Here is a 72,089-nt window from a genome sequence, read left to right on the forward strand (position 1 = left end):
ACTAACAAGATCAGCACTTGAAGTACTAGCATACAAACACACACAAAACACAGAGCTTTCAATGTCACAAGCAGTTCTTCCCTAGGTGCTACTGCTAACACTCCTGACTCCTTCACCATTGGTTCTTCCCTAGGTGCTACCAGCCCAATATCCTTCATCTTAGAAACTACTGCCTCCACTTTGGGAACTCCAGTGCTGTGCTCTCCATCACTTGCCAACAATGGAGCCAACAGTACTTCCCTAGCTAGCACCTTCAGATGCTCCTCATACTCATCTTCCCATTAGAAAAAAGGACAACCCGAATTCCTCTATAGCCAAAATGAAATCAAGATTGAGATGCAGCTCACAGGCAACCAAGAATCAAACTTTCCAAACCCTAACTTACCTTATGGAAGGGGCAACAGTAAAAAACTTGCCCTCGGCTGTGCTCCTGCGTTGAAACCCGCCACACCACCCTTCGCCGGCTGCAATTCAAGCATATGATGAGAGGGAGGTCAAGGTTGCGCCGATTCGGGACCAAGCCGATCCACTGTTGCGCCATGGAGGAGATCGACAGAGTGGAGGGTGTAGGCAAGGACAGAGAGAATGAGGGGAGCAGGGGAGCCCGAGAGAGACAGTGACTGAGAGAGAGCGAAGGAGGATGCGGCGGGAGCTTTCTACATATTGGCAAAGAGGATGCAGGCTGGCTGGGTGCATCACGCGCCGCTCACGTGACACAGCTGGGAGGTTCAGTCCACCCTGGACACGCCACATCAGCATAAACCTGCTTATTTGGCAACATGGACCTAGAGTGAACCAAAACTCAAGATTACTATGTCACAAATGCATTTTCCAAGTTTATGGACCTATCTGGCACCCCAAAACAAATTTGTGGACCTAAAGTGCATTTAACTCGATATTATATTAGATAGAAACTTCTTGCTGGTTTGGATATGATGGTATTACAAGAGCCATTTTAGCACATACTCTTGAATATTTACAGCATTCGTATTTCCAAATAAGTTGATTATGAAAATAGATTCAATAATCTGTCTAATGATATTAATTATATAAATATCAATATTTTATATATATATATTTAGTTAAAGTTAAAATTATTTGATTCTTTGAAAAACAAAAACGACACTTATTTTAGGATAGAGGAAGTAGTTCCTTATCTACGCACAGGAACCTGAGCCTGATGAAAGGAAGGATATCAATATATATTTAAAAATTACAGTTACTGTACGTCCTTATGAACATAAAGTAGTGACTAACATCAGGCAAGCTAAAAGTTTGTCCATGGTCAAAGAGGCGGCAATACCAAAACATGTACAAAACTATGTTGTTTGGTTCATAGCCCTACTAAAATTTGGCTAATGCCCCCATAAAAAAAATGGTGAAGAGCATCTTCAAGAGACTCTTTATATTCTTTCTCATTTACAGGAATAAAGATTTTAATTAAAAAATCCTCCAACAACCTATTCAATTGGATATCCAAATATAGATATCCTTTATTATGGATTTCTCGCTAGCTAAAGATGAAAGATGGCTTTGTACACTACGCACAAGATATAGAAAACCTATTGGAGAATACAACGATATAGAAAAGGATTTTTACTCAAATTACTCTTTAAATGATGATTTAAAGAATAAATTTTAAAAAGGCTCTTAGAGATGGTAAAAATATCGTTTGCATGAAAGCCATCCATGCCAAATTTTCTAACAACTATGAATATGACGTGTAGGGTCTATGTGTCGTCGTTATTTTTTCTTCTTCTAAATATAGACATGTGTGATTTTGTTTTGTAGACCAAATCATAAGGAATACAATGGTTAAAAAAATTAAAAAATTGAATATTGGTTTAGTAGATATTTGCATTTAAGTTTTATATTCCAAAAATCCCGACGCGCGTGCAATCAATAGCAACTGGAAACCTCGTTTTGAGCGCATGGGCATGCTTTGTAGCCGGCTAACATCCTGTTCGTTTGATCGTTCCTGTGGTTTTAAGCTGCCTGATACTGTTTTATTTTGAGAGAAAAACATTATATCTTAATTAATAAGCATGACTGATACGATCAAACGAATATGGTGTAAATTGCGTGCTTGCCAGCTTGATTGCGCCGAGCCTGGTAAAGGAGGAGCCGAGCGTCCGATCGTCGCATGCGTCGGATACATTGGGTGTGACTCCCTATGCAGCAGATGTGGACTACAGACGCGATGTAGCGATTTTTTTCCCCCGCTGTTGGGCTTTTTTTGCGGAAATGTAGCTGGCGCGCCAAATTTTATTGGAATATACGATCTTATTAATACACATGATCTAATGAATAAAGTAGCCTTAAAGTGTACATCTTTGAAATTTTGACTCCGTTCGCTGATCTAAAACTTGGCTGAAATTGGCTGAAAAACACTGTTCTGGCTGAATTGTTATGAGAGAAAAATACTGTTCCGGCTAAAAAAAGAAGTCGAACAAACCAAATATGAGGTAAGCCAAACATGACCAAAGTCTATTGATCTCAGTGCATAATCTTGGCTACTACCAACATACGTATTGGCTACTATAGACTAGCCATTCAAATGTAAAAGCAATGAATCTTAAATAAGTGCACTAAGATCACATTCGTTTGATTCATTTGTCAGTTGTCGCTACTCGTGAATCTAGCTTAAGAATCCAATCTGATTTTCATTTTGTATAGAAAAGAGCATAGACATCAAATTCTGTGAAGCGATTTTTATCTGATTATGTGAAGTGATTTTCTAAAATAAACTACTTATAGGACAAGGAACTAGAAAAGGTAGCTTGTGCTAATTCACCCCACGCATAGAATCACTATATACATACTACCTCCATTCCAAATTATAAGTCATTTCTACTTTCTTAGAGAGTGAAAGCATCTTAAGTTTAACCAAATTTATAGAGAGAATTACAAAGATTTATGACATCATATAGGTATACTATGAAAATATATTTAATGAAGTATCTAATGATACTTATTTGATATCATAATTTTTTTACTATTTTATTATATAAATTTGCTCAAACTTGAGATGCTTTGACTCTCCAAAAAAGTTGGAGTAATTTATAATTTGGGATGGAAGGAGTAAAGTTTATCCTAGATAATCATAAAAAATATTTTTATCACTTTTTAGGGAATTATAATTTCTTTTTTTTTTTGAGCGGAAGGGAATTATAATTTCTGAGACGTTCGCTGGTCTGGTTTCCAGACCAGCCGGCTGGTTCCTCCTCACAGCGGCACTATTCATCAACCAGCCGCTACAGTATTTCTCTCTCACACAACCCGTCGCTACAGTGTTTTGGCTTCTTTTTTTCAGAGCGAACGGGGCATAATCTGAAACAGAAGAAGCTCTTTCAAACAGCCCAGTAAACCATAAGCCCAGCCCAGCCCAGCGCACGAGCTTTACAAAGCACCACGGACACGCTCCTCCTGTTTCCTGTAGGCTGTAGCCCGCTCCCCGCTCACACCGAAATTTGAAATCCTCCGAGTCCCCTCCTTCCACCGCCAGCGAACGAAGCAACCGCCGCCGCGCCATGGAGAAGATCTCCGTCGCCGTCCGCTTCCGCCCTCCCAACCCGGAGGCCGCCGACCCCTCCCCGGCCGGCGCCGGCGGGGGCGGCTACCGCGAGTGGCGTATCGACGACACCCGCGTTTCCCTCCTTCACCGCGCCGCCGGCCCCGTCCCCGTCCCCGGTGCCTCCTTTGCCTTCGGTACGGATCCCCCTCTTCTTACGACCTCCCTCTCCTTACTCTCGCCCTCGACCCCTAAACCCGCCCGCTCGTGCCTCCTTCCTTGGGCTGCTTGGTCGGTTGGCTCCGCAGACCACGTGTTCGACGGTGCGGCGACCAACGAGCGGATCTACGGCGCGCTCGTCCGGGAACTCATCGGCGCCGTCGTCGGCGGGTTCAACGGCACCGCCTTCGCCTACGGCCAGACCAGCAGCGGGAAGACGTTCACCATGAACGGCTCCGAAGCCGACCCCGGTATCATTCCCCACGCCGTCCGCGATGTCTTCGACACCGTGCGCCAGGTGGGTTGGTTGGTCGATTAACTGCTCCCTGAACAAGACGGTGTGATTGTTAGATTGATTGCTGCGATCGTTTCTGATGCACGTGAGTGATTTGTTGGGTTTGGTTCTGCCTGGGTCAGGCCGACGACCGCGAGTTCCTCATCCGGGTGTCCTACATGGAGATCTACAACGAGGAGATCAACGATCTCTTGACAATTGAGGGCCAAAAGCTGCGGATTCATGAGAGCTTAGAGGTAAGTGCTCATTTGGATATTTTATCTCTGATTTCTGGACAGGTTTTTGTAATAATGAAAATTTATTGTTGCCTATAGCGTGGAGTGTATGTGGCCGGTTTGCGGGAGGAGATTGTGAACAGCGCAGAGCAAGTGCTTGAGCTCCTCCAGCTTGGAGAAGGCACATTTCTGTCCCTATGGTTTATTTTTCACCATATGCGAAACATGTGTAACCGTTTGTTACTATTTCTTTTTGTTTTTAGCGAATAGGCATTTTGGAGAGACCAACATGAATGTGCGGAGCAGTCGGTCACACACTATTTTCAGAATGGTATAGAATTCTGAATTCCAAAATAGTTCTGTAATATAGCCGATCCAAGACTATTTTCTGTAGCTGAATGGAAGCGATAACTAAATCAAGAATGTTCTGTTTATATTGGCAGGTAATTGAAAGCAGCGGTAAGGACCAGACAGACTCTGGGGATGCTATTCGCGTATCTGTTTTGGTATGTACTGGTCACTCTATACTCAGGTATCATGTATGTAGTTATAGTAAATGTGTAGAAAATATTGTGATTTACACTTTTTTTTCATCTAGAATTTGGTGGACCTTGCTGGGTCAGAAAGAATCATGAAGACAGGGGCAGAAGGGGTACGTTTAAATGAGGGGAAGTATATTAACAAGAGCTTGATGATTCTTGGAAATGTCATCAATAAGTTGAGTGAGAACGGAAAACAAAGGTACCTCTATAGAGTATTGCACAAGTTTCTTCCTCATGTGTTTCCCAAATCTATGACTTCCTTTAGGTGATGTTGGTGCAGAAAGTGGCTAACTAGTGAATATTTGTAGTTTTGCAGTCCGTTTTGATCGGAAGCGGCCGAGCGCTCAATGACACAGGATTTATACTGGTTCGGGCAACGTGCCCTACGTCCAGTTAGGGTCGGTCGGTGACTTTATTCCTGAGCCTAGACGCTCGAAGCCGTAGCCGGATGTCGCCTATCCCGTTGACGCGAGTTCGGAGTCGCGGTCCCTTGGCATTTAAGCCCCCGAGCCCTGTCGGGCCTTCGTGGGGGTTGTGAGTTGTTTTTGCGCTTCCCCATTCGGTTCCTCACAACCGTAGGGGCTGAGTTTCGTCGCCTGTCCCGATCGCTCGGGCTCGAAGACTAGCTCGGTGAGCTCGCTAACGGGTGCGATCGAGTGGAATCCGGGTTCGTCGTTCATGACGGGGTCCGCATAGCTCTCTTGTGGCATTCCACTACTCCTTTACCTGCTACCCGGCAGATGCCTAGGTCGTTCCGTAGAGCGACCCGGGTGGCCTGATGGCCTCCCCTCGATGGGGATTCTGTGGGTCTGGCGAGAGGTTCAGGATCGAATGAGAATGTTGAGATGACTCGGTCTGCCAGACCGGGCGAAGGCCGCACGGTGCTCATCTACGGTTTTCTCCCCTGGCTTTGTTTGGTTGTTCATGTCGACTGAGGCAAGCCACCGCTTCGTGGCGCAACATGGAGCGTTCTAGTGCATTTCGCTGCACGTGCGATGCTTAGTTCCCGAGCCCCCGGGCGGTTCATGCCCTAATCGTCCGGGGGGTTCAGGCGTATGGAATGAAATGCGCGTATGGATATATGAATGTTTTAAATTGAAATAGGGGGGCTTTGATAGTGTTTTACCTTGAAGACTTGAGAGACAGGGTTCGTCGGGCTTCAGTCGGGAACGTCCGTCCGGGACCTACGCTCGTCAATCGTGGGTTAGCCCTCGTGTGAACAGTTTTGTATTTAATGAACATATGCTTACCTTGATGACCTGAGAGACGGGGTTCGGAGAGCTTCAGTAGGAAATGTCCGACCGGGACCCGTGCTCGTCATTCGAGACGGAGTCGGGATGGCCCGCATGGGGCGCCCCTTCGCTTCCTACCTGTATTTCAGGTGCTTATCCTGAGTGAATCGATCGACTCAGGAGGCTGGTTGATCTATCCTGGGTGACTCGATCGACTCAGGGAGGTCTGGTTGTCTCTCGGCGGAGATTTCGTGTGGTGGTGCCTGCACGATTGGAGCGACGGAGTTTGAAGAGCTCTAGTCGGAAACGTCCGACCGGTACCTGTGCTTGTCAATCGTGGGTTAACCCTTGTGTGAACTGTTTGTACTAATGAACACATGCTCATCTTGGCGACCTGAGAGACGGGGTTCGAAGAGCTCTAGGCGGAAAAGTTCGACTGGGACCTGTATCTCAGGTGTTTATCCTGAGTGAACCGATCGACTCAGGAGGCCGGTTGATCTCTCCCGGCGGAGATTTCGCTGTTGGATCTCTCTAGGTCTGGCCTAGGGAGACGGGGAGTCGTCCGCGTGCGGTGGTGCTTCGGTTTTCGTGCCCAGCGCACGGTAGTGGTTGATCGTGTGGTAGTGGTGGGCCATGGCCAGGCCATGTCCCGTCTGATCAGGAGCCGTTCCATCGAGCAGGGCACGTCTTATCTGCATTAAATGAAAGAAAGAGAAAAAATCTTGCCCCGTCGTTCCGGCTTCCCTGATCGGTGCGTCCCTCTGTAACCGCCGCTCCCTTTTCCTTAAGTAGGAGAGGGGAGAAGGTTTTCGTTCCGCTCTCTTGCCTGTTCTTCGTCTGCCGCCGCCTTCTCTCCTCTTTGCCGTGAGCGTTTCTGAGAGCTGCGGAGGTTTATAGGAAAGAAGGGGAGAGAGCAAGAGAGAAGAGAGGTACTCATAAAATGTCGGACTGGAGGCCGTCCACCGTGAGGGCGTCGGTGCTGGAGGCGTTCGTCGCGAAGGGGTTCCTACCGCCGCATGAGGTGGCGCACTGGAGGGTCCCTGGGAAGTAGGAGTTCCCGCAACCTCGTCCCGATGAGGTGGTGTCTTTCCTTCCCTTCCACGAGCGTGGATTAGGATGTCCCGGGGGCTATATCCATTTGCTGGTAGCTATTGACAAGTTCTCCAAGTGGATCGAGGCTCGTCCGATCACTCGAATCAAATCCGAGCAAGCGGTGCTGTTCTTCACTGATATCATCCACAGGTTTGGGGTTCTAAACACCATCATCACTGACAATGGGACATAATTCACCGGCCACAAGTTCCTGACGTTCTGCGATGACCACCACATCCGTGTGGCCTAGTCGGCCGTAGGATACCTTAGGACAAACGACCAAGTAGAACGTGCCAACGATATGATCCTACAGGGTCTCAAGCCAAGAATATACACCCGGTTGAAGAAATTTGGCAAGAAATGGCTTGCCGAACTCCCGTCGGTCATCTGGAGCCTGAGGAACACTCCGAGCCAAGCCACGGGGTTCACACCGTTCTTCCTGGTCTATGGAGCCGAGGCTATCCTCCCCACTGACTTGGAGTACGGTTCCCCGAGGCTACAGGCCTACAACGAGCAAAGCAACCGCACTGCCCGCGAGGACGCCCTCGACCAACTGGAGGAAGCCCGAGACGTTGCGCTGCTACACTCGGCCAAGTACCAACAAGCCCTACGACGCTATCAAGCCCGGCGCATTTGAAGCCGAGACCTGAAAGTGGGCGACCTGGTGCTGAGACTGAGGCAGAGCAATAAGGGCCGCCACAAGCTGACTCGCCTTGGGAAGGGCCATACATCGTCGCCCAAGTGCTAAAGCCCGGGACCTATAAGCTAGCCTACGAGAAGGGCGAAATTCTCACCAATGCTTGGAACATAGAACAGCTACGTCGTTTCTACCCTTAAACTCCCAAACATTGTATACATTATTTCTCGAAATACAATAAAAAAGCGTTCTTTAGTTGTTCTAATTTTTCGAGAACCCCCCGAGCCCATCGAGGGGGGATCGACGTTACGATAACGCTATAAGGGCGACTTGGCTCTGCCTCTGCAGAACCGAGCCTCCCTCGGGGGCTAGAAGAGGGGACCCCCCTAAGTCCTAGTCATCGTTTTTAGTCGTTTTTCAAAAAAAATTTCTACGCCAAACTCTCTCGCGTACTCTGACAAATCGATTGTAAAAAATCTAAGGACCGAAAGTCTGTCTCAGGGCCAAAAGGCCGGCCGAGCCGCGAGACGGCCTACGCCTCTGGGCTACGGCAACTCCCTCATCACCTTTTGCCCGAAGGGTAGCTTAGGCTTCGAGGAAGTTTTTTGCAAAAGATATGTTCAGATATGTTCAAAGACAAGACAGAGGGTAGAGGCTTGGAAATACAATAAAAAACGATTAAAAAGCATATACACACAAGTACTTTGAAAGGCCTCGATGGCCACAAGCGTCATGGTACGATGATGTAAGTCCTAATCTATTTACATGGCCCCTTTGGCCCAGGTCAAAACTCAGGGTCGCCAGCGTCGGCGGTCGGCGTAGGAGGAACCACCTCTTTTTCGAACAACCTGGCCAGTGCCGTGCCAGGGGCCTCAGCCGCCTCCACCATATTCATGACCTCCTCCTCGGCCTTCTCGTCATTCTCAGCCACGACGTAACCGTCGCTGACGGCCTCGAGGTCAATGCCGGCGTAGTGCGAGGAGACGACGACCAGGGCGCGCTTGACGCCCGTATGCAGCGCCCCCCGGAGCCGCTCGTGGACTCGACCGCTCAACGCGATCAAGCGGCTCCCGAGGGAGCTGCCCGAATCGACCCCCCGACCTCCATGGCCTCGCAGGCGGTACGGGCGGCGCTCCGCAGCGCGTTGTGCTCCTGGATCTCGGCCTCGAGCACCGCATGCACTGCGACGGAGGTCTCAGCTGCCTGGGAGGCCTCCCTCTTCAATCCTGCGCCAAGACAAGCGGGATGGGGTTAAGCACGAAAGAAAACAAGCCGAACAGGGGCGCAAGCCTATGAGACTCATCCTCGGCTTTCTCCCTCCTGTTTTGGACCTCGACCCGAGAGGCCTCGGCCGCCCTGGAAGCCTCCCTCTCCAGCTCTGCGTCACATCGGGGAGTTGGGGGTCGAACACAAGAAAAAGAAATATAACAAGGGGCGGTTTCTGAACAGGACTCACCCTTGGCCTTTTCCTTCCAGGCTAAGGCCTCGACCTGGGAGGCCTCAGCCACCTTGACAGCCTCCGCCAGGGCACCTTTCGTCAGCAGGTGCGCGCCCTGCTCCGCCTCCAGCTGCTCGGCGACGGCCTTGGCAGAGGCCGCCTCTTGTTCGGCCCGGGACTTGAAGGTGTCCCGCTCGTCGGCACCCGGGTCAGCTCCTCCAGCTCCAGGATCCGCGCCGCCAAAGGGGCGGCCTGCTCCCGAGCCGTGGCCGCCTCGGCCTTCATGTCAGCACAGCGAAGGCGGAGGTCCTTCACCTCCGCGCTCCGCGCCGACAGAAGCTCATTAGCATTGGCGAGCTGGTCCTTCTGCAGTCGGAGCTGGTCCCAGATGTCCCTCTCCCGCCGGAGGAACATCGACTTCTCAAAGGACCGGGCCTCGAGCTCCTGGATAGGCAGAACAAACGTCAAGCACTGCGAGAAAACTCAGGAAAAAAATGACACAGCACGAGAAAAGAAAGCGCGTACCTGGGCAACGCCGGGCAGGTTGTCAGCCACGATGGACAGCGCTGTCCGCAGCGATCGCTCCGCCAGCCGGCGGAATTGCTCGAGGGAGCCCTAGTGCCTCCCCTCGTCTACGTCCTCGACGGCGAATAGAGGTTCCCCCTCAGGATCGTCCCGGCTCCGCCACAAGACACGCGGGCTATCTCACCCGCGGGGCTCGGGTCGTACCCGGACGAGGGCCGAGCTCCCCTTGCTAGAAGTCAGAGCTGGCTGCTCCGCGGTGCTGGCCGCCTCGGCGTCCGCCACCTCCTTCTCCCGGGAAGTATCGTCGGAGGAGATTGAATGAACCTCCTCCTCCTGGGCGCTCTCCTGCGACGGCGGTGGGTCTTGGACTGGGGGTGGTACCGAAGCTTGCCCCGCCTCCGTCTCCGCATCCTAGGCCGCCGGCTCCGCAGCGCCCAAGCCGGTCTCCGCCACCTCGGCCTCGGTGGTCCCGGGAGCTCCAGCCTTCGCCACCTCGGCCTCGGTGGTCCTGGGAGCCTCGGCGTCCGCCACCTCGGCTTCGGAAGCCCCGGCCTCCGCCGCCTCGGCCTCGGAGGTCCTAGGGGCCTCGGGCTCGCCCTCGGTGGCCTCAGCGATTGAAGGCGCCTCGGCTTCACCTGACTCGAGGGCCCCGGCCTCGCGGGGCGTAGGCGCCTCCTCCCCCGCCTGCTTCGTGGCCGCCTCGGTAGCCTCTCCTTGGGCGACCGGCTCCTTCGGGTCGGCCCTGGCCGACGCCGCGCCACGTTGCATAGAGGCCTGCGCGTCCACCACCCATCGGGCGGTGGACCTTGTGCTCACGTTAAGCGCCTTAAGTGGCGCTAGGGCGGGCGCTTCCGCCTGACGCTTCCGGCTGAAGACAAAACACTCACGAGGTCAGCATACGACCAAAGAACGAGTGGGAGATGCTGCAAACTCCACTGACAAAACACTTACCTCGAAATGGGAAGCAATAGCTTCCGTACCGCGTCCCTCGTCCTCGGCAATGGCGGTGGCGGCGGCAGTGGCACGGCCCCCCGTGTCCGCCGGTACCGGCCGGCCCTCGTCGGACTCCAACGACCCCTCGGCCCTCTGTGGAGGCGGTTGAGTCGCCCCCGCCGTCGCCCGCTCCACCTCCGCCGTCGAGCACATCGGGCTGACAGCGCGCTTCCCCGACGCCCGTGTCTTGGGCGTGTCGGCCTCGGCCCCGCGGCGGGCGATCGCCAGCCTCGAGGCGCCCTCACCTCCTCCTGGAGACGCTAGGCCGCTCGCCGACGCCCCGGGCGCCGTCTCCCTGACGTTAGGGAGGTGGTCCAGGGGACCCCGCCCCGCCTCGCTCTCGTCGTCATTGCTCGAAAAATCCATCGACGACGATGACGGAGACGGCTCCTTGAAAGCTCTAGTTTGGTTTTGGTGAATTGATGAAACTCTAAGTGCTAACCTAGTTTATCAAGTGCTCATGACATAGATAGCACACTTTAAGTAGAAGAAGCTAATGAAGATCACAGCATGACAATGGTGATGGCATGGCGATGATCAAGGGCTTAAACTTGAAATGAAGAAAGAAAAACAAAAAGCTCAAGGCAAAGGTATAAACCATAGGAGCTATTTTGTTTTAGTGATCAAGACACTTAGAGAGTGTGATCACATTTAGGTTTAATAGCCGTACTATTAAGATGGGTGAAACTCGTATCAGAATGCGGTTATCAAAATGCCACTAGATGCTCTAACTCATTGCATATGCATTTAGGATCTAGTGGAGTGCTAACACCCTTGATAACATTTGTGATAATATGCTAACGCATGTGCACAAGGTGTTTGCAGGGTTGAAAATATGCCACTAGATGCTCTAATTCATTGCATATGCATGTGCACATTTGTGAAAATATGCTAACGCATGTGCACAAGGCGATTTTGGAAAAATAAAATGTCTATTTTTTATTGCGTCGGATGCAAAATTCTTGGTGGTTGGCACATTTGAGCAAGGGTGAAGAAGTTAGAGTTGAAATAGAGTTGGTCGAAATGATGCTGGCGTCGGTCTACTGACCGGACGCTGGGTCACTCAGCGATCGAACGCTGAAAGGCTGCGTTCGGTCGAGCTGTCAGACGGCACAGTGGGTAGGGTTGAGCACCGGACGCTGGTCTACGTCCGGTCGAAAAAACATGCCTCGGGGAGCTTACTGGAAACGACCGGATGCTGGGGCTTCAGCGTCCGGTCAGTTTTGACCGGAGCGTCCGGTCAGCTTCGTAGCCATTGGAATCTGACGAACAGCGTTTGAAGCTGGTGACGCGTGGCGTCCATCGGGCGACCGGACGCTGAGGGCCAGCGTCCGGTCAGTATGACCGGAGCGTCCGGTCAGAGCGCGTTTTGCCCAGTGAAGGGGTATAACGGCTCTATTTGATGGGGGCTCTATTTATAGCCCCATGGCCGGCTCAAGGGATAACACTTGCACATTTTCATTGACATAGCAACCTTGTGAGCCTAGCCAAAGGACTCCCACTCATCTACATCATTGATTCATCATCATAGTGAAATTGGGAGTGATCCAAGTGCATTGCTTGAGTGATTGCATCTAGAGGCACTTAGTGATCGTGTTTCGCTGCGGATTTCGCTTGTTACTCTTGGTGGTTGCCGCCACCTAGACGGCTTGAAGCTGCGAGAATCGTCGATCGGAAGTGGTGATTGTCTCCGGCTCCGATCGTGGTGATTGTGAGGGGTTCTTGACCTTTTCCCGGCGGAGCGCCAAAAGGTACTCTAGTGGATTGCTCGTGGCTTGTGTGAACCTCATCTTGTGTTGGTTGTGCGGCACCCTATTGAGGGTTTTGCGTATGAAGCCAATTAGCGTGTGAACCTCCAAGTGAGTAAATTGCCACAACGAGGACTAGCTTGCCGGCAAGCAAGTGAACCTCGGTAAAAATCATTGTGTTCATCATTGATTCCGAGGTGATTGATCATCATTGTTATTCATCTTCGTGATTGATTGGTTCATTCATCTACACGGCGGTATAACCCTCTTGACCACTCTCTTTACTTTACCGCAAATTAGTTGACAAGCTCTTTAGTGTAGCTAGTTGTGAGAGCTTGCATGCTTGGTTGGTGTGGCTCTTTAGTTAGCCTTTGAGAGCACACTAACATAGGGTAGTGTCATTGCTCTTGTGTAAATTAACACTATCTAAACTAGAATTGTGGTAGGTGGCTTACATTTTAAGTAGGCTAGCGCAACACTCGCTTCGCCTCATAATTGTCTAACCATTTGGTTAAGTGTTGTTGTAGAAATTTTTATTAGGCTATTCACCCCCCTCTAGCCATTAGGACCTTTCACTCCTTCGGGAGACCGTCGCGCCCCTGTTGCCGGCGACGTTTCTCCAGCTCGTCGCGCTCGAGGCTCTTCCTCTTGCGCCTTGCCTCGTCGGCGTCCTTCCGCTCCTTGTACGCCTCGGCGTGCCCCCATATCTCCGCTCGCCGCTCTGCGTCCTCGGGAACGGGCGGCGGGGAGGCTCGCACATCCCTCATCCCCTGCAGGAACAACAAACGCAAATAAGGGAACAGATTGAAAACGTAAGGAGCAAGGAGGCCTCGGGGGCTGTAGCGACGCGTGACTCACCAGAGAGATGTACCCCCACGACGGGCGCATCGGGAACGGGGTCAGATCACTGCTCCTCTGCTGCCCCTCCGCCGTCTCTCTCACCCGACGCAGAATCTCTTCGTCGTAAAGGGCGACGGCGGACAACTGGATGCCGTCGATCGGCTCACCCTGTGTCATCTTGAACAGGCGTTGCCGTCGAGCCATCAGGACGCCGTAAGGCCGCGGCTACAGGTTGGACTGATCAGCCAACGGGACGCCGTACCTCCACCTCTCTGGCTGGCTCTCCATGACCCGCCCGGTACAGGGGGGAAGCTCGCCGTCATCATTGCGGAGGTAGAACCAGCTGTTGTACCAGCGGCGGTTGGACGACGCGAGCTGGGCCGGCATGTAGAAGGGCTGCTGGTCTTGGCGCACTGGGAGAGTGCAGTCGCCGGCCCTCAACGCCTTCCGCGTGCCCATCGTGCCCGCCGGCTTGGTGGTGAGCCCCGCCCGAAAGAAGTGGAGCCACAACTCCCAGTGGGGGGCAATGCCCAGGTACCCCTCGCAGACGGCGACGAAGATCGCCGCCTGCGCGATGGAGTTGGGGTTGAAGTTGTGGAGCTCCACGCCGTAGTAATGCGGGAGCGCCCGCATGAACCGGTCCGCCGGCAAGCCGAGGCCGCGCTCGTGGAAGGCCACAAAGCTCACGATGTAGCCATCGCGTGGCCTCGGCTCCAGCTCGTCCCCCGGAGCAATCCACTCCGGTCTGTTGGGGTCGGTGACCGGACGGAGGAGACCGTCGTCGACGAGCGACTGCAGCGTCGCCTCGGACACGTCGGACGGACCCCAAGGATCCGCCTGGAGGACAATAGCGCCGCCGGCCATGGGTGCGGTGGAGAATGTGGCTACGACGGTAAGGCGTGCTCTCGCTATCTCTCTCTCTCTCCTTTCCTCCCCCTTCTCCCTTCTTCTCCCTGGCGCTCTCTTCCTCTGTTCTTAGCAACCGCTCGAGGGCAGTAAGGGCGAACCCAGGCGAAAAAGGTAAGGAGGGGCAGGGCGCGGCTCGTCACGTATTTATGAGGGAGGAAAGAGGGCAAAACGGGCGGGCGACGAAACCGGGAAAGTTTCCCTCAGATCTAGCGTAGTTAATCCGGATCCGACCAAACCGCCCACGCGCCCACCTTTTTCTTATTAACCGCGCGCACACAGTAACGTCCCATCCGCAGACGTCGCGTCGCATTCGACCACAGCGACGGCAGGCGCCGTTCCGTCTCCTCGAGGAACCGCCTCAAAAGGCACACCCGCCGTCGTCAGCCGATGAGAAGGGAATATCCCCCACCGATTCTTTTTAGACTAAGGAACTAGGCACCGAGCCCGTTACGGTCTAGGGGTTCGAAGGCTGGGCCCCCGAGGGTCTCGACAGCCGCCCCAGGACAAACAGAGTCAGGGATGAATATGGGCGAGCCCGTACATGGCCGAGGCCTAAGCAAGCAATTGCTTGGTATGCCCTAAGTCGTGTCCGAGACCGGCAGGGAGGTCTCTGAATGGGATCCCACCGTAGGGAGGCACCGAGCCCTCGGGGCCAATCGAACGGTCCTGGGACCCACTAGAGAAGCCCTCTGATACTTTTGGAGTGCGTCTCTGGACCGCTAGCCGACCCCTATCGAATGGGGCACGGGCCTCCACTCGGACTTACCCGGTAACAGCTCATTGGAGGTGTCACTGCTCGTCCACTGAGGGTAGCCTGACATACTCCACCTCTCCTTTCGAATGAAAAGGATATGTGAGGGCCGCACAAAAAAGACAGAGAAACTCTTGATCGCCCTCTTCCTCTAAGCAGAGGCTTGGGGGCTCTTCCTACAACCAAGCCGAGGCCCAGCGACCCGAACTCGCACTTGGAGGCTCGGCAAACGCGATAAAACTCCTCACTCAACATGAAAAAAGCCCCTGGAGAAATAAATCCACTCCTCCAGGACCTCAGGGGCTACACACCCGGCGGGTGCGCTCGCGCGCACCCACCGAAGACTCGAGTATGAAACACCATCCCGTCAGGAGCTGCCGCGAGCCAAGTCTCGTCAAAAGCTCTGGGAGAGCGCCCACACTCTTCCCGAGGCGCGGGGGTTACTGTCGGGTACCATAAAAAGGGGTCCCCTAAGCAAGAACCGAAAAAATCGCTTAGACCTTGTAAATATCGAAGCTAACAGACAACCATCGACGAACCCCCAACTTATCCGAGGCCCGGCTGGACCATCCGGCCCACCTCGAACAATATCCGAGCTCACCCGAAGCGGGCTCGGCCAAGAACGAAACCACGAGGCCTTGGACGAGGTACCGGTTTTTCGACTCGCCCGAGGCCCTGCGCCACAAGGCCTCGGACGAGGTATCGATTCTCCGACTCGCCCGAGGCCTCGCGCCACGAGGCCTCGGACGAGCATCCAGTTACCGACTCGCTCGAGCCCGGCTCGGCATCAACCCTGTCACCGCCGCCTTGACCGACTTCTCTGACGGGACGTCACATCCAACTAACGCGTCCAACCACTCCCGCGACGTCAGCTGAACGACGGCACGATACAGCGGAGTGGCCGACGAGACGGGAGCCACAACGACGCCATGCTGTCCGGGACAGGACGGGGCAGGGGTTACAGGCCGCTGTGCTCGGCACTGTGCTGCCTAACCCCTGCTCCAAGGACAGCGCGGCGTGAAAAGTCAAGTCCGGGTCCCTATAGCCTCGGAATCAACGTACAAGACCAACTGCACCCTCCGAGCCTCGGCTATCCACTTCCGGGCTCCTGTAGCCTCGGGACTCGCGCCCGCCGAGCCCCCCACAATGGTTCAGCCTCTGCACCAACTGGGCCTCGGCTCTCTACGTTGTCAGCACTCTAGGACCGGCACGTCGTCTGCAGTACGCGCCATGCCCTGCGTCAAGCTGCAGGAGCTCCCACGTCGTGCAAAGGGCCGAGCTCCTGTAGCCTCGGAATCAGCGCACCCGCGCCGTCGCATCTACCCAGCCTCGGCTCTCCGCGCCGGTCAAACATACAGTGACCAGCACGCCTCCAACAGAAGAAGGCGCGCATGCCACAACAGGAGCTCCCACGTCGCACAGGATCAGGCGTGACCGGCGCGTCGCTCCAGTGAACCGAGGACAAGACCGCTTCACCGACCATGCCGCCACAGTGACGAGCTGCAGGGTTCAGACATACCGCCTCTGCTCACAAAACGCCACGTAGCAAATACATGTACCGCCCCTGTGCCTCCCTTCGACTATAAAAGGGAGTGACTAGAGCCGCTTCTAAGGAGATCAGACTCACAGGTGCAAGCAACGCACAATGCTTTGTAACACATACGTTCCCTCACTGCAAGAGATCGACATCTCAAGCAACCCACGCCACTCTACGCAGAGACTTGGGACTAGCTCCCTCTCTCGCTCAGCTTGTAAGCCCCTACTACAAGCATCTCGGTGCAAGGAATACAAGATCGCTCTCTCAGACTGGACGTAGGGCACCTATTGCCTGAACCAGTATAAACCTTGTGTCTCTTTGCATCACCATCCGGGATTAGGGGCACGCAGTACACTTTCACTAGTCGGTTGAGGACCCGCCGGACCAAAACACCGATATGCCCCTACAATACTTTGTGTCAGGGTGGCTGCAGAGCACTGTTTCGTGCAGGGTATGGTCCCTGGTACAGTGGTTTTGACTTTGTGAGCCATGCCTTGCCTTTCTCCACACGTCTTCTGGTTCCTTCCGAACGGGGAGCCCTCGGTCGGATGACTCCAGTCGGCTCTTAGTGCGTCGGTTGGAGAAGAGCGGTGAGCGGGCTTCCCATGAGCCCCGGTCGCGGGGTCGGAGTCGCGGGGTCGGAGAAGTTGATGAGCGGGCGCCTTTTCTTAAGGGTAGACGTTTCGGTCGACGACTGGACTTCCCTTACGGCCCGTTGTGTTTTAGTTTTTTGGGCCGGCCCATGAAATATGCGTTGTTTTCCTTGGCCGAGCCCGGGCGTGGAAGCCGGTCCTCGAGGGACCCCGGGTTTATGAACCCGACAGGTGGAGTGTGCTAAATTTGATGGAAAATCAATCTAGAGATGTATATGTTAGATGACAGTATGACACAGGATAGCTGGCCCAATGGGCTGCTCGGCTGATGTCCCTATGGGCCATGCGCCCGGTTGTAATTAGGATGGTTATGATTGATTCGTTATAGGCAAGGACTACCATTAAGTGTTCTGTTTCTATAAGCCAAACCCTAGGTCATTCTTGACTATATTTGTGTAACCTTTCATCCACCATAATTAATCCATTAATTCTGTGCCATAAGCCATATTCTCGCTTAAAATATACTTGTTTATATATTGTTTTTAATTGATCCTATTACTGCCTTAGGGTCTCTTAAGATCAATACCGAGTCCACTTTCTGTCAACAGCTCATGTGTTAGGATGATTTTGTTAGTGTATTAAACTCAAATTCATTATCCGAACTCCAAAGTACAAGTGGGAGCTTTCTTTATCATCTTTAATGACTTTTGAATCATTATAATAGTGTCTTTAGTGAAGAAACTGATACCTTCTCCACTTCTACTAGCTAGAGAAACACTTTTTTTGGTCTTGACAGTGTGCACTTCTGTACTGTAGTCAATCTGCTCATTTATTTATTTCTTCAGTGATCTCATTATTGCCTTGAGTTGTGTAGAGTTATCCCTTACAACAACAACAACAACAACATAACCTTTCAGTCCTAAGTAAGTTGGGGTAGGCTAGAGTTGAAACCCACCAAGACCCCCAAGTCATGATTCAGGCACTTCAATAGCTGCTTTCCGTGTAGAGTTATCCCTTATGGAGAGTTTTTGATCATTGTCGTATTCTTAATGAAAAAAGTTACTACCTTATGCAAGAAAAAGAAATAATTCATATTACTTTTACTCTAGTACAGGATGCAACAATCATATGAAACTTTGTAAGATCTATGTTTAATGGTATTTAGGTGAATATTTTTATGCAGAGGGCACATTCCCTATCGTGATAGTAAGTTGACGCGCATTCTCCAACCTGCACTTGGAGGCAATGCAAAGACATCTATCATCTGCACTGCTGCACCTGAAGAGGTTTGTCTATACACTTGCATTTGTTGCATCTGGGCAAACTGCTGTACTGACTAGTATTTTCTTTATTGTTGCACAATCTGAATAAAATTGACATTTAATCTACAGATTCACATTGAGGAAACTAGGGGAACTCTTCAATTCGCAAGTAGAGCAAAATGTGTCAGCAATTGTGCCCAAGTAAATGAGGTATGTGTTAAATCTTCTAAAAAATGCTTGAGCTATGTTAGTGATTATTTTCATGTAAATGCATTGTGAGTGGTCATAGGTACATTGGTAGAATTTATTTTTTAGTTTATTGAAAGTGAAAATTGTATTCCAAATCTCTGGAATGCGTTCTTGTAAATGCTCTGATGCCAATCCAAAAATTGCTCCTGCTTCTATATTTGCAGTAAGGATAGTCTATTCAATTTTAGTTGTTAGCATATAGTTTATAAGTAGCAAGAGAACCTAACTTGGCCACTTTTGTGACAGATTCTAACAGATGCTGCTTTGCTGAAGAGGCAAAAGCTGGAGATAGAGGAACTTCGTAAAAAACTGCAGGTAGTTACTGTTAGGTTGGTATTGCTCTCCATAAGAGTATGAATTTGAGTCTTGATTTATGTTTCATGAATTTCAGGGCTCCCATTCTGAAGGGTTGGAGCAGGTTGTACTAAAACTACGGAATGACATGCACAAGGTGTGTAAACACTAATGGCTATAATAAAACTTTGTTTCTCATTAAATTATGATTATTCTACATACTGAAGGCGCATCAAAGAACTACTATTTTTTAAACTTGTATAAGTAAACCACAACTTTAATAACTACATAATAAAGCTACTTGTGTTCTTTTCATGTAGTCTGAACTTGAGCGTGATCGACTGGCCATGGAACTTGAAGAGGAAAAAAAGTTACGGGTGACTCTAGAACAACATTTGACTGAGCAACAGAAGAAGCTAGAGGCCATATCATCAGACCACTTTACCGATTCAATCCAGGTATATTTGATAGAGAAGAAACATGGTAACAAATAGTAATTTCAGTCTTGTATGGAAGGCTAAAAGCTGTCCACAGCACATGTCACTGATGGTCCATGTCTGTCACCATATCCACCCTCTTCCATCTTACTTTTAATATGCAAGTCCCTGGTGACAATGAAACTATATGTTTGCCTGTTGCAGCTGGATGCACTGAAAACTCCAGATTCGAAGTCTGTACCAGATGGCTTTGTTGCCTGTCGCTCACGTTATTCAAACGATGTTCAGTTCAGCCCATTACCTGAAAATTTGGATAATATTGCTCATGAAGATCTATGGACACGCCTCAACAAAGGTTGTGTTACTGATCTTGACATGCTTGAGATGACACCTGGTTTGAAACGCGAGGCATCCTTTATACAAGATACATCAGTAAGTTTTTCTCTGTTCCTGCATCATTGCTCTAATCTGTTTGTTTACAAATATTTTAGGCTGTCCATATTCATAGAACAAGAAAGTGATTAGGACATAAATTGTTACAAAAGTAGAGTAACAGACTACCAAGCAGGAACTAGATAACTTCGAATTCAATAGGGCTTGAACTTGGGTAGGGTTTGGTATTAACACCCATATCTCCCACCAACCTAGCTAGGATTTGAATGCGCTGGCTCACTATGTAACAGGTAACATAATCAACAGTTAGATCTTTTGCATCTTACCTATTTATCTGCCGCTACTTGCCAAGCAAGCATAGGCTAGTTAGTAAGCTCTCAATCCAACAAGAGACTGCTTCAGTGTCTAGAGTCATCAGGGGAAATGTGTCTTATAAAAATGGATAATATTGATCCAAGTTTTTGATCGTGGTAAACCATCTGAGGTCTGGATGGTTTTGATAAATTTGCTTCAAGAAGATGCAACATAGTTGAGTAAAAGGCACAAAAAAAAAAACATAGTTGAGTAAAGATACTTAATTCTAGCCACTTAGGAACGTCACCTCGTTCCTTTTCCTTCTCCATATATTACTGGGCCTGGGCCTGTTACCTGTAGCTTAAGAAGATCGAGAAGCTATAATTAATTGCTTATATTTCATAAAAAGATTGAGAAGCTAGTTCACCCTTCTGTTTCAGTTCAAATTTGCTTTCTGTTTCCATATAAGGAATATGTTGGAACTGAGAAATGACTTGCCTATTTCTCTGTCCCTTTTTGCTCTCTGCTTGCAGGCTGTGCCATTGGAGGAACCTACTGATACCAGATGCCATAGGTTAGAAAAGGAGTGCATCTCTGATCGGCAACAGCTTGAGGCATCGAAGGCACGATGCGCCAATCTCGAGAAAGAGCGCGACGTGCTGAGGGACCAGAACTTGTTCCTGCAACAGGAGCTCTCTGAGTCCAAGCGGGAGGCCGACAGCCTCGTGGCCGAGAAGCAGGCACAGCTGGATGACTTGAGGGCGAAGTGTGCGGCGTTCGAGAAGGATCTCTACACCACGAGGCAGGAGGCCCACCGCCTCGCCACTGAGAAGCAGGAGCTGACCGGGGAGCTGGGCACAGAGAGGCAGAAGCTGGATGAGCTGAAGCAGGATATCCGGGTGATTAGCCGCGGCTTCTTGCAGCGGGAAGGGCAGCTCACGTCGCTCTACACCAAGTCCAAGGCCATCCTGGAGAACTGCAAGACCTCCCAGGTAGCTACTCTGCCTTGACGGTTTGAGTGACACCGCGTGCACAGCTGGTGCTGGCTAAAGATAAAATCTCTTTGCTTCTGCAACCCTTCTTGCTTGCAGATCATGATCATGAGTTTGTGTGTTGGTTATAGATGTGCTGGGTCTCTTGTGAAAAAGTTCAGTGGAATATCGTTAGCCATTAGTTTTCTGTGAGCTTCAAATATTGTATGACCTGTGTGATTCTGTGAACGTGCCATGTAATATCATAAGGGCCCGTTCGGTTGGGGCTATTCCTGGTCGGAACGTATCCCGATGATGCATGGTCGTATAAAATACAGTAGTATTCCTGGCCGGATCTGTTCCAGGACTTGAATACGTGAAAACCGAAACGTGCCCTAAATGAGTATCAGATTGCCATCAGCTTAAAACTCATAGCATTACCTGTATCTACTCTAAAAACGGCTTGCATTTTCCCCTTTTACCTACTATTCCTTGGGTAAAAAAAAAACATGATGCCGTTTTTTACTATAGACGGCCTTTGAGGTGATTGAGTACAACTTATATTAAAATATAATACTAAACTATGATGTTGGCTACTGCAAAATAGAAAGACCATACGGGGTAGCATTATTATTGTAACACCCCAGGCACCACAACAACCCAGGATGTCACTAACATCCCTTCCCACATGCCAGAGCGCGAAAACTCAACATCAAACACCCATCAACAATGTAAACGTGGAAGCAACAATGGAAACAAAGCTATGATTAAAATAGGCCCCAACACAAACGTTATTATTGTCAACAAATGGCCACCAAGCTAGTTAACTCTAAGTTTACTACAACAAGACATAAGTATCATTATTATCTCTAAATGTAGGTGACATAGTGAAGATGTGCCGCTACTCCCATCCCTTCAAGCAAGCATCCAAATCAAGCACCTAGAAAGATAAGAGGGGTGAAAATAAATCTCAGCAAGTAAACTGCTTGAACATGTCATTCAAACTACAGGTTCATTAGACATCGATTTAAAGATAGAAGAATACATGTCATAAATAAATAAAGGTTCGTGATAAGAATATTTATCCAATGTAATTTCTATAAGGAAATAAAGGGCATTATATATGATAAATAAACCACCACCACAAATGAATAGAACAATACTCCTCATATAAAGAATAATCCTCATCTCCACTTCATGGCAACATAAAACTTCAATTCCAATAATTCTCAAAGAGTGCAAATGCAATGTATATGCATGTCCACTGCCTTTATACCCAACAAGGTATGAAGCTACATCGTACCCCTCCTCGGGCAACGTACGATACTGTGCCGGTACGGTCGTGACCATAGGTCAACAACATGATCCACAAGAGCACTCCGGAATAGTCAAATAACTTTCTCACCATCCTGACTCTAGAGCACTCCGGAATAGTTATATGACTTTCTCACCGACCTGGCTCGATGCATATGCTCATGACAAGAATGCTCATGATGCAATGATATGATGCAACTGCAAGTATACTTACTTCATCTTCCATATACATCCACAACCATAAAACATATCACTTACTTTCCGATGATAGACAAATTCTTACCACATATGTTGTATACCTCCACAATAATAAAATATATCACTGACCTCATGATGATAAACAAATGACAAAAGATTCAACATGAAGATCATAAATAAGTTACTTTAAACGATAAGTGAATTCATACTTAGATATATTATCTTGATTTAGTTAATGTTATGACAATCTGTGGGTAGATTAAATAACATGTTAAGCCATAGCAAACCACCGTACATTTACTTGCCTTCATTGAAGATCAAACACGTGAGCTAAGAATGATCCAAAGCACACCACCTATTTTAGAACAATGAACTCAGCACAAACACTCCAAATATCACTCATAAACAATATATGAAGCATTCAAATGTTCAAACCTACAATTGCCGAAAACAACCCCCACTTGACCCCGATAAAACAGCAGCAGTGCTGTTTCTGTTTTTTTTTGTATCTTTAAAACCGTAACAGCGATGATAGCAAATAAATACTCTACAAGCATCTACACATAACAAGCTACAACTTTAGTATTCAAACAAAGTTCAAAATTTGCCATCTACTATTGTTAAAACAGCCTACAAACTGACAGACATGTTCTGCCTTTAGCAGCAGCAACATTCTGTAAACAAAACCATATCTCCCAAGACATCCAACGAAAAATTCCGCAATTCTATCATAACATAGAAATGTCCATTCTCTATGTCTTTCGTATAATGAAGATTTGCATTAGAAGCATCTAACATCACATAATAAAGCTCTGAACTTTACTGAATGTTTCTGACAGTAAAACAGGACAGCCAAATTCCAAAATTCGTGTCTGGAGTTATACTCAACCAAAAATTATGTTCTTTACCATTACGGAAAGCTCATCAAAATACATATAACTTGTATTCATATCAAAAGCCTCAATTCAGCCAGGAAGAGGGTGTAACTGAATTTTTGACAGACTTGTACAGTAGAATTTAGAATTTCATATCTCCTAAACCATTTGGCCTAAAATCATGAAGTTGGACTTCATGGAAAGATTATGAAATTACCTAGAACTTTTATTTAGATCATGTCACGAGATTCTGGTGTTAAGATATGATAAAACTAAGTGCATCTAATACTGTCCAGAAATCTGACAGCACAAACCATCATCAAACAACGGTCATATCTTCCAAACTATAAGGGCTAAAAACATGATATCTATTTCCCAAAGAAAGATACCGAAGTATACTACTTAAATATAATTTTTCTATGATTTTTGGATACATAAAACAGCCCTAAACAGCACCCAACCCCACAACTACGCAATCTGGAATAACAGCAGGGTCTAATTACGAGATTAGAAACCTAACCCGTCAACTAATCCATCGAATACCGTAAACCCTAACATGGATTTCGCATCAAAGCAGTAGGGGAAAGCAAGATCTTACCCCAAACAGAGAGTACCACAAGGATCCAGAACATTAACCTCCCGTTTCCCTTCTTTCTTGCGATGATCTCCGATGCTACACATATCGCCGACTTGATCTACTCCATACATATCATCACCGTCAAGAACAACGAGGTGAAGAATGGAATCAATGAAAAACAGGAAGAAGAGATGATGCCTAACCAATTTTAGTTGAGAAATCGATACGGCGGTGATCTACTATCAAGTCCTCCCTCTCGTCTCTCGTCTCTCTTCTCTATTCTCTTCTCCGATCTTCTCTTCACGCAGCGGCTCATCAAGAGAATTAGGTTTGGTGGAGAAGAGACGGGGAGGACAGAAGGAAAAAGAAAGGAGAGCGTCGGTTCCTGCAGCGAAACCACAGTAAAGCACCCGCTACAGTAAACAATTTAGTGTTCATGTTTTTCCCTCTCCCTTCGACTTCTAACGACTGTATCTTTTTGATCCAAACATCAAACAAGGCATATGGGTAGTCAAATAGATTCGTTTTGACGAGGTCTTTGCATCCATGAACTCTGATCGACCATAAGAATTATTTCACTAAAAGTCAAATTTTGGTCAAACTTTAAAATATCTATCCGAGCTAGGTATAAAAAATATTTTTTTGTCATTCTGTAAACTACCATTATGCCTTTTACCATTCTACGCTTCTTGACATATAAAACATATTTTAGGATGTTACAATTATGTTCCAATCGACATATTGAAAAGGCTAAAGGTACTTTTTTGTGTGCCCGCAAGTACTAAGCTAGCCATAGAAAGGTCGGTAGAGGCTCAAACAACACATCTGTGCGTTACAAGATTCCCATTCACCCATCTGTGCCCATCAACAGTATCGAATCAACAACAGAGATGGAATCGATTCTGAATGGACATTGTTTTGTTCGGTCTTGTCAGTCAGACACTCACTTATATCTGAAGCAGCTTTAATTCCAAGATAGTACTCATTAAATTTCTCCTTCCGAGCAAGAGTAGCAACCTATAATCCATTAAAAGAAATGTGACATTTAATGCTTCCATGCTCTGGGAGAGTAGGCATGTTTGTTAAAGTCTCAATAATTCGGCTTTTTAAAAATGAAGCTGAATTGTGAATATTAACCTCTACACATGGTGCTGAATTTTCATTGATTCAACTATAGTTACTAGTAACACGTGAAGCCAAATAATGAATATTAGTATTTGAATATCTTGTTGAAGAGCAACATGTGAATCCGAATCATGAGTTTTAGCACTCTAATGCCTTGCTAAAATTTCATTAATTCGGCCATAGTTATTAGTAACATATGAGGCCAAATTATGAGCACCAGCATTTGCATATGATGCTGAATTTGTAGGTAGAACCTTTGCTCTATTAGCATACTGTGCATCACATGAGAATTGAGAGTAATCGGCTGTATAGCTAGCATCACCATAGCTAATTCTTTCATTTATCGACATGTCTTGTGGTGGAACCACATATCTTGAACTTATAGCCGATGAATAAGGATATGCATGTTGCATGCTGCTAGTAGCATTAAAACTCGACAAATTCATAGTTGACATCGATCAGCTCTTGAACATAATATCCAGAATTATGATATATATGATGGGGACCATTATCAACATAGGTATTGGCCGATGCAATATATCTACTATTAGCAACACCAATATGAGAATTCATAGAATTTGCAAAATAACTATTAGAATCATAAGACATATTTGTAAGTTGTGTCTCGGGGGTAATTGTAGTAGTACTGTGATGCAACACCTTGGTACTCCATGATTTAGAGATTGACCACCTTGCTGAATTTTTCAATAGCAAGAGCAACACTTTGCAAAATAGCAAGAGAGATTACAAGTGGTCAAAACCAGATGCGATCGGCCTTTTGGGCTAGATGCCACAATAATGGTGAGCATAAGAAGATACATCAATGAAGAGTGGGGCTAGGGCTAAGAGATTCGGCTACAAAGTAGAGCTGGAGCAATTGTCTCCAGTGGAGTCGCTAAAAATTATGTCGACGCTGAATTGATCCAGGGTCACACTCCAGCTAGGGCTAGATCACCCGGGTCGCCACGGACCAAAGAACGCAGCGATGATCATACTTACATGGTGAAAAACGGAGAGGTTTACAAGCAAACCACCAAAGGATCGCTATCGTGCTTGCAATGACGAAGAACGACTAGTTTTTGGACAAATTAGCAAAGGAACCGCCGAAGCTCTCGCCCGGGAGGGACCCCGTGGGGGCAAGGATATCGCCGGATTGCCCTGGGTTGGCCAGCAAGCCCATGGCGCCATCCTTGGTCGTCAGATCAAGCGATGAATAACAACATAGAGGTTGGAAGAGATTATGGCAAAAGAAAAGTAAAATTGATTGTAATTTGATCGATCATGTGTGTTGGGCACCTCAATCGGCCGTGCACCTTATATTTATAAGGTGGGGGTGGCCTTATCCCATAAGGGGTCAAAAACCCTTGCAAAACACGTCAAAACGCATTTTGGATCCGATCTGGGACTGCCAAAGTCGGCTAAGCCGGTTCTAGGGTCGACCAAGCCGACTTTTGCGGGCTGCAGGCAAAAAGCTTCTGAAATTCATAATTAATTCATCCGGACTTCAAATGGGGTAAACCGTGTATGTTTTCCAATCAGCTCGATGAGAGAAACGCAATAGTGCAGTCCATTCTTTAATTTGAGAAAATTGAGAAAGTCGGCTAAGCCGATTCTGGCTAGGTCAGCCCCCAACCCCCCTCGAAAAGCCGTTTTCTTCACCCGGGCTCCAAATGCGATAATCTAAGTATGCTTTGTGGCTATCTTGATGATAGAAATATGATGATGGAGTCATTATGCACTTTGGATAGTTTTGGGTGCTCACAATAGCGAAGTGGCCGCCTTCTGCTCTTGGGAGACGTGGGCGCGCGGGAGCAAGGGCGGCGTGGTCGTGGGGTGCACGGTCATTGGGAGCATGGTGTCGGGCCAAGGTTCTTTCTCCGCGGATAAGAGGAATAACGAACCTGCGCGAGAGCCTTCTTATCTTCCTTGCCCTTTTTCTCTTCCCGACGACTGAGCAGAGCTGGTGCGCTCGACTCCAAATGGGAAAAACCGAGCGGGCTGGATAAAATTTGGACCAAGCTTGCCATGGGCTTGGCCTGTTTGAAGAGCGGGCCAATGTGTTGCAACGGCTCTATCGATGGTGAAATGCAGGCATATCCTCTGCTCCATTGTTTCAGCGTTCTAAAAAAAAGACCTCTTTTAAGAATTACAGAATAAAAAGAGTCAAAGACCAATAATCTAAAAAAAAGTGTCAAAGACCAATATACAGTGCGAAGTACATCCATTACCAGTAGTATAGTGCCACAACATACAAAATTGAACAGTTGGATTCTAATATATATGGGTTCAGATGAAAAAAAAAAACAAATAACTGAAATAAGAGTTCTTCTCATTTCGATTAGCTCCACTGCTCCAATATACTCCATGCTAATGAAAATGGTTGTCGAATTACATACAGAGCAAAGACAAGACGAGTCGCCGGCATCGCGACTGACGTCTGCAACGACGCCGACGAGGAGCACGCCTCTCGGGCTCGGGCACAGTCAGCGACTAACGTCGAGAACGAGGCCGACGACGAGTACGCCTCGGGCGCCGGCATCGCGACGACTGACGTCTGCAACGACGCCGACGAGGAGGACGCCTGGAGCGCGGGCGTCGCCACTGACGTCTGCAACGACGGTGACGTCGAGTTTACCACTTCTTCTCCTCCTCCGTCTGCTGCTGGATCAAGGAGTCGTCGAGAAGCATGCCCGCGAACGCCGCCATGGCGATGTCTGCGTCAGCGACATCAACGACGTGATCTCCCCACTGCTGCTGAAGATGATCCTTGCGCGCCTCCTCGTGCTCCTGCATGGGCTCCGGCGGCATGGCGGCGCGCGCTGCCGCAACATCGGCGTGGAGCACCTCCAGGACTGAGGCCTGCGCCGTGCTCTCGGAGAAGCTCAACATGGACGTCGAGCTGGTGCGCCGCGGGGGTCCGGGCATCGGCGGCGGCGCCGAGACGGACGCGGAGGCGGAAACAGCGAGCGCGCGCGCCTCGGCGTGCTGCGCGCCCGCGGCACCCCCGCCGGCCCTCCTCCGCCTGTCCCGAGCGCGTCGGAGCGCGGCTTGTGCGTGACCGGGTCGATGCCCGTCTTGGCCAGCCGCTTCTTGAGGTGCGTTTTCCAGTAGTTCTAGATCTCGTTGTCGTTGCGCTTCGGGAGGTGCGTTGCGATGGCCGACCGCCACCTGCAAGCACGGCGGACGCCATGAAAAAGTTCTCAGCAATCGCGCGCGTTGACAAATTAAATTTGCATCGGGTCGTGCGAGACAGTAACGAGTGCGGCCTGGCAGGCAGGCACAGACACGAACACGATGCAGAGATGACAGGAACTACTCTATGACTCAAAACGGCAAGAGAGCAGTAGGTGTTGATGGATCAACTCACGCAAGCTCAGCAGTAGGTGTTGGACAGGCAAAAGATGAACAATGCAGTACCATACTCAACTCTACTATTACAACTATACTAGAGAATTTGTAAAAAAAAAAAAAAACTATACTAGAGAACAAGTTTACATGCATGGCTCCTTTTGTACGGATATGCTACCGCTGCTAAGGTCAAGTCCAGTTACTAGTCTGGAGTACTGGCTAGGTGCCAAAATGTATTGTTGGTTCTTCATCTAAAACCGCTGCGAAAACATGTGTACGGTGACTAGAGCGTACACCGAGAAAAATGCTTGGACATATTCCCCATCTCGTGGTGCTCCTGGCCTAGGTGCGTACCCGCTCATGCATTACCTAGGCTCTCCGTTAGACACAGCTCATCTTCACTGGTCAAACTGTTTAGCTTCATGAGCAGCTTTTTTTTAAGCTAGGCTAACCTTATCAATAACTTCGTGCATGGCTAAAAGAATAAAATTAGCACAATACCCTTAGCTTTCTTTTTTCTTCTATAATTTTCTCTCATGTTCTTCGCACTATTTCTCTTCCGCATCGACTCAACGCCCGCAACCTTGCCTCTGCGAGCCCCGGCCCCAAGGCAGAGGCTCGCGCCCCGCAGCGGCGCCCTCCCAGCGGCTCGCGCCCCAAGCGGCAGCCCCCCTCCCAGCAGCTCGCGCCCCAAGCGGCACCCCAAGCGGCAGCCCCCCTCCCAGCTGCTCGGCCAGCCGCGCCCCTCGTGTTTGCTGCGGCGGGGCCACGCTTGGTTCGGGCAGCGTCACTGCCTGCGCCACGACGCGGCAACGGCGCCCACGAAGCCGTTTTTTTAGCTTCATCTCACCATGTCCCTTTGTGATAGCACAAAAAAAGGGCTTCAGCTATGAAACTATTTTGAAAATTACCGTTTGATAAAAAAAAACAGTTTACAACAGCTCATGAAGTTGTTAGTGAAGCTGTGCCAAATAAAGCCTTAATTAATCATCGTAGATGTGCAAGACTAGGATGCTAGTGAGTTCTTGACCTGCCGATCACGGAGGCGGCAGCTCTTGCGGCACCGCTGCTGCCCTGCCACGGCCATTCGCATGCATATCAGTGTCGGTTACTAAGCAAGCAGCGAAACCAAATAGCGCAGACGAACGCTCGCAGGACTATGATTACCACAGTAGCTTAGCTCGCTAGCTCACCGGCTTTGGCGGGCAGCGAGCGCCAGCAGCCGTGGCCGTGCTGCTCAATGTAGGCGAGCAGCTTCTGGTCCTCCTCGGGCATCCACGGCCCCTTCTTCAGCCCATCCTTCTCGCAGCACGGCGATCGCCCCATCGCCCGCGTCCGACTGCAATGAGCCTGCGCAGCGCAGCAACACAACACAACCCTCGCCTGATCCTCCGATCCTCTCCCGCGGCCTCACAGCAATTCATTTCAGCCTCGCTCCTCGCTCGTTCCTCTTAATAATACCCAGGGGCCAGGGGATCAGGGCAATTGTCTACTCGGGAATCGGGATCCTCCTTTCCTTCTGGCAGCAGGCCTGGGCAGTGCGAGTGACTACGAGCGCAGGGCAGCAGCAATTGCCACTGAGCAGTGCCAAAGCGAGAAAGGGACACACTGATCACCAAGGTCGGTGTGAGCCATAAATAAAGTAGAGGAAGGGAACGGCATAGGGTATGTGTATGTTTGTATGCGCATACGATTGTACTATTAACTCGCAAAGAATTATTTGTTTTGATGGTAGGTGTACCATCCTTGTGCCTTGAGCCCCATGTAGTTTTCACGCTTAATTCATCATCTATGTTATAATTTTTGAAATTAACTACTGTACTTTTGTGGGCTACTTGGCCTAGAAGTATACCCATCTTCGTCCTTAGAGAGAACATCAAGTTTGTCACCCTCCGATGCTTCGGGTATGTCGTCAATATCATGTGCTCCATCCCCGTTCCCATCGTCTTTCACAAGCGTTTCAACATTGAAATCATCATTCAAGGCACCGAACTCAAAGGACCTATCAACTTCCCTAACAATAACCGACTGCAACGCTTTGTCTTGGGTAAGGTTCTCTATAGGCTCAACATCCACATTATCATCCAAACACAGAACAAATGGGTTAGACCTCTTATCCACAACAACTTTCAAGCACCTAACACTACTACTCTTCACAACTTCTTTGTATTTCTTCCATTCTTCCTCACATGACAAAGCCATTAACACATAGTGTGCTCTTTCCTTCCCACAGCGAAATCGACCTTTCAAACTTATTGGCCACCCAAATTTCCTCCAGCATTGGTTAAGCAAAGCGTCAAAACTAGGAGGTGTACTAAAGAACTGAAGTTGTTCGTTCATGCTTTCAAACATCCCATTTTCCTTAACTTTGCCACCATAAAACAATCGCACTAAACGATCCATCAACAAAATATGAAGCAACACATCAACACACATCAATTGCATATTTCCAAATCAAATTGCGTGCATTCACTGCTACACTAACATATCACAACCTTCGCAGTGATGACAACAAAGGCAACACACAAACCATCCAAATCCTTCATGTATCAACTACCTAGGTTCATGCAAGACGTAGTTTATGTTAAATCCACGGGCAGAGTATATCCTAAACCTAATGTACGCATCTAATACTAACAACAAATGCAAAGACACATCCACAATATCCCAAATTTTGTAACCCTAGTCATGGAGCTAAAGACACCAAATCAAGAAATCAAGGGGGAAGAAGTTGTACCTAGTGTGTAGAAGGGTGGCCGGAGCAGGGCGGCCCACTCGCGGCCGGCGGGGGAGGTGGTGGCGGCCAGCCACGGCGCGGGGAGGCGGCGGCGGCGGCGCCTAGGTCTCCTAGGCGCTTGTGGGATGCAGAAGGAAGGAAGAGGGAGAGAGATAAAAGAAAGTGGGTCGGGCCCGTGAAACCCTATGTCCCCTTGTTGCACTCGAATCGCTCACGCGATAGGGTGGCCCCATCAAATGACACGCCAGCTCGGGTCAGCAGTCGCCGCCACCGTGGCACCCCTTGTCACGCTAGTGCGAGTGGCGCGACCAAAGGAGTTAGTTTTGCTTAATCTTTTTGGGTATGGCTATTATTAAAATATTAATTAAAAAATGATTAAAAATAAAAAATCCCCTAGCACGTTGTGTGTGCTGAAGGATGATAGAGCAGAACAGGGGGCAAAAGGTTCATAACTTTGAAGGCCTTCAAAGGCTCCCATGTGAAGAAATGAGGGGTCTCTACCTCCAAAAGCGGCAACAATGCTTGTTGTGACGCCACAACACTTAACCGTTTGAGATAGAGCCTGTATTTCTGCATATCACACAACACTAACTGATTAGGCATTAACATAAATATGTACCACAATTTATATATACCCGCATGTGATAATACATGTCGACAAAAGATGCTCAGCAGTCCTCCGAGAGGTATCCCATGAAGGTAGATTGATCGGTGGAGGTGCATGTGATAGGAACCGGATAGTGACACAAGGCGTAGAGACAGCGATTTAGACAGGTTCAGGCCATCTGATCGACGTAATACCCTACGTCATGTGTCTTTGGTGTATTGTATTGAATATGAGATCTATGGGGATGTCGACTAGAAGACCCCTATCTCTCCTTATATACTCTGGAGGGGTAGAGTTACAAGGAAAGTAACCTATTTGGTACTATACAATATCTTGTGGTCCACGTCGACTAGTGTCGTGCACGCCTTGATCTTGTGGGCTGGGCCACCTCTGATGGTGCGGCCCATGTCTTGTCTTATGGATACCGGGGGTCATATCCTCCATAGCTAGTCCCCGAGCGCCTTGTATTCTTTGAGAAACGCTGTCTTGAACAAGTCCGAGCACTTTGACATGAAGCCGATCAGTTTAACTGGTGATCCGAGCAGCGGAAGTCGAAACCGACCAGTTTAACTGGTGACCTGGGCGGTGAAGGTTGAAGCCGACAAGTTTAACTGGTGACCTGGGTAGTGAAGGTCGAAGCCGACCAGTTTAACTAGCAACCTGGGCAGTGAAGGTCGATGCCGACCAATTTAACTGGTGACCTGAGCGGTGAAGGTCAAAGCCGACCAGTTTAACTGGTGACCTAGGCGGTAAAAGTTAATGCCGACCAGTTTAACTAGTTAGGAGACCTCGGACTTAGCCAAGTAAGGCTTGCTAGAAGGATGTAAGGGGCTCAAAATAAAATTTAAAAATTCTTCCACTTAGGAGAAATGTAGCCACTTAGACTCCGTCAATAAGGAGGGTAAATCAAAAAATAAGCACTACATTCACCGCTAGGTGAAGTGTAGCCACTTAGTCCTCGAGCCTGCTGGAAGATGAAAAATGAATCTTGTAGGAGGGTCAAAGAAAAGAAGTCTGAAATCTTGCCGATGTCATCTGACATGCGCATATCAAGACCCCAGACATGCTGCCCAAGATCAGCCCCATGATCCAAACAACATGGAGCAGCTTGATAGCACACCGATGAGACGTAGCAAGATCCGACCACCAAGGGAGTCCTCAGCTTAGCTGGCGATACTTGCACGAAGAATCCAAACACTGAGGAGTCCCCAGCGTACACTACAACACAACACCGCATCACCGTTAGACATCTGACACTAAAAATTATATTTATCGATGGATGATCTGACGCTAAAGAGAGCTCACAGACGATCTGTCACTACAGGTAATCATATTTAACGTTGAACTGTCTGTCGCTAAAAAGAGGTGCACCTTCAATCTGTCTTTCGCAAAAAAGAAGTGGCCCCCACCTAACTCGCACACCCGACTTACATTGAGCTCGCGCACCTGCTTACATAAAGAATGATGTTGTGATGCTATCTTAGAAAAATACCTTTCAAACTCTGAAACTTTTTTAACAAGCAATAGCCTACATATGCGTTGTTTGGGGGGGGGGGGGGGGGTTCTAAAAATTTTGGAACTTGTTTGGTATTTTCTATCATTTAAATGAATTTCTACCTGCTTACCGAATCTAATTCTAAATTGAACTGTGCGTACTTCCAATAGGATTCAAACAAAATTCTATAACTTTGTCGGATGGAGGAATCACCAATACTAAAGTTGTAGATATCGTTGGCTTCTATAACTTTATTGTTTACAACCTTTTCATGTGAAATCATTTACTATATCAAAATATTGTTTGAAGTTGTCATATTTTGAAATTCAAATTTTGAATTGTTCAAACAAAGTCGGATGGAGAGATGACTAAATAAAATTGTATATCTCGTTGGTTTCTACAACTTTGTTTTTGATGACTTTTTCATTTGAAATCATTTACTTTCTCATAATATTATTTGAAGTTTTCATATTTTGAAATTCAAAATTTTAATTGTTGAAACAAAGCCGGATAGAGAAATGGTCAAAACAAAAGTTGTAAATCTCGATGATTTTTAAAACTTTGTAGCATATAATTTTTTCATTTAAATCCATTTATAGTTTAAAAATTTATTACAACAATAACTATGAACTTTACTAGAAATTAAAAATAAAAGTAACACAACACAGCAATGGGCCTAAACCTCAAATGAACCCGTTACTATGTTCAGCCCATAATTGTTGACCATCAATTGAAGATCCAACGGCCTTCGTTGCGCCCACGAAGTATAAAAAGGACTTTCCCTACCAAAACCCTAGACCAAAAATCACTCCTTTCTGACCTCAGCCGCCACTGTCTCCTCTCCCCCTCTAGGTCCCGCCCTCTCCCTCATCCTCTCCCCTCGCGGCAGTGCTCGACCCGCAGCGCTCGCTCGGCCCTCCCAACCCTCGCGCCTCCACTCTGTGTTCCAGCACGCAACCCGCAAGGTGCGGCCATGCCCCCTCCATCGACCCAGGCGGCAGCGGCCCTACAAATCCAAGAAGGACGAGGCTACGACGCTCACGGCATGGATCCGGTGAGGGAGGCATGGATCTGGCCGTCTGTTCCCCAAGGCGTGTCGGATCCGATGAGAGAGGACGTAGTCAGGAGGAGGCTGCTGCAGCGGCAGCGAGCGCGAGCCCGGGAGTCAGAGGCAGCTGCAGCGGCAGCGAGCGCAAGCCTGGGAGTCAGAGGAGGCAGCTGCAGCGGCAGCGAGCGCGAGCCTGGGAGTCAGCGGCAGCAGAGGACGCTCGACCGTTCCTCCACTGCATGCGGTACTTCATTCCATGGCCGCTGCTGCACCCATCCGGCAAAACTCTATCTCACAGGTACATGTACTCACACGCCCCTGCCTACTTCCTTTAGGGGTTAATGCATGGATATGCTTACAAATCATACAATAGGAAAAGGAAAACAAATCTCAAGGAACTGTCTTAGAAAGCACTGCAACATAATTTATTTTACAGTTAAGTATAGGGATTCATAATGTTTGCTTGTATTCATATATATAAACAAAATTTGTGAGGACATACATCACTTGTTGGAGCTCAATAGGTGATGCAATGCTATCTTCCATGAAATGTTGAAAGTGTATAAACACAGACATGACTAATAGCCTAAGCAAGTAATGGATTGAAGTATTTCTGAGGAAAAGTAAAAATTTCATTTTTTTACTGCAGTAGTAGGGCATGCAAAGATTTAGTACTGTAGAGTATGCATGTTCGCCATATTTGGAAGAAAAAAAAAACAGATCGCTACACTCCAGTTTTGCAAGAATTTTGAATGCTTATTAATGCTGTCAAACTTAGATATCTTTCTTATATCTTGGTCATGGTTTATCATGTCTTTTGTTTTGCCAAATACTGCTCAAGCAATAGCTTAGTGATACAAAAGTGGTATTCTTTGTAGCTTGCTGATTTGCTATTCTATTAACTATGCATGTTATCACCTTAAGAAAGGAGAAATCAGGTGTAGTGTCGTAATCCGTAATGGCTATTTAACTGTGGATGTCTTTTCATATAAGCTCAGTATTGAACTTTGCATGTTCTCAGCCTATTCTGTAACTTCATTCATTTTGTGGTCATGTAGGGATATAAGTTGGCTCCGAGAAGGCTAGCGCTTTGAACACATATGCTGTAATGAAGTTTGGTGGCGGCACGGGGCCTGGAACCCAGATCGATGTAGGGCGTGGTGACCTCAGCGGCCAGGGAGCTCCTCCTCCTCCGCTGGCTACATCCACTCTGGTGAGGTCGAACAAACAAACCTAACTTCTGTGGTTTGTGTAATTTCTGTGTATTGAAAAAGGTAATCGTCAGCTTTGTGGTTTCTTTTTTTCATGTTAGCTTAATAAAAGTTTGAAGTTCTGTTGATTCACTAATAGTATTAATCCAACTAGGTTTGTGAGTTCAGTTTGTTGTCATTCATGTCCTAATTTGTGCAGGTTTACTTAGATCAAAACCTTCATATGTGCATTTCCTTAGTAATTGGCTTAGTGGCTCCCATATTGCTGCGTGTACTAATTTTACTTTTATCAATACATTCATGCAAACTACTCCTAGCCATGCATATGCATGCTGCTCCTTTAGCTAAGCACAAGCACAAGCTGTCCATCACATGTGGAAGAAAGTAACTGTAACAGAACCGACCAATTTATAAGAGCACAAGTACAAAAGCAATCACCGGAGTGATCAAACCGTCATACTTGAACCCATATAAATCCGGTAGTCAACTGAAACCACAAAGGATTTCAAACCAACTTGTATACAACCAAGATCATAGTAATTCAACATAACAAGCCACATGTTACATCCATTTCACAAGTAGTTCATAAGTACCACATACATCAGAGTACACATAGTTATTACAAAACAAGTTCACAAATAGCGGAAGCAAAGTAGTTTAACACAATCACACACACTTAGTTCAAATACAAGCCAGTACCATAGTTATATCCAGCAAAAACAGTAAGATAAGATAACATAGATGATCATGCCCATGATCTAGTCTTCATCCCCCGCAGGGTGGAGACAATACTTGCAGAAGCCGTTATAGAGCACGTCATCTGCAACAAGGGGGAAATAAACCCTGAGTACGAGAAGGTACTCAGCTAGACTTACCCGTCAAAAACTAGAAATAAATGACACCAAGGATTATGCAAGGCTTTATCAGTGGATCTAGATTGACAACCATTTTGCATAACAGCTTTAGTCATACAAGAACATAATTTGATTTATGAGTAAGCAGCAATTTAACAATATTAACCTATCAACTAGATTAGCACTTGTACTAGACCAAACAATTGATTAACTCCAAACATTAGTAACCATATCTGGTATAATGTTGTATCATCATCATCATTGATTTAACCATCAAGTTCAATTAAGTGCATCTACGTTGCCGCTGCTCAGTCAAGTTCTCACTATCCAGGAGAGACGGCGATTCGAATCGATTCCTATCCAGCTGGAGGGGTATTCCTAACACAAACCCAGGCATACCTCGCGAAGGCAGCCTCAGGGAGTCCACTCTGCCAGGTGGTCAATCTCACCTCCGACTTACGCCAATAGCTCCCCGCACATCCTTACTACCGCCAGGGTGCGCACTTTCACTTCTCGGTCTTCCGGCCTGAGTTGAGCTACTCGGCTTCGCGGTTGGAATGAGTTATCCGGCCAACTAAGTGATAGGCATGCGTTCAACATGACATGAGGACGTACAGCGAATCGGTCCTTAACCGACATAGACGGGGATAGATCCACAACCAAGACCTCCTTGCCTTGTTGCTTCTCTATCGACCTCCCGCCCGGTCACAATTCATTATTAACACATGGTTATTCTCCACGATAGCAATTATAACCAACCGTGACCAGATATTTTTCTAATATGTAGGTGATAGGAAATCACCTGACTTTTACTGATCTAAGCATGGCTAAGCTTTGATTTGCCCCTGGACCTAAATAGGATTCAGGGTACGTATACTTGCCAAGGAATAGATATATATACAATAAGTGTTCGCATCCAATTCCTATCACTTAATGCATCAATAAATAAAGACACTCAAAGTAACCATTTTGAAAACATAGGAGTCTTAGAATGCTCCGGGGCTTGCCTTTCAGAAAAGATGAAGGTTGGTGATCGGGGCACTCAAGAACTTCTTCGTTGACTCCTTCTTCGAGGGCCTGCACCTCCTGCTCCTAAGCTTCCTGCTGCTCCTCCGGAAGCACTGGCTCGAATTCCAGAAGCGTAACTCCCTCCGGAACACCTATTGCATGCCGATGCATAAGATAAATATCATGGATGCATAAGGAATGACATGATGCTCATGATGAATGAATCACAGTAAGTGTTTAACGAAACATCACTGGACACTCGTTTACCGATTAAGAATAGCTCTATTTAAATCACTTTAAAACATGTATCTAATCTTAACTTGAAGAACAAGATCAACTTACCTAACTTGCATAACCTAAGGTAAAGCTGCTCATCTTCTGTTAAAGGCCTAACACTTAAGAACATTACCATAAACTTAGAAATAGTAATGGTATACATAATTTAACATTTAAAGCTTCGTATGCATACAAGTAGTCCCTTAATTCAATCACAACCAGAGTTCTACAATTTCAAATGACTTGTATGAGGATATTCTAGAAAGCTATGAAATTCTCTACAAAACAATTGTAAACATCACAGCATGATACTTACGTTAACTAACTCGAAATTCCGTAAACCTAGAATTTGTCCAGAATGGCAGGGTTACTAACTTATTTATTTAACGATGATGCAAAAGCCTAATTTGACCAAACCAAGCTTACCAACTTGTTGCGCATACCAGAGGAACACTAGAAAGTATAGTGCTAACTTCTAAATAAATTATTTAATATCCTTTTCCAATTTATTTAGTTAATTAGGTGATTAAAGCAATATATAGTAAAACTATTCATAAAAATCTACAAAAATTACAGTAGCTATCTCATGCTTCACATAGACTACCATAAAAATTTCAAAGCCATTGAGCAAGCAAAACTTGCTGTATCCAAAATAACAAGTGGTATGTCCATTTTTAGCATAATTAGGAAACCCTAATGAAAAGTGTCAAGCAACAGATTTCTCATTTTTCCTAGCATCATTCTAGCATAAGAACCTTACTCACCAAATTTTACCTACACTGGATCTATAGAAAAATTATGAAAATTCACACAAGATCCATCCATTGATAAAAAGAAATTCTATAACTCAAAAACTATACATGTACTAGCTCTGAAATTTTAACCAGAGCTTCTACTAAGCAAGCATAGATTACCCACAAAATTTCATAATTTTTGAACCATAGAAACTTAAGATAAAATTCAAACAAGTTTGCATGTATCCAAAAACACATTTCAAAGTCCCATTTAATTTATCCAGAATTTCTAAAACATGTGCTCATATAATATTTTTATTAAATACTAGACAATACTAGGAACTCAACAAAATTAGAACCAAAACATTTGGATCTATATACTAGGAAATACCTATTTTTGAATATCACACAAATCTGTGAAATAATAAAAACAAAACAAATAAGAAAACAATCTACAGCTGTTGGGCCGGCCCGAAGGACACGGCGGCCCATGAAGCGCGCGCTGGCGCAGCCCAGCCAATGGCGCGACCCACGCTGGGCTCCCGCCTCAGCCACGGCGGCTGACAAGGAGGCCCACGCGTTAGAGAGAGAAGCAGGGGAAGGAGGAAGACGACGGCGGGACTCGCCGTCGGTGGCTTCTCCGGCGAGACCAACGGTGCCTACACGTTTGCCTCACCCTAGTGGACCTAGAGGAACCAACCATTGTAGCAATGACGCAGCAAAGGGGGGGTGGTGACTAGCACGACGGCGCGCGGCCACGGTAGGACCGGCTCCGGCGAGCTTATGGCGTCATGGCCCTAGTGGCTCACTCAGCGAGCTTTGGCAGTGTTCCTATGGCCTAGCGCGAGACAGAGGAAGGAATGGGAGGATGCAAGGAGAGCTGGCCGTGTGGAGTGCTAACTCCGGCGAGGTCCGACAAGGCGGTGGTGGGGAAAAATCGGCGATTGGCCCTTACCGATGCACGATTGACTCGCTAGCATGGTGGAAAAGGGAGAGGGGATCACGGCGGGGCTCTGGGTGAGCTGGGCAACGTGTTTTTGCCAAGACGCGGGAGCTAGGGGAGGGAGAAGTTTCGGCGGCAATGGCGGGCGGCTTCGGTGGCTTGGCGCTGCGCTGCGGGAGGCGGAGAAATGCGAACAGGGGCGGGCGAGTGCATCAGGCAGGCATGGGGTGGCTTCAAGACGTGGCTGGCCGTGCCAGGGCGCCCATGGCACGTGGCCTGCATGCTTAGGCGAGCAGCGATGAGTGGCGCCACGTGGCATCGGCTTTTTGAACCGGTCGGCCATGACGGTCACTGAACATTTTCAAAAAACGGCGATTCAGGGTTCATCGACGATGACTGACAGCGCAGGTTTAACGGTGATTGTCTCCTAATCCATGACGATCTAGACTATGCCATAGTTAACAAAGTTGATCATCCATATGTGAACTACAACTCTTGTTATAGGAGCTCAAGCTGGTTTGACTCTGTTAGGGAGATACAAGGTGAAACAGTTGGGTACACGAAACTGCAAAACACAAAAAGACTTTGGAAAAATTCTAAGTACGAAATCAGCAAGAAATTCTGACTTGTGGGCCATGTTTGACCATGTTCCACACATTTTCATGAGTTGGCCATAAAACAACTTTTGTTTCTTAATAAATTAGCTACAACGTTTGTAAAGAGTGTAAAGCCATGCAAGGTTTCTAAGTTGGTCTTTTGAATCAGTCAAACAGTGACACCCCAAGGGTCAATTCTGGTCAAACCTTCACTTGAGGGCATTTTGGTCATTTTGCTCTACATGAACAATGTTCCAACAAGTAACCTAAGTGTAGTTAAGGTGTAATATACCGTGATCAACCACTTTACCAAATTGGTATACCACTTCTAACGATCACATGTGATAAAGCAACTAAAACAAGCAATTCACTCATATGTTGCAATGCAATGTTTCATATGTTGCATGACTTTTGTTGCAAGCTTAACTTGCCACATTCCTACCATGGTGCCATGTTTCCAAGTATGAGAAATTAATGTTGCATTCACATGTTGCACTACTACCATTCATAAGCAAGAAAGTATGAACAAACAGAATATGCGAATGTTGCATATGCATGTTTCAGTGACAAATGGCATGATGACAGAGATGATGCATATGTTTATGAAATGACATGCAATTATGTGGAAGCCAAACACCTAGGGTGTTACAGCCCTCCCCCCTTATAAAAATCTCGCCCCGAGATTTGAAAAACGTACCATTTTGAATAAAAGGTAGGGTATACATCCTTCAAATAATCTTCTTGCTCCCATGTTGCATCGCTCTTACTACCCTGGTTACTCCACATAACGTTGTAGAACTTAACCACACGATTCTGGGTTACTCTTTCTCTCGTGTCGATAACCCGCACTGGTCTTTCTTCATAGGATAGATCTGATTTCAACTTGACATCTCGAAGTGAAACTCTTTCTTTGGGAACACGGAGACATTTCTTCAATTGAGATACATGAAAAACATTGAAGATAGCTCTCATCTCGTAAGGTAACTCTATCTTGTAAGCTACATTCCCACTCTTCTCTATGATCGGATATGGACCTACATACCTAGGTGCAAGCTTTCTCTTTACTCCGAATCGCTGCACACCTTTCATCGGTGATACCTTCAGATAAACGTGATCACCCACTTCAAACTCAATGGGCTTCCTTCTTTTATCCGCATAGCTTTTCTGCCTAGCTTGAGCGGCTTTCATATGTTTTTGGATAGTACGGACTTGTTGTTCAGCCTCTTCAACAAAATCAATGCCGTAGTATCTCCTTTCTCTAGATTCAACCCAGTTCAAAGGAGTTCTACACTTGCGACCATACAACGCTTCGAACGGGGCCATCTTGATGCTTTCTTGATAACTATTATTATAGGAAAATTCAGCCAAGGGTAACCACTTATCCCATGAACCTTTGGATGATATGACGCAAGCTCTTAACATGTCTTCCAATATTTGATTCACCCGCTCCGTCTGTCCGGAGGTTTGCGGATGATAAGCAGAACTTCTAACTAAGTTGGTCCCTATCATCTTATGTAATTGTTCCCAAAAACGAGCGGTGAACTGAGGTCCTCTGTCAGATACAATGGTTCTAGGAACACCATGGAGACATACGATCTGGTTAAAATACAGCTCAGCATAGTCACTTGGCCGATAGTCAACTCTAACTGGTATGAAATGAGCAGAATTCGTTAAACGATCCACTATCACCCATATGGAATTAAAATTCTTTTGGGTAGGGGGAAGTCCAACAATAAAATCCATACTAATCTCTTCCCACTTCCATCCTGGTATAGACAATGGTTGGTGAAGTCCAGCAGGCTTCATGTGAATTGCTTTGACTCTACAACAATTGTCGCACCTTGCAACATAAGCTGCGATTTCTTTCTTCATTTTGGTCCACCAAAAGCGAGATTTCAAATCTTGATACATTTTACTACTTCCTGGGTGGATAGATAACTTGGATGAGTGAGCTTCTCCTAAGATTAGGTTTCTAAGCTCTTTGTCCTTCGGTACTACCAGTCTATCCTTAAACCATAGAACACCCTTCTCATCAATGCGAAAGTGTTTTGTCTCCTGTTCCTTCATCTTTCTTTTGATGTGGAACACACCCACATCAGTTTTCTGAAGCTCGATGATTTTACTTTCTAGAGAGCAACTAAGGGTAATACTGTGCAACACAGCAGGATGTAACAGATGCGCCAAATGATAATCTGCCTCCAAGAGAGAATTACAATGAGATTTCCTACTCAAAGCATCAGCAACAACATTTGCTTTACCCGGATGATAATGAACTTCTAAGTTATAATCTTTAATCAACTCTAGCCATCTTCTCTGTCTCATGTTCAATTCTAGTTGAGTGAAGATATACTTGAGACTTTTATGATCGGTATAAATATGGCACACGTTACCGAGCAAGTAATGCCTCCAAATCTTCAAAGCATGCACAACCGCAGCTAACTCAAGATCATGAGTTGGATAATTAGCTTCATGCTTCCTTAGCTGACGTGAGGCATAGGCGATAACTCGACCTTCCTGCATAAGGACACATCCCAAACCGGTACCTAATGCATCACAAAACACATCAAAAGGTCTCTCAATATCCGGTTGTGCCAACACAGGAGCTGAAGTCAACAAGGTCCTCAAAGTGCAAAAAGCAGTCTCACACTCTGGAGTCCAAACAAACTTTACATCTTTTTGAAGCAACCTGGTCATGGGCTTGGCTACCTTAGAGAAATCTAGGATGAATCGACGATAATATCTAGCCAAACCAAGAAAACTTCTGATCTCATGTACTGAAGTTGGTACTTTCCAATTCATGACTTCTTGCACCTTAGACGGATCAACTGAAATCCCTTCATCGGACAACACATGACCCAAGAAAGGTACTTTCTGAAGCCAAAACTCACATTTATTGAACTTGGCATAAAGCTTATGCTCTTGTAGCTTGGATAAAACAACTCTCAGATGCTCGGCATGTTCTTCAGCATTTACAGAAAAGATCAAGATGTCATCAATGAAGACAACTACAAATTTGTCCAGTTCTTCCATGAACACCGAATTCATCAGATATATGAAGTATGCAGGAGCATTGGTCAGGCCAAAAGACATAACCAGATACTCATACAACCCGTATCTGGTGGAGAAAGCGGTCTTAGGCACATCCACCGGTCTAATCTTTATCTGATGATAACTAGATCTCAAATCAATTTTTGAGAATACCTTTGCCTTGGACAACTGATCAAACAAAATATCAATGCGGGGCAATGGGTACTTGTTCTTGATTGTCACCGCATTGAGTGGACGATAATCCACACACATGCGCAATGACTTGTCCTTCTTCTTCACAAATATAGCATGACAACTCCAAGGAGAAGCACTAGGTCAGATAAGACCTTTTTCTAACAGATCTTGTAACTGAACTTTAAGCTTTGCTAACTCATTGGGCGGCATCCTATAAGGCCTTCTAGAAATAGGTGCAGTGCCCGGCACTAACTCGATCTTGAATTCAATATCTCGATTCAGCGGTAAACCAGGTAGATCATCAGGAAATACATCTGGAAATTCACACACTACTGGGACTTCCTCAATTCTCGGGGTCTGGATAGCATTAGCAGTGTTGTGGAGTTCTAGCTCTCTGGGAAGTGGCACAAGGAAGGCTTCATTGCTGATAGGATCCCTCAACATAACGACCCTAGTGGAAGTATCAATGAGCACTCCATGACCGCTCATCCACTTCATTCCCAAGATTACATCTATCCCTAATCCCGGTAGAACTACCACATCAGCCATAAACACTCGTCCCTCTATTTCAATACTCACCCCTAGCACTATTTGATTGGTCGAAATATTACTTCCAGCTGCACTAATGCAATAACTACCCGTGGATACTGTAGTTACCTTCTGATTGTATTTTGATGCAAAAGCTGGACTCATAAATGAATGCGAAGCACCAGAATCAAATAGTACAACTGCCGGATGGTGATTCACAAGCAACTTACCCGTGGTGACTACCTCTCCTGAGGGTATCTCGGTCACGTTGGTGTAGTTAACATGTCCTTGACGAGCACCAGAATTCCCTTGCTTCTGATTGTTCTTCTGAGGATACGGACAATTCTTGGACCAATGACCTATCCTGCCACAATTCTAGCAGGGCCTATTAGCTGGTGGAACAAAAGAATTTCCTGGTCCTGTGGTACCCTTTGGAAGAGGTACAGTGAATGCCTTCTTGAACCCAGTCTTTGCCTGATTCTTCTTTTGTGGAGGCTGGTACCGAACGGCTGTAGTCAGTGGGCGAAACTGAGTCTTTGCTACTGGAGTTCTAGCCTGAGAGACACCTACCTCAAAGATCCTCTTGCAATTTTTGAAAGCGGCATAGACATTATCGTTATTCTCTTGAGTAAGAGCATCGCTTACGAACTCATTGAAAGTGATACTCTTGTTGTTTCCCATGGACTTTATCAGTTTGGGACTAATCCCTCTCTTAAAGCTAGCGATTTTCTTTGCTTCTGAATCAACGAATTCTGGAGCATACCTTGCCAGATGGTTGAAGGCATGAAGATATTCAGTGAGTGTCTTGGTGCCCTGCACCAACTTCACAAACTCATTATGCTTTATGGCCATCAACCCAGGAGGAATATAATGACTCTTGAAAGCCTCCTGGAATCAATTCCAAGTGATCTGGTCATTTTCTGGTAGGGTGGACCGATAATGTTGCCACCATATACCTGCTGGTCCTTGTAGCTAATGCGAAGCATACTCCGCCTTCATCTGCTCTGTCACCCTGAGCAAACGGAACTTGTGCTCAAGCGTGTTTAGCCACTCTTCTACTTGGAGTGGCTCTTCAGCTTCCTTGAAGACGGGTGGCTTGGTATCTTGGAATTCCTTGAAATCACTAAACTGGTTGGGCTCTGGTCCCTGTCGTTGATTACGGCCTTGGGCTTGATGCTGGGCCATGGTACGCATAGCATCACCCAACGCACGCTGACCTTCCACGAGCATGGCAAACAGATCAGACGGCGTGGGCAAAGGTGGCGGTGGAAGATCATCATCGCCACTACCCCCACCACGGCCTGAACACAGATTACGCGACATCTGCAGAAGCGCATTTGTGAGTAATGATGGACGATGTCAAATACAATGCAGACGAATTGTAGAATTATGCCAAACTGAACTTATTGGAGAGATTAATTTCTTACAATAAATAGAGGCACAATAATTCATCCTCATAACATCGCCATAACTTTACTCCACACATTCATGCGATGAATACGCTCACATGCCAAATTTTTGGTCAACTTCAAGTTTCAGAGATCACCTCTAAGTATAACGAGACTGCTCCGTGTATCCTACTAAATGTAGCACCATCCGCAATAGGGTTGGGGTGCCAAACACATGAAGGAATGTGCTGCTCCAGGGCGGTAGTGCTAGTGCGGCCATCAGTAGTAGCATTGCAACTTGGGTGTGAGAGGATTACCTTACAGGAGGAGAAATCTATAACGGAATAATTAAAGATAAGGGAGGGAGTGATGCACAAATGTAATGGCATGAGTAAACATGATGCATGCACGTTCCATACGTCCTCACGAATCTTAAGAAAATTTAACATTCTAGCGACATAAACGGTGGCATACATACGTTCTCTCATCTACGTATCTAGTCGAGCTACATGTTGCGTTGTTAGTGTACCTGCAGAAAATTTCATTGCAGCCCATCCCAACAAAAGAAATAAGTACGCAATGAAAGCAGTAAACTAAGATACTCTCCATATATACATCCCCGGATATATATACTTCGGTATCTAACACTACCCGATTGATACACCCACAATTAAGTACCTTCGTATGTACATGTGTGCAACATGTAAACATTCCGGTAACCAAAACTAGCTCTCCCTTAGACCGACAGTTGGACGGTCATGCTCTCACAACTCACTTTACCTAGGCGTAGAGGCAATTGATCCATACATTACCACCCAAACGGATGGCATCCATACAATAGCACGCCGTATGGACGACGAAATAAAATGAAACAATTACCCCCCCCAAAGTTATTACTTAAATAAGCCACCTGAAAGTCCTTATTTGGGTATAGAGGATATGACAACTGGCATACTTAGATAAAATTTCAGATTTGATCACCTATATAAAGATAACTATAAGTTGTCAAAACTGATTTTCACAAACAAAAGCTTTTGTTTTAAATACACATATGACACGTTTAATGTTGAATCTAGCTCTGATACCAGCTGTAACAGAATCAACCAATTTATAAGAGCACAAGTACAAAAGCAATCACCGGAGTGATCAAACCGTCATACTTGAACCCATATAAACCCGGTAGTCAACTGAAACCACGAAGGATTTCAAACCAACTTGTATACAACCAAGATCACAGTAATTCAACATAACAAGCCATATGTTACATCCATTTCACAAGTAGTTCATAAGTACCACATACATCAGAGTACACATAGTTATTACAAAACAAGTTCACAAATAGCGGAAGCAAAGTAGTTTAACACCATCACACACACTTAGTTCAAATACAAGCCAGTACCATAGTTATATCTAGCAAAAGCAGTAAGATAAGATAACATAGATGATCATGCCCATGATCTAGTCTTCATCCCCCCCAGGGTGGAGACAATACTTGCAGAAGCCGTTATAGAGCACGTCATCTGCAATAAGGGGGAAATAAACCTTGAGTACGAGAAGGTACTTAGCTAGACTTACCCGTCGAAAACCAGAAATAAATGACACCAAGGATTATGCAAGACTTTATCGGTGGATCTAGCTTGACAACCATTTTGCATAACAGCTTTAGTGATACAAGAACATAATTTGATTTATGTGTAAGCAGCAATTTAACAATATTAACCTATCAACTAGATTAGCACCTGTACTAGAGCAAGCAATTGATTAACTCCAAACATTAGTAACCATATCCGGTATAATGTTGTATCATCATCATCATTGATTTAACCATCAAGTTCAATTAAGTGCATCTACGTTACCGCTGCTTAGTCAAGTTCTCACTATCCGGGAGAGACGGCGATTCGAATCGATTCCTATCCAGCTGGAGGGGTATTCCTAACACAAACCCAGGCATACCTCGCGAAGGCAGCCTTAGGTCACCTTTGGTACATCTCAAGAATCGCGGCTCCGAGCAGCGCCGCACCCTCAGGGAGTCCACTCTGCCAGGTGGTCAATCTCACCTCCGACCTACGCCAATAGCTCCCCGCACATCCTTACTACCGCCAGGGTGCGCACTTTCACTTCTCGGTCTTCCAGCCTGAGTTGAGCTACTCGGCTTCGCGGTCGGAATGAGTTATCCGGCCAACTAAGTGATAGGCATGCGTTCAACATGACATGAGGACGTATAGCGAATCGGTCCTTAACCGACACAGACGGGGATAGATCCACAACCAAGACCTCCTTGCCTTGTTGCTTCTCTATCGACCTCCCGCCCGGTCACAATTCATTATTAACACATGGTTATTCTCCACGATAGCAATTATAACCAACCGTGACCAGACATTTTTCTAATATGCAGGTGACAGGAAATCACCTGACTTTTACTGATCTAAGCATGGCTAAGCTTTGATTTGCTCCTGGACCTAAATAGGATTCAGGGTACGTACACTGGCCAAGGAATAGATATATATGCAATAAGTGTTCGCATCCAATTCCTATCACTTAATGCATCAATAAATAAAGACACTTAAAGTAACCATTTTGAAAACATAGGAGTCTTAGAATGCTCCGGGGCTTGCCTTTTAGAAAAGATGAAGGTTGGTGATCGAGGCACTCAAGAACTTCTTCGTTGACTCCTTCTTCGAGGGCCTGCACCTCCTACTCCTGAGCTTCCTGCTGCTCCTCCGGAAGCACTGGCTCGAATTCCAAAAGCGTAACTCCCTCTGGAACACCTATTGCATGCCGATGCACAAGATAAATATCATGGATGCATAAGGAATGACATGATGCTCATGATGAATGAATCACAGTAAGTGTTTAACGAAACATCACTGGACACTCGTTTACCGATTAAGAATAGCTCTATTCAAATCACTTTAAAACATGTATCTAATCTTAACTTGAAGAACAAGATCAACTTACCTAACTTGCATAACCTAAGGTAAAGCTGCTCATCTTCAGTTAAAGGCCTAACACCTAAGAACATTACCATAAACTTAGAAATAGTAACGGTATACATAATTTAACATTTAAAGCTTCGTATGCATACAAGTAGTCCCTTAATTCAATCACAACCAGAGTTCTACAATTTCAAATGACTTGTATGAGGACATTCTGGAAAGCTATGAAATTCTCTACAAAACAATTGTAAACATCACAGCATGATACTTACGTTAACTAACTCGAAATTCCGTAAACCTAGAATTTGTCTAGAATGGCAGGGTTACTAACTTATTTATTTAACGATGATGCAAAAGCCTAATTTGACCAAACCAAGCTTACCAACTTGTTGCGCATACCAGAGGAACACTAGAAAGTATAGTGCTAACTTCTAAATAAATTATTTAATATCCTTTTCCAATTTATTTAGTTAATTAGGTGATTAAAGCAATATATAGTAAAACTATTCATAAAAATCTACAAAAATTACAGTAGCTATCTCATGCTTCACATAGACTACCATAAAAATTTCAATGCCATTGAGCAAGCAGAACTTGCTGTATCCAAAATAATAAGTGGTATGTCCATTTTTAGTATAATTAGGAAACCCTAATGAAAAGTGTCAAGCAACAGATTTCTCATTTTTCCTAGCATCATTCTAGCATAAGAACCTTACTCACCAAATTTTACCTACACTGGATCTATAGAAAAATTATGAAAATTCACACAAGATCCATCCATTGATAAAAAGAAATTCTATAACTCAAAAACTATACATGCACTAGCTCTAAAATTTTAACCAGAGCTTCTACTAAGCAAGCATAGATTACCCACAAAATTTCATAATTTTTGAACCACAAAAACTTAAGATAAAATTCAAACAAGTTTGCATGTATCCAAAAACACATTTCAAAGTCCTATTTAATTTATCCAGAATTTTTAAAACATGTGCTCATATAATATTTTTATTAAATACTAGACAATACTAGGAACTCAACAAAATTAGAACTAGAACATTTGGATCTATATACTAGGAAATACCTATTTTTGAATATCACACAAATCTATGAAATAATAAAAACAAAACAAATAAGAAAACAATCTATAGCTGTTGGGCCGGCCCGAAGGACACGACGGCCCGTGAAGCGCGCGCTAGCGCGGCCCACGTTGGGCTCCTGCCTCAGCCACGATGGCTGACAAGGAGGCCCGCGCGTCAGAGAGAGAAGCAGGGGAAGGAGGAAGACGACGGCGGGACTCGCCGTCGGTGGCTTCTCCGGTGAGACCAACGGTGCCTACGCGTTCGCCTCACCCTAGCGGACCTAGAGGAACCAACCATTGCAGCAATGACATAGCAAAGGGGGGTGGTGACTAGCACGGCGGCGCGCAGCCACGGTAGGACCGGCTCCGGTGAGCTTACGGCGTCATGGCCCTAGTGGCTCACTCAGCGAGCTTCGGCAGTGTTCCTATGGCCTAGCGCGAGACAGAGGAAGGAATGGGAGGACACGAGGAGAGCTGGCCGCGTGGAGTGCTAACTCCGGCGAGGTCCAACAAGGTGGTGGTGGGGAAAAATCGGCGATTGGCCCTTACCGATGCACGATTGACTCGCTATCACGGTGGAAAAGGGAGAGGGGATCACGGCGGGGCTCTAGGTGAGCTAGGCAACATGTTTTTGCCAAGACGCGGGAGCTAGGCGAGGGCGAAGTTTCGGCGGCAATGGCGGGCGGCTTCGGTGGCTTGGCGCTGCGCTGCGGGAGGCGGAGAAATGCGAACAGGGGCGGGCGAGTGTGTCAGGTAGGCGCGGGGTGGCTTCAAGACGCGGCTGGCCGTGCCGGGGCGCCCACGGCACGTGGCCTGCATGCTCAGGCGAGCGGCGATGAGTGGCGCCACGTGGCATCAGCTTTCTGAATCGGTCGGCCATGACGGTCACTAAACATTTTTAGAAAACGGCGATTCAGGGTTCATCGACGATGACTGACAGTGTAGGTTTAATGGTGATTATCTCCTAATCCGTGACGATCTAGACTATGCCATAGTTAACAAAGTTGATCATCCATATGTGAACTACAACTCTTGTTATAGGAGCTCGAGCTGGTTTGGCTCTGTTAGGGAGATACAAGGTGAAACAGTTGGGTACACGAAACTGCAAAACACAAAAAGACTTAGGAAAAATTCTAAGTACGAAATCAGCAAGAAATTCTGACTTGTGGGCCATGTTTGACCATGTTCCACACATTTTCATGAGTTGGCCATAAAACAACTTTTGTTTCTTAATAAATTAGCTACAACTTTTGTAAAGAGTGTAAAGCCATGCAAGGTTTCTAAGTTGGTCTTTTGAATCAGTCAAACAGTGACACCCCAAGGGTCAATTCTGGTCAAACCTTCACTTGAGGGCATTTTGGTCATTTTGCTCTACATGAACAATGTTCCAACAAGTAACCTAAGTGTAGTTAAGGTGTAATAGACCATGATCAACCACTTTACCAAATTGGTATACCACTTCTAATGATCACATGTGATAAAGCAACTAAAACAAGCAATTCACTCATATGTTGCAATGCAATGTTTCATATGTTGCATGACTTTTGTTGCAAGCTTAACTTGCCACATTCCTACCATGGTGCCATGTTTCCAGGTATGAGAAATTAATGTTGCATTCACATGTTGCACTACTACCATTCATAAGCAAGAAAGTATGAACAAACAGAATATGCGAATGTTGCATATGCATGTTTCAGTGACAAATGGCATGATGACATAGATGATGCATATGTTTATGAAATGACATGCAATTATGTGGAAGCCAAACACCTAGGGTGTTACAGTAACAGTTAGTTCTGAACTTCAGTTTACACATGGTCATCTGTGGCTTCAATGAATCAGCATGGATTTTTTTCCTTTTACTGTGATGGTAGTAAATGAATATAGCTAGCCATTCAGTCATCATGTGCATTGCTCTCCTGTGTATTGTACCATGTTAAGTGTCTTTCCCCAATCATCTCCTGTGTATTGTATCAAGTGTTGGTAATTGGTTTACTTGTATCAAGTTGAGTTCTCATTTTTGATGCAGGAGCTAAGTGAGATGAAGGACGAGGCCACCATTGATCTTCTGCAAGCCGGAGCTCATAAGGCAAGGATCTTATTTCTTCCTCTTCTCTGCAAGCCTGAGCTTGTAAGCCCGAGCTCTGCAATATGGCCTATTGTTCCAACGCTGAATGCCTGTTTCTTTTGCTAGTTAAAAAATTAAGCTTGTTTTTTCATGAGATAAGGTCTGGAGAAAAATTAAGCTTTCCTCATAACAGCTCTAGGTTGTTAGCTTATGACAACCCCTAACTTTTATTTTAGAGCATATATGAAGCTTCACTGTGAAATATTAGTGGCTCTGTGAAAAAGTCTCCTGCCGACTGTGGATCTGCATCTTAAATTTTATATTGACTCAAGAATCTCATATGAAGTGATAGTTGGTGCTGCTATCTTTAATAAATGACTGCATCACTGTGTCCGTGGTAGCTTTGTTTCTTTAAAATTTTAGCAAGAACAAGATTACAGATGCATGCAAATATCTATGGCAACGGAAAGTGGCATCAGCCACTAAGATCATTAAAATTTTGCTTGTGGGATTGTCGGCTTTGATATATAGTGTCATTTCAGCTCCTAGTATCTGTACTTTGTTTTGTTTGTGGGATGCTAAATTGAATTACCTTTGGACAAAGAATCATACATTCTATAAATTGTTTGCAAGCCATTGCTTTTGGTTTCCACTTGCCTAATTACATGGTTATTATATTTTTCAGGAAGGGCACAAGAGTTTATGGAAAATGGTTCTCCACACATAACCTGATGGAGTGTTGGCAAGCCATTGCTTTTGGGTTTTGAGTTCCTTGAAATGATTGTGTGCACAAACCTTAGTATGTTTAACACAAAATACTATTATTGCTTACTGGGAGTGCATTCATGTATTCTTTTGGTGCCTGACTTTGTTGGATGGATCAAACGGTGTGCAAGACAAGTTATATGTTATATAAGTATTGACCTCTATGATGTGTTGGATGTGTTTCTATATCTTTATGTGATGGACATTAAGCTTGAATGTGGGTTTGATATGTGCTAAATGTTTTTTCTAATTGTATTTATTTTTTTTTGTATATTTATAGCATCCTGTTGAACCATTTGTCGCTATAAATACATTGGCTATTGGATGGTCTGTCGGTATATGCTTTGTAACAGAGCATCTGTCGCTAAAAACTAGCAATTGACTATCTGTCGCTATAAATATTCAGGATAGCAGACTGTCTGTGGCTAAAAGTATTGTCTGGCACTAAAGATTTTTAGCGATAGGATTTACACCGTCTGCAAAAGTCTGTCGCTATAACTTTTTAGCATCAGATTGTCTATCGCTGTAGCCGCTTTTAGCGTCAGACCATCTATCGCTAATCTTGGTGTTGTGGTGTAGTGGTAGCTGGCGATGTCCGAGCACCGAGGAGTCCCTGACGTAGCTGGCGATGTCCGAGCACCGAAGAGTCCCCGGCGTAGCTGACGATGTCCGAGCACCGAGGAGTCCCCGGCGTACCTGGCGATGTTCGAGCACCGAGGAGTCTCGGACGTAGCAGACGATGTCTGAGCACCGAGGAGTCCTCGGCATAGCTGGCGATGAAGCACGAGCGATGAACAGTCCAGTCAACTGGTCGACGATGAAGTGAGCATTAAGTACAAGTGACCGACGAACAGTCCGATCAACTGGTCGGCGACGAAGTCCATGAGTCTAGCGGTCCGACCAGTTGATTGGTGGAGAAGTCCGAGCACCAGGTGGTCCGATCACCTGGACGATGATCCTGTAATACAAATATATAAAACGGTTAGTACATGATATAAAAATATATGAACTCCGAAGAAGAATCAGCAATGGTGACGAAATAGCGTATGTGGCTCGACGATCAGTTGGTGTGAACACTTAGTGTTATTCTGAAGATGTCTTCAATACAAACCGTCCGACCAGTTAGTGTGTAGCTGAGTCTCCAGCCCTAACTAGCCTGTTAACCATAACGCGGAGCGTAAAGCCCGTGTGCGTGTAGGAAGAACAAAGCATCGCTAAGGAGCCGCTGCCGACCACCCATAACGTAGAGGGCAGACACTCGTGCACGTGCAGGGATGAGCCGGAGATAGGGCCGTCTCTGAGGACATCCGAGTGTCAACATGACTGTTTGGGGGTTCGCCTTAGACTTAGTTGTATGTCATCTTTAAGATGGTATACATGAAAGAAAATCGTTTGGAGAGCAAACATGGAGAAAACAACTCGGAGAAACATTATGGCGATATACGAAGATTGGAGAATATTTAGAAAAATATTAAAGCATGATTTAGCTTTAGACAGAATGTCTGGTCGGCGGCGTATGGCGTTATCGGGTTGGCGACGCGGGCAGCTCGCTTAGCGGCTCGCTTGACGGCTGGAACGAAGTTGATATCGTGTCGGAGTAGGACAGACGTAATTGGAGCTTGGCGGTGTCAATCCACGTACGAAGACGTGCGCCGTGGTTGTCGAAGGATGTCAACGCGATCAGCCGAGTTGCCGCGAAGGATGTTGATCTTGAGTTACGCCATCTGGTTCGCCAGGGATCAGTGCGCTCGAGCCCCACGGTGGGCGCCAACTGTCGACAAAAGATGCTCGGCAGTCCTCCGAGGGGTATCCCACGAAGGTAGATTGATCGGTGGAGGTGCGTGTGATAGGAACCAGATGGTGACACAAGGCATAGAGACAGCGATTTAGACAGGTTCGTGTCGTCTGATCGACGTAATACCCTACGTCCTGTATCTTTGGTGTATTGTATTGAATATGAGATCTATGGAGATGTCGACTAGGGGACCCCTGCCTCTCCTTATATACTCTGGAGGGGTAGGGTTACAAAGAAAGTATCCTATTTGGTACTATACAATATCTTGCGGTGCACATCGATCAGTGTCGTGCACGCCTTGATCTTGTGGGCTGAGCCGTCTCTGATGGTGCAGCCCATGTCTTGTCTTATGGATACCGAGGGTCATATCTCCCACAATATAGGTGATTGCTTTCCAGCTTAGTCCAATACTTTTTTTACTAAAGGTAAATGGTAGATTGACGGTGGTAAATTTGGAAACATAAGCAAATGAGGTAAACTTGTACCTGGAAATTTGTAGTAGTTTGTATAAAACCTTAATCTACTCATCGGCATGGTCGAAAGCAGAGTAAGCAATATACTTTTGCATGAACTACTTCCATATTTAGGGTTGCAGAGGAATTAAATAACATGGATTTGCACCAATTATGTAAATTGTTCCAAACCAACTGAACAAATACCCAAACACAAAAACATCAAAATTGAAATAATATCTTTCATGATATTTTAGCACCAGCCATAACACAAAACTAAGCTACGGTAAGCAACACTTGTTTTTATAGATATTAAGTAAGTGAATATTTTAACAATAAAAAATCTGATGGTTTGGCTCATGATGCTGGACCGACTTCCAATTAAGGTTTTGGTTCATAACTTCATATCCATCACAAGCTAAAAAATAGACAGAGGAGGAAGTAAAGCAGTAACAACAATCTACTATCTAGGAGACCCCCACTAAAGATTTCTCTGTGATTTTAGAGAGCCACGTCAGCTGTATGGCTCACACACCAACGCATGCATGCAATGCTGAGCGCCCTTTGTCCTTCAAAAGTTCAGAACGACAATCCCCACCCCTTGGCCTGCAGGAACGTTCGCAATGGCAAGTCCCTGTCCCTTAGCCTGCAGGAACGGATCCCACTACCCATTAAGGCCAACCAAAATGCTCAACTAGGCATTAACCATGCATTGCTTTGCCTTCTCCATTTATGTAACAGTTGATATATATACACCAGCACACCACGGTCACAGATGCACTGTCGTCTCTCTCGTCTCTCTCTCTCTCCTCTACGCTATTTGCCTCCCAATACAAAGATACAAACGACAATTCATTTTCCGTGCAGGTAATGTCTGATGTCCATAGGCTATTCCCTGATTGTGGTTTCTTACGCCCAAACATTTTTTATTTTACTATTCATGTTAGAGTTCAAAGATTAGTTAGCATTTTTTTTTTCTGAATTATGAACCATGCATATGGATTATATTTGATTGATATCTATAGGATGCATCCTGCGATGGTACTAGGAGATTGCAAGCTTTTCTGGGTTGATTTGAATTGTTGCCACGGAGTTTGCATCAAGTGATTTTCACTTCGTAGAATACAATACCCACTATCTAAAATTAGAAATATTATTGATTATTAGAAGAAGAAATCTCATTAGTACTTCTATTATGGTGATCCAATGATGTATCTTCGTGAATATAACTTACCCGTTTTTGGATGAATCCTATCTCTATTTGTATAATCCACAAATCATTATAATTTTATTACTTAGGAATATTATTGTTACTCAAGAAGGAATGCCATTATTAATACTTCTATCATGGTGATCCAATGATGTATCTTCGTGAATATAACTTACCCCATTTTGGATGGATCCTATCTATTTCTTTACCCTACAAAAGCATTATTATAATTTTATTGTATATAACAACTTTGAAATGAGTTACACTAATTGTTAACACTTCCACTTGAATCCAGAAGAACTATCCATGAATCCTCCTACAAAATTCCCGCAACAATGCGCGGGGCATTATCTAGTTAATGTTAGGAGTGCATGCCAATGCCATACCTGTACATGGCTCGCGACATGTTCCCTGGTGAGTTTCTCCACATTCATAAGCTCAAGAATTCTTTTTGGTACAGCTTCTGCAACAGCAGCAAAATAAAGGACAAAACAAAAATGAGTTGCTGCAATATATAAAAAGCAAAAGCGAGGGTTGACAGTTCTTACTATCAATTCCAAGGTGGTTGAAAGCCACAATAAATTTCTGATGCAGTTCAACTGACCAAACAACTCTTGGCTTCTTAGCAGACGTGGGTTCATCACCTTCTTAGAAATCATTCTCCTTGCCGTCATCTTCCTCGTCGCTATGCATTTCCTTCCTCTTCTTGCTGATCCTCCAACTTTGGTCAGAAGCCCCAGGAACGATCTGATTGTGGCTGTGGCATGAATCCACGCTAGGTAACTTGTTGAAATCAGGATATCATTGATGAATATCAAAACAAACACATCATTTTCGAAGAAAATGGAATTTATGAGATACATGAATTATGTCAGGATCATTTATGACCCCAAATGACATAACCATGTACTCATAAAGACCATACAGAGTCGAGAAAGTTGTCTTTGGTATGTCCTTAACCTACCTAATTAGGTCCATCTTGGAAAAGAACCTAGCTCTAGTCCTATCTCTAGGGAGTGGATACTTGTTCTTCACTGTCATGGCATTTAAAGGCATGTAACCCACAACCATCCAAAGACGTACTCTTGTCCTTCTTGGTTTCAAACACGAGGCCAGGCATCCCAAAGGAGAGGAACTAGGTCAGGCATACCCTTTTTCTAGTAGGTTAGTCAACTATTTCTTCATCTCTGCAAACTCTTGCTTGTGGTGCCATCCTATAAGGTTGCCTAGAGATTGGAGCTGTTATGTAGGCATAAGCTCAATCCAAACTCTATGTCTCAATCAAGAGGCATTCTAGGGTTTTCTTTCGGGAAATACATTAGAAAACTCACGTAGTGTAGGAATAGTTTCCAACTCGTGCAACTTCTTGGTGTTCAAGGTATGCAACATTGGTCAGCTAAGCATGGATGGGAACATGGTGACTCTTTGGCCAGAGGCGTGTTGAAGTTCTATGGCTTTAGGTAGGCATATGATTAAACCACCATTAGAACTGTCAAAATTGATCTTAAAAATTATTATAAACAGAGGCTGTCTCTTCTCTTACGAGAAGAGGAGGTCAAATGGTATCAAAGAGCCAAAATAACTAGGTTGTTATCAGGTGACTGTAATACTAAGTATTTTCACCTGGTGGCTAATGGCAAACATAGAAAGACTTGGATTTTCCGATTAGACCAAGATGATGGAGTAATCGAGGGTGATGGAAATCTTAAGAAATTCATCACTAACTATTATAAAGGCTTGTTTGGTGAACCGATTGGTAACCACTTTTTTTTGGTGGAGTCTACTACACACGACATTTCACAAGTCTCACAACTTAAAAATGAAGTCTCAATGGTTGATCTTTTAGAAAAAAAAGTTAAATAGGCATTTTTTTCAAATGGAGCATAATAAAGCACCTGGACCTGATGAGTTCCCAGCCGAGTTCTGTCAAGTTTTTGAGAATTAATAAAAGGGGATCTTCTACCCCTTTTTGATGATTTCCACAAAGGTAACCTGCCCCTGTATAGTCTCAATTTCGGTACAATTATGTTGCTACCGAAAGAGAAAGAGGTGGCACAAATCCAATAATATCGACCTATTTGTTTGCTTAATGTTAGTTTTAAAAATTTCACCAAAGCGTTGACCAACCGAATAGCCCTAGTGGCTCAAAAGTTGATTCAACCCTCCCAGTCAGCTTTCATGAAGGATAGGAATATTTTGGATGGGGTGGTTATCCTACATGAGACCATTCACAAAATGCATAGGAAAAAATTAGATGGGGTGATCTTAAAGCTAGACTGTGAGAAAGCCTATGATAAGGTTAAATGGTCTTTTCTCCAGCAGACCTTAAGAATGAAGGGCTTCCCACCAATATGGTGTAATTGGATAGATCAAATTGTGAGGGGCAGCAGTATAAACATTAAAGTAAATGATGACGTGGGACATTTCTTCCAGACCAAGAAAGGTGTAAGACAGGGAGACCCCTTGTCTCCTATCTTATTTAACTTGGTGGATGACATTTTAGCAACTCTGATTCTCAGGGCTAAGTCCAATAGAAGAGTTAGGGGAGTTGTCCCACATCTGGTTGATGATGGTCTTTCAATCCTGCAGTATGCAGATGACACCATCTTATTTCTGGATCATGATATGATACATGCCATGGAGCTAAAGCTTGTGCTTAGATTCTTTGAGTAATTATCAGGATTGAAAATTTATTTTCACAAAACTGAACTTTTCTGTTATGGTGTAGCCAAGGACAGTGAACAAGAGTATGCATGTTTGTTTGGATGCTGGTTGGGAAGTTTTCCTTTCCGGTACCTAGGTATTCCAATGAAACATACAAAATTATCCAACAAGGACTGAGCTTGTATTGAGCTAAAAATCTAGAAAAAACTCTGTAGCTGGAAAGGTAAACAACTCTTTGTTGGGGGAGACTGGTCCTCATTAATTCAATGCTAATTAGCTTAGCCATTTTTATGTTATCTTTTTTTGAAGTCCCTAGAGGAGTCCTTCAAAAAATATATTACTATTGTTCATGTTTTTTCTAGCAATGTGACGAGCACAAAAAGAAATACCGTATTGCCAAGTGGAGTATCCTTTGCACAACAAAAGATTTTGGTGGCCTAGGAATACTTAATCTAGACCTACGGAATAAATGTCTACTGAGCAAGTGGTTGTTTAGGCTGATTAATGAGGAGGGGGTTTGGCAAAACCTTTTATGTGGTATTTAAAGAAGGGGTTAACCCTTACGAAAGATAAATTAGCCAAGAGGAACTGGTAGGGAAGTGTTAAATATTGTCTTTGTAGTTCGGTTGAAACTATTCAACATCTATTCTTTGATTGCCACTTTGCATGCTTTGTTTGGAATATTGTGCACATCACTTTTGGAATACAACCACCTTCTAGCTTTGCTGATTTGTTTGGTTCCTGGCTACATGGTTTAAGCTTAAAGCATAAAAACCAAATTTTGTTAGGAGCTGTTGTGCTATGTTGGTCGATATGTTCGAATAGGAATGATATGGTATTTATAAAGCTAAATCTAACACATCAATATAGGTAATTTGTAGGATGACATATTGGACCCGTTGGTGGTCCATGCTGCGTAGCGAGGAGGAGCAACCTTTGTTCAAGGACGGTTGCAGATGGTAGATGGTGGGAGACTATGATCATGGTAGCCTTTGCGAAGTTTGGCTAGAACTTCTCCAATCGTATTGAGGCCTAGTTTCTCTGTTTTTTTGTGCCCCCACTATGCGGGCTAGACCTTGCTTTTGTTTCTTCCTGATTGTGTAAGCCTTAAAGCTTTGGTTTGTACTGTGACTATCAGTTGTGTACCATCCTCGGGTGGTAGAGGCTGGAATCTTGTTCCATTATCTAAAAAAGCATCACAACCAGTGATCTGAATCATGCTTGTATTCAAGATCAATTATCTCTCATAATTTTATTTTTATTCTTTTGGAAATAAAGCGACTGGGAAAGTCTTTATAAACATATATATTCCCTGGCGCACGTGGAACTGTCTCAAGCCGGCTGATGAAATGATTTGTTGGGTGGTTTACTTTTGGCAGTGTTTTTTTTGACCGAACCAGTAGGGGAATCCCCTACCTATATTTCTGCTTTTCAATTAAATAAAAGAATGTTATATACAATCAGACTGAACCAAAAGAAAAAATACAAGGTTTCTAGGCCCAAAGAGAAAAAAGGAAGGCATTACAAATAATTATCTCTCCAAAGACTAAGAATGATGCTCCTAGCTGGTTTAGCTTTGGTGCACACCAAGCCAAACTCATCTCTGTCCATTGTCAAATATAATTCTATTTGTTGTAGTCCAAATCACCTAGCATGTTGTGATGACTATTTCCCTGAAGATGATATTATCAAAATCTGCTCTTGCTTGCAATATCATGTCCACGGGGCTGAGGTTCAGGTTCCAATTGATTGGTATGGTAGCCCAACAATCTCTGCTAAAGGGACACTCAAAAAGGAGACGGAAACAAGTTTCTTCACAGCCCAAGCTACACAAGACACAGCTGTAATCATCCAAATCCATGTTCTTTCTCCTTAGTAGGTTTCTTGTATTCAATCTATCTCTTAGGAGCAGCCAGAAGAAAAATTTGTGATTGCCCAGGTTGCTTGAAGCCCACAACCATTTGAAGAGGGGGGAAGCTGGAGTGGTACCAATGAGAATATTATAGGCTTTCCCTCTGCTGTACCTTGAAGACCCCCAGCAGTAACTCCATGCATCACTGATAGATTCATCCCTGTTAGAATATCTAGTTTCTATGTGAATGCTTCTCTCTACATATGAATGCGCCACCTCCTCTAGGCTGGCTTGGCCCTTTGGGCTCCTCTAGTCTAAACTGGCCCCTTCGGGTCTGGCCCTTTGGGCACCTCTGTATCCTAGGCTATATATGTAACCCTCTTGTATCTCAGCCCTCCAATGAATAATATCTCAGCCTGTTAGGCTTCTATCATGGTATCACGAGACTTTTGAGTCCTATGCCACTTCCGCCCCTCTTCCCCAGCCGCGCGCGCGCCCCCAGGCCGCTGCGCCCGCTGTTCCTACGCCCATGGCCACCGGTCTCTCGGCCACAGCTGCTGCGGCCAAGCTTCATGATGAAGCTACCTCCGCCGCCGAGCTAATGGAAGCCCAAGCCATCTCCATCCGCTCCTCCAACGCCGAGCGCAGCCAGCAGCTCCAACAGGAGGCCGACCTCCTGAAGTCTACCGCCGCTGCTCTTGACCAAGAGCGCACGCAGGCTGACGCCCTAGAGTAGCAGGCTGCCGTCCTCCGCCATCATTTTCGCGCGGAGCTGCTCAAGGACGACGATGTTCGCACCGATGACGCCCACTTTGAAGCCGCGGCCATTGCTCATCTCCACAGCCAGGCGGCTGCTGTCCAGAACATCAAGCACCTGATCCCCATCGTCCTCGAACTCCAGTCATCATCGAACTACTCCAAGTGGCGCGACTACTTCCTCCTCACCCTCGGGCGGTTCTCCCTGAGGGATCATGTCCTCAGCGATGACGCCCGCCCCGACAATCCGGCATGGTCTCGCATGGACTGCGTGGTCGTCTCCTGGACTTTCAACACCATCTCCCCCGACCTTCTAGACATCGTCCACGAGCACGCTGGCACCACTGCCCGGGCGGCTTGGCTCGGGGTCGAGAATCAGTTCCTAGGAAATCATGAATCCCGAGCACTCCTTCTTGATGCTGAATTTCGCAACCTCTCTCAAGGCGCCCTCTCCATCGACGACTACTGCCGCCAGATGAAGACCAAGGCTGATGCCCTTGCTGATCTTGGCGAGCCCATCAGTGACCGTACGCTCGTCTTGAACGTCCTGCACGGCCTCAACGAACGGTTTCAGTTCATGGCACAGCTGATCACTCGCCAGAAGCCGTTTCCTTCCTTCAGCAACGTTCGCGCAGACCTGCGCCTTGCTAAACTCAACATGGAGCAGCCTATGGCTCCTCCCTAGTCCTCCCTAGTTGCTTCTCGCTACACCAACCAGCAAGCCCCCTACGCCTCCACTTCCCGCGCCACCACGCCCCCCCTCAGGGATCTCCCTCTACTGGGGGCACCCCTTTTAGCAGCGGACGTGGGCGCCGTCGCCGCGGTGGGCGTGGCCAAGGCGGCTCTGGAGGTGGCCAAGGCAGCCCTAGAGGCTTGCCATGGCCCTCCGTGTTCAATCCATGGACTGGGTCCATCCATATGTGGCCCGGCTCCAACCCAGGAGGTCCTCATGCTCCACCGCCTCGCGCCGGCTTCCCTCCACACCAACAGCAAGCTCTGATGGCTGCTATGGCTCCGGCTCCTCCACCATACTCCACATCGGGCCCTGGTCTGTACTCCCAGGCACCGGTTCAGGCACCCCCTCCTGCATGGGCACCTTGGGATCCACACTCCCTCGCCAACGCTTTTAGCACTGTGACCCTTACACCACCAGGCAGCAGCGATTGGGTTGTCGATTCCAGAGCTTCCTCCCACATCGCATCCAACCCCGGTATGGTTACCTTATCCTCTTCCTCCACCTTTCCCTCTTCCATTGTTGTTGGCAACGGTGCCACTCTCCCTGTGGTTGGCACCGGCTACTCCACCCTTCCCGGTCCCTTTCGCCTCAACAATGTTCTCCTTGCTCCTGACATCATCAAAAATCTTCTCTTTGTTTGTCAATTCACCATTGATAACCATGTTTCTGTTGAATTTGACCCTGTTGGCATTTCTGTAAAGGACCTATGCACGGGCACCATCCTCCTTCGCAGCAATAGCTCGGGACCTCTCTACACCCTACAACTGCCATCATCATCGTCCAACTCCTGCGCTCTTGTCACCACCCCGTCGATGATCGATTGACACTGTCGCCTTGGTCACCCCGGCAAGGATGCTTTCCAACACCTTGCTCAGTCCTCCTCTATTATCTGCAGCAAGCCCGGCGACACCTCTTTATGTCATGCTTGTCAGCTTGGACGACATGTTCGGTTACCTTTCACTAGTTCGATGTCCAGGGCATCCAAACCCTTTGATTTAGTTCATTGTGATTTGTGGACCTCTCCTGTACTCAGCATTTCTAGTTTTAAGTACTATTTAGTTATACTTGATGACTACTCGCATTTTCTATGGACTTTCCCTCTTCGCCTAAAATCCGACACTTTTTCCACTCTCTCTAATTTTTTCGCCTATGTCTCCTCTCAGTTTGGATGCCCCATAAAATCCATCCAATGCGATAACGACCGTGAGTTTGACAACTCTTCCTCTTGCGCTTTCTTTCTTGCCAAAGGCGTTTCCCTGCGTATGTCTTGTCCATACACCTCACAGCAAAACGGCAAGGCTGAGCGCATCCTTCGCACCACAAATAATGTCATCCGCACCTTACTGTTTCAAGCATCTATGTCTCCCTCCTATTGGGTGGACACTCTTGCCACTGCCACCTATCTGATCAACCGTCTTCCCACCAAGACGTTGGGTCTGTCCACACCCTACTTCGTCCTCCATGCCACTCACCCTTCCTACCATGAACTTCGGGTCTTTGGGTGTGCCTGCTATCCTAATCTCATTGCCACTGCCCCACATAAGCTTGCTCCTCGCTCTACTTTGTGCGTATTTCTTGGTTATTCCCCTGATCACAAAGGTTATCGCTGCCTTGATCTCACCTCCAACCGGGTCATCATCTCTCGCCATGTTATTTTTGACGAATCCCTTTTTCCTTTCTTCCATCACCGATCATCTCCTCCACCCGACGAGCTTGATTTTCTAACTAATAATGAGCCTCCACCAGCTCCTATTCATTCTGTAGGTACACCCACTACTTTAGGCCGTGCCAGCTCCCTGCCCATGGCTGCTGCACCCCTATAGGTTGAGCCGCCCGATGAGCCTCCACTGCTGCCAGTGCTCTCACACAGCCCTGGTCATCTCCCGCGGGCACCTAGGTCTCCACTAGGCTTCCCCGCACTTTCGGCTCCACCTCCAGCGTTCCCGGTACCTGCTACCTCTCCATCGCCGATGATGCCTGCTGCTCGTCCGGCACCCATGGTGCCTACAGCACCCGTGGTGCCCATGGCGCCCACCACGACCCAGGCACCACCGACGGCGTTCAACAAACCGCCTGTCACCCAAGTCTACTCCTGGCACACTCCTGCTCCAGCACCGTCACCGACGTCTCCCATTGCTGCTCCCTCCCGGCGCTAGAGCATCGTCCCTTCACCACCTCGCTACGTGAAGGCTGCTCCTCCTGTCGGTGTTGTTCCCATCCCACCGGTCGCCAACTCTCATGGCATGACGACCCATGGGAAGTCTGGATATCACCAACCGCGCCTTCATCTTCACACCGAGGCGCTGTCACCAATTCCTTGGTCTTGTTGTGACGCCCTCACTAATCCTCACTGGCGTCACGCCATGGAAGAAGAACATGCAACTCTTATTGAGAACCACACTTGGGACCTCGTTCCTCGCCCTGCCAAGGCAAACATGGTCACTGGCAAATGGATCTTCAAACACAAATTTCATGCTAATGGTTCCCTGGACAGATACAAGCCTCGCTGGGTTCTTCGAGGTTTTACACAATGGCCAAGTGTCGACTATGATGAAACCTTCAACCTCGTTGTCAAACCTGCAACTGTCCGCACGGTTATCACTTTGGCCCACTCTCGTGATTGGCCTATACATCAACTTGATGTGAAGAATGCTTTTCTTCATGGGGTTCTTTCAGAGACCGTCTACTGTTCGCAGCCCACAGGTTTCACTGATTCTGCTCTTCCCAATCATGTCTGCAAGCTGAACAAGTCCCTATATGGTCTGAAACAGGCACCACGCGCTTGGTACAGTCGGTTTGCTGCTTATTTGGTCACTTTGGGATTCTCTGAAGCTCGCTCGGACACCTCCTTGTTCATCTACCGCCGGGGTGCTGACACAGTCTACCTTCTTCTTTATGTTGATGACATCATACTCACTGCATTCTCCCAGCAGCTTCTCAGCCGTGTTATTGATGCTTTGAAGAAGGAATTCGCCATGAAAGATCTTGGTCCTCTTCATCACTTCCTTGGCATGTCAGTTCAACGACAAGGTGCTGCTATTTTTCTCTCCCAACGGCAGTATGCTCTGGATATCTTGGCTCGTCATGGCATGACTGATTGCAAACCTTGCTCCACCCCTGTTGACACCTGCACCAAAGCCTCTGCTGATGGTGGTCCTGCTGTTGCTGATCCTACAAATTATCGCAGCCTTGCGGGCGCTTTACAATACCTCACTTTCACCAGGCCCGACATTGCCTACGCAGTCCAGCAGATCTGTCTTCACATGCATGATCCTAGGGAGAGTCACCTTGCTGCTGCCAAATGAATCCTTCGATACCTTCACGACACTCTGGATTATGGCCTGGTCATTCCTCGATCATCCCCTACTCAACTTATTGTGTACACGGACGCCGACTGGGCCGGCTGCCCAGACACTCGCCGCTCCACCTCCGGCTATGCTGTCTTCCTTGGAGGCAGCCTCGTCTCCTAGTCTTCTAAGCGACAGCACACCGTTTCTCAGTCCAGCGCCGAGGCCGAGTATCGGGCTGTCGCCAACAGTGTCGCCGAGGCCTCCTGGCTGCGGCAACTACTACAGGAGCTGCATCAGCTGCTGCAGTCCGCCTGCCTCGTCTACTGCGACAACGTCAGCGCCGTCTACCTCTCCACCAACCCCGTCCAACATCAGCGAACCAAGCACGTGGAAATCGACCTCCACTTCGTCCGGGAACGGGTCGCCATTGGGGCTGTCCGTGTGCTCCACGTTCCCACCACGTCGTAATTCGCCGATGTCTTCACCAAGGGGCTCCCTTCCTCTGTTTTCCTAGAGTTTCGCTCCAGTCTTAACGTTCGTCCTAGCGACGTTCTGACTGCGGGGGGTGTTAGAATATCTAGTTTCTATGTGAATGCTTCTCTCTACATATGAATGCGCCACCTCCTCCAGGCTGGCTTGGCCCTTTGGGCTCCTCTAGTCTAAACTGGCCCCTTCGGGTCTGGCCCTTTGGGCACCTCTGTATCCTAGGCTATATATGTAACCCTCTTGTATCTCAGCCCTCCAATGAATAATATCTCAGCCTGTTAGGCTTCTATCAATCCCAAGTTCTAACTTGCATGAGCTGTTGGATTTCTTGTAAGTGTGCTGCTGCCTGCTGAGACAGGAGTAAACTGAAAATTCTGTCCATTTCTTGATCTAGGAAAAACCTGATAGAGCATTTAGGTTTCCTGGTGAAAGAGAAGAGTTGGGGGAATTTGTCTTTCATTGTTTGATCTACCCATATATCTGACCAGAAAAGTGCCGTTTTACCTCTGTTGGGATTACAGACTGCAAGACTTTGGAATTTATCAAAGGGTTTCATAATGACATCACAAGCTGGTGGCCGGTTTTTCCCTTACCGTGCATGCAGCTGGGGAAAAGATCCCAATATTGTCAAGCTGGACTCCATGACATGCATATGCATAGCCTGCACCGAAAACAATTTTCACCGTGCTTCTTCATTTGCCGGGAATCCTAATGTTTCTTTTAGCCAGCACAATGGACAAACGACCGTCCGAGACCGAAAGCACACTAGAGCAGCGCCAACAGCTATATCCAACAGGAAAGATCTAGCCTGGACAAACGACCGTCCGAGACCGAAAGCACACTAGAGCAGCGCCAACAGCTATATCCAACAGGAAAGATCTAGCCTAGGAAAGTCTCGATGAACTTTCCTTGTCTGCATGCCTGCATTGGTCGCCACGCTAGTCTTGTTTTTACACCATTTCTGTCCACGGATAAGTAACTGATGAACTGAGAGGACAGAGAGCAATATATATGCAAACAAGGAAAGGCCAACGTGCATTGCATTTACGCATGACCAAAGGTCTGTAGACTTTGCAAAAACAGGCTAACTACTGGTGGTCTGTCTGCCAAATGCAGTGGCCATCATCCATGCAATGGTCGTCGCTGCTGCTGCTGGCCGTGATGGCGGCTGTGGCTCCCTGCGGCAAAGGCAGCGCCCCCGTCGGGCTACCTGGCTGCCGGACCTCATCATGGGGCAACATGAGCTTGCCGTACCCGTTCAGCATCAACGCCAACTGCTCCATCCCCGGCTTCAACGACCTCACCTGCGACAGAACGGACAACCCGACAAGGCTGCTGCTCATCAAGGAAGGCTCTGCCGGGCTCCAGGTCACCAGCATACATCTTAGAAAGGCCACCATATACGCTGCCAACTGGGCCATACAAAGCATATGTTTGATTTCAGGACACCATGGGATGGGATGGTCCGGTCTCCCGTTCGAGGGATGGGATGATCCCGGTTCTTTTTTAGATGAAAGGATAGGATCACTCCTCTTTTTTGTTTGGTTGGCAGGATAAAAATAGTAAAATGATCCTGTGTCCCTAGTTTGGATGGAGGGACATAGATGGGACAGTGAACTTGCTCACTATATGTTGGTAGACTTACCATGTTTGTATTGCTGTCTCCATGTGTACTCGCATAGGAATTGTATACCAACCTCAGATCAGTAGATCACCAGAGTGCTCTAAATGTTTGTTCAAAAACATAGCATCACCTTTTTGATCCTACAACATAATAGAGTCAGTAGCAAATTATTGCAAGTATACTCGAATACGGTTATTAACTTATTATAGTGCTCATCATATAGAGTGATGATGAAGTTATCTTTGTCCTAGCTAACAACACTCAATTTTCTATACCTGTTTATTTAGCTATGCATACCTTCTTTGCATCATCAAATAGTTAGAATTTTCCTAACATATGATGAGCAAGTTGGTCATATTTCTACATATCAACAATTAGTATATGGATAATATATGGGACTAAGTTTTTCTATTACCTAGTGGAATATGAAGTTCATTTTCACATTCTCTTGCAAAATTAGAGGATCATGTGCTGTCCCCTCCCAACACCCAAAACACTTGTGAACCAAAGAGCCCTCCCCAGCGCGCAGCCACTTTGTTGGAAATCACAACGCCTGCCCGGCTCAAGGCGCCAGACGCTGCGAACCGGACTTGGCAAACGGAGACCAGCGACACCACAACTACAGCGACCTGGACAACCACGGTCGACACCCCCAGATCCGAGACGCTCGGCGCAGCCCGAGCCTAGACGCCTATGGCCCGCAAGTGTTCTCAAAGAGGATCTAGCAAACCCCATTCCGGTGCGGTTCTGCGTGCCACCTAACATCACCAAATACTACGGGCACGCTAACCCCGCTGTGTGGCTGGAAGACTTTCGCCTCGCCTGTCGAGCAGGCGGAGCAGACGACGACCTCTTCACTATCCAATACCTGCCGCTCTACCTCACGGAGAGCGCCCGAGCGTGGTTCGAGCACCTCCTCGCGAATAGCATCCACTCGTGGGCGGACCTCAAGCGCATCTTCATAGGGAATTTCTAGGGCACGTACATGCACCTTGAAAACTCCTAGGATCTCAAGGCCTGCAAGCAGAAAACGTGGAAGACTCTAAGCAAGTACATCTACCGCTTCTCCAAGCAGTACAATGAGCTTCCCGATATCGTCGATGCGGATGTGATCAGAGGATTCATCTCTAGCACAACCAATGAGGCCCTCGTCCCCGAGCTTGGACGCAATAAACCACGGACGACGCGGGAACTACTCGACCTTGCGATGAGCCAATCCTCTAGCGAGGAGGCTGTCCGGGCAAACTTCTGCAAGGACTAGGCCGAGCCCATAGACGAAGGCAAGGACTGTGCTCTGCGGGAAAAGGGCAAGAAGAATAGTTGGAGGCATCACAACAGCGAGTTTGTTGCGGCGGTCGATAGAGTTCACAAGCAAAAGACCGGTAGGCCCAACCCCGTCACCTTTGAAAAGATAATAAAGTCACCATGTGACAACCATGGCTACCCAGTCAAGCACAGCCTTGAGGACTGCAACCTCATAAAATGCTACCTCAAGGGTGAATACAAGGTGACCGGCGCAGACAAGCCAGCTGGATCCACCGGCGATGAGGAAAAGGGAGACACTTTCCTTGACCCAAAATGGTACCTCATGATATTTGGTGGACCGGCAGCCAATGAGTCCAAATGCCGTCAGAAGCTCACGGCCAGAGAGGTCAAGCGGCTACCAATCTGGGAGAGGCCATCCCAGCCTTCATGAAGTGGTCAGAAACAATGATCACCTTCGATACGATGGATCACCCCGACTACATTCCTCAACTGAGGTTCTTCCCCCTCATCATTGATCCGATCATCGGCAAGACGTGCTTATCCTGAGTCCTCATGGATGGTGGGAGCAGCCTCAACCTCCTCCACGCCGAGACCTATGACACCATGGGCCTATTACGAGCAGCGATACGGCTGTCCGGCGCTCTGTTCCATGGAGTCTTACCTGGTCGCTAGGCCATTCCCCTCGGGCAGGTCGACCTACCCATTACATTCGGAGGACGAGCAAACTTCCACATGGAGATGCTCACATTCGAGATAGTGGACTTCCCAGGTGCTTATCATGTCATCCTGGGCTGACCATGCTACACCAAGTTCATGGCCATCCCCAACTACACCTACCTCAAGCTCAAGATACCAGGTCCCTATGGGATCATCACTATGGGTGGCGACCTCCGCCAAGCGCATAGCGATGGCTGCGTATCAGACCCCCGAGCCTTGACCCATCCAAATAGCAACGGCTGAGGCTGCACCCGTAGACCGAGCCAACTATGACTTCTCTACATAGTAGGGAAGCATGTAGGGGCTGTGCCAAGCGACCTCGAGCTCGGCGCCATGACGATCTAGGTCAAAGGTAACACACTCGAGTAGTGCTAGAATGCTCACATCATGGCGTGTCCTCGACCCGTCAAGTCACATGCTCGGGCTCACCGCGCCACAAACATTGATGGCAAGGCCTACATCAACCCCGCGGGCATTCAGCAGTGGTGTCAACACCATCCTTAAACCATTCAACTAGTCATGCACATACCCATGTGTATTTTCATCCCTAACTTTTAAGGCTCTCGATAGAACTATCAGAGCATGCACTACTACAGAAAGCTAATCACCGCCGACTCTAGAACCCCCAATACCGATGGTTTTGGCCCCCATTGGTGTATGTCGACGGTGATCGGTGACCTTTATCTCCGCTGGTTGCACGCCGACGGTGACGTTATGTTACCATTGTCATTCTAGCGTATCATATGGTAGTGACGGAATGTTACCACCACCGGATTGTCCTATCATCTAGCAGTGATAATGCGACCTTCGACGCCGGTCTGGCGTACCATCCGGCGGTGATGATGCGTCCATTGATGCCGGTCTAGCGTACCGTCCGACGGTGATGATGGATCCATCGACGCTGGTTTGACATACCATCCAGCGATGATGATGCGTCCATCGATGTTGGCCCGGCATACCGTCCGGCGGTGATGATGCATCAATCAACGCCGGTTCACCATACCATCCGGCGTGATAATGTACCTATCATCACTGGGCCAGCGTACCAACTAGTGGTGATGATGGACCTATCGACGTCGAACCGGCGTACCATCTGATTGTGATGACGAGAACATCAACACCGGACTTACGTACCATCCTGATGTGATGACGAGAACATCAACGCTGGTCCGCTGTACCATCTAGCTATGATGACGAGAACATCAACACCGGTTCGGAGTACCATCCGGCGGTGATGTAGGTGCTAGCGCACGCGGTCGGTGCTCCCTCCGACGGTAATGAGGGGCAACGTCACCGCCGCTGTTGTGTTTGTTCCGGCAGTAATGTTTTATCCATTACCATCGGCGTTACCACTAGACATCATTATTGTTCACAATACATTATAACACCAACAATAATATAGAAATTTCATGGCTTACGCATCGCCAGCAACATATATATTTTTTAGAACACCACCGAGACAAATATCCATACAAAACAACAACAACATAAATAGTTTTCAACCACAGTGACATAACATCCAAATCCAACCACAGCAAATATATAGTTTTCAAAACACAAACAGACGCCCAAAATAAAACCAGCATTCCAAGGTCAGGAACTATAGCACCTTGATTAGATAAGGTGATGGTCTCCATAATGAAACCTCCAAGATCTTCTTGCAGCCCAGATATCTCCAAAATGGTTAGCTCCACTAAAGATGACAGTACTGTCTACAACACAAGAAAAAAGGTGAAACACAGTTAAGACATCTTCAGAAATCAACAACACTCTTTGCAAACTTACAAAGTAGTTTTCAAACAAGAGCTAGCTCGAGTTAAACTCAGAGCTAAGAGTGATCTCCAGTTATAGTTATAATTATGGCTAGATAGCTATGTGTAATTTTGCTTATTTTCTTTGTTTCCTTCTTTGTTTCCTGAAGTATGTACTTGGCAAACATTGTAATTAAATTTTAATAAAGTCCAGCAGGGGGCAACCCCTCCTATTTTCCTCAAAATTATGGCTAGACAACTAGGTTGTCAATTGAATGAAGGGCTTCAGGGGCAACCTCTGAGCCGGAGGAGAGATCATGGATGAGGTTGCATGTGCATCATATTCATCCCACTCACGAAATCACTCCATAATGAAACCAACAAGAGCTTGCAATCCAGATATCTCCAAATTGGCTAGCCAAAAATAGTGAGAGTGCATTCCTTAAAGATGATGCCAAAATGGACATAAATAATGGTTCCTGCATTCACAATGTCCCCATGGAAAATAGCTGGGCTTAACCACTCAACATGTAATGTGTACTACAAAATGAGGCATTTGCAACAAACTTACATGGCATGGCTACAAGTATGGAGGATATCTGACTTGTTAAACAACAAGCCCTTTGTCAATTCATCAAAAACAGCGATCACTGGCTGGGTTTAAGAACCCCATCTCAACATGCATTTGAGTACGTTAAACCTACAAAACAATTAAATGACACATTCACCTTGGTGTTCACATGAATGCATTTATATATATTAATGAAGCTGAAATGGTCAATCCACCACCTGATATGCCTGCCAAGGGTGAACTTTTTGTAAAATTGATACAACTTCTACTTGATCTATGGCACCAATTGCCTCCATGGGTTGTCCGACATTGTGTTCACTAACTGTGGCAGAACCTCCTAAGAAATCAGGCCCACGTGCACCTATCGTTGTCTTAACAGACCTTGGATAGCGTACACGAGTTCCCAACAACTCAATAGGTCTGTCGGGTGTCCTCGGGAAACCCGAATCATCCACGAATCTTTCTTTGAACAGGATCCCAATCATAGACATTGCAGATTACAACAATTTATTCAAATATATACATTAGAGTGAAATATAGCGGAAGTCTTAAGATAACGTAGTTTACAAACCAGTCGTTTCAAACTTACAAAACCATAAGTGTCATACAACCATAGTAGCGGGATAATATTACATTAACATTATTTATCATACAAACTAGTGCCTTATCCAAAGGCCATTCATCATTCCTCATTGTCATCGACTTCGAACACTGTCATGCAGCAGGGACCAAAACAAGCCTGCGCATGCGACTCACCTGCAACAAGGGTTAACAAACCCTGAGTACAAAAGTACTCAACAAGACTAACCTAACGTAAAAGGGGTGAAGGACTTTAGAGATGCAGGTGTTGGGTCAAGGTAAGGATGTAGCAAGATTCAAAAGTTCTTTGCCAAAAGCTTACTATTCTTGGTCCTATTTTCGAGTTTTACCCCTAATCTTCTTAGTTCATTATCTCAAGCTAAGTGTTCATATCCCATGTTCCAATCCTTCTCATTCCATTCTCTTTCTCAT

At 46.5% G+C, this 72,089-nt stretch overlaps 2 protein-coding genes, 1 long non-coding RNA gene and 1 pseudogene across 4 annotated transcripts; 2 read left to right on the forward strand and 2 right to left on the reverse strand.

Annotated features, from left to right (window-relative positions):
- The first annotated feature begins 3,458 nt into the window (after nucleotides 1-3,458).
- LOC136485171 (kinesin-like protein KIN-7L) lies at nucleotides 3,459-21,336 on the forward strand. The gene is made up of 14 exons (XM_066482106.1): nucleotides 3,459-3,708; nucleotides 3,820-4,028; nucleotides 4,148-4,261; nucleotides 4,340-4,421; nucleotides 4,504-4,571; nucleotides 4,684-4,746; nucleotides 4,839-4,981; nucleotides 18,261-18,363; nucleotides 18,469-18,549; nucleotides 18,835-18,903; nucleotides 18,980-19,039; nucleotides 19,203-19,340; nucleotides 19,524-19,751; nucleotides 20,540-21,336. The coding sequence occupies exons 1-14, from the start codon at nucleotides 3,531-3,533 to the stop codon at nucleotides 21,014-21,016; spliced, it is 2,013 nt and encodes a 670-aa protein (XP_066338203.1). The 5' UTR covers nucleotides 3,459-3,530; the 3' UTR covers nucleotides 21,017-21,336.
- Nucleotides 21,337-21,647: 311 nt separating this feature from the next.
- On the reverse strand, nucleotides 21,648-24,381 carry LOC136485172 (uncharacterized). Of its 2 annotated transcripts, XR_010766341.1 has the most exons (4): nucleotides 24,145-24,381; nucleotides 23,963-24,059; nucleotides 22,795-22,844; nucleotides 21,648-21,917 (listed from the first exon to the last, which is right to left on the reverse strand). It is a non-coding gene; the product is annotated as an uncharacterized lncRNA (long non-coding RNA). The 2 variants fall into 2 exon arrangements; XR_010766342.1 differs by lacking the exon at nucleotides 22,795-22,844 and having other exon boundaries at nucleotides 21,652-21,917.
- Nucleotides 24,382-27,568: 3,187 nt separating this feature from the next.
- Nucleotides 27,569-29,740, reverse strand: LOC136489113 (transcription factor MYB4-like; annotated as a pseudogene).
- Nucleotides 29,741-60,410: 30,670 nt separating this feature from the next.
- On the forward strand, nucleotides 60,411-61,322 carry LOC136489114 (uncharacterized). Its single transcript, XM_066485836.1, has 2 exons — nucleotides 60,411-60,613; nucleotides 60,725-61,322. Exons 1-2 carry the CDS (start codon nucleotides 60,411-60,413, stop codon nucleotides 61,320-61,322), a joined length of 801 nt encoding a protein of 266 aa, XP_066341933.1.
- The last annotated feature ends 10,767 nt before the right edge of the window (nucleotides 61,323-72,089 follow it).

This window comes from Miscanthus floridulus, chromosome 10 (assembly GCF_019320115.1).
Source record: "Miscanthus floridulus cultivar M001 chromosome 10, ASM1932011v1, whole genome shotgun sequence".
NCBI lineage: Eukaryota > Viridiplantae > Streptophyta > Magnoliopsida > Poales > Poaceae > Miscanthus > Miscanthus floridulus.

Excerpts from the sequence above, each read along its gene's own strand:
- LOC136485171 (XM_066482106.1), top strand. The coding sequence starts at position 3,531 with ATGGAGAAGATCTCCGTCGCCGTCCGCTTCCGCCCTCCCAACCCGGAG. Across the intron at positions 4,029-4,147 it reads TCTTCGACACCGTGCGCCAG|GCCGACGACCGCGAGTTCCT; the intron begins GTGGGTTGGTTG and ends TGCCTGGGTCAG. Across the intron at positions 19,752-20,539 it reads CCTTTATACAAGATACATCA|GCTGTGCCATTGGAGGAACC; the intron begins GTAAGTTTTTCT and ends CTCTGCTTGCAG.
- LOC136489114 (XM_066485836.1), top strand. The coding sequence starts at position 60,411 with ATGGCCACCGGTCTCTCGGCCACAGCTGCTGCGGCCAAGCTTCATGAT. Across the intron at positions 60,614-60,724 it reads ACGCAGGCTGACGCCCTAGA|CCAGGCGGCTGCTGTCCAGA; the intron begins GTAGCAGGCTGC and ends TCATCTCCACAG.